Here is a 72,089-nt window from a genome sequence, read left to right as displayed (position 1 = left end):
CATTCGCAATCATTACATTGGGTCTTGGAGACAATTATCTGCATCACATCTTTGATCTTGAAGACCTTGCTGACGCTTGGAATTGCTTGACCACTTATTTGGTGCAAGTAGCAAGCATTCAAAGTTGTCACTCAAGATTGAATTCTTTGAGTTAGATCTAAAACTTGGAGCACCTTTGGATGCTCATATCAACAAAATGCGAAGCCTAATGAATCAATTGGCTTCCGTTCACTCTCCGGTGACAGAAGATGATGCTATGGCAGTGCTTCTCAAAAGCATGCCTGAAGATTATGACAACTTGGTCATGACACTGAAATATGGTCCCGATCCTTCATTTGAAGGGATCATAAGTGCATTGCAGGAAGATGAAAGGAAGCGGGAGAAGCGAAAGGATCACCAAGTGGAGGGAGAACAAGCTTTGGCAACCAAGTTCAAAAGGATTTCTTTTAAAGCTTGTAGACATTATGGCAAAAACAATCATGATGAGAAAGATTGTTTTCGCATCAAGCCATGTGGGATGTGTGGCAAGAATGGCCACTCTGAAAGTAACTATTTCTCAAAAAAAAATTCAGCAAATATGGTGGAGGACACAAGTGATGAAAAAGCATATATAGTAGATGATAAAGATTTCTGTTTCTAGGGTTCCCTGCCTGGATCATGTTTCCAAAAAGGATTTTTGTAAACCTGTTGCAACCTCTATGAGTATGCAAAGGTATCTTGTCTTATCTGTTTGAACCTCTCAGAGGTATCTATTATATTTTGTGTGTTTGTCCTGGTATATCCCATATTCTGTACCTACCCAAGGATGTCCAACTTGCATGAGAGACTAGAGCCGTGGATTTATCCTTGACTAGAGACCCTGGCATGAGAGACCATGGGCCTATGATTTATCCTTGCAGTATGAGGCATTTCCTTGAGGGGGGGATTTGTTGGGAATATCAAGGAACTGCATCTTTTATAAACTCATGTTATCACTCACCTTTCCTTCATGGGGGGGTGTTGGAACATGAAGTCAAGGTGTCCTAGTGTGTACTAGGAACTAGTCTTTGTGTGTGAGTTGCCATGTGGCACTCTTTCTATTATCCCATATAGTTGGGTGTCATTGTAACACTTGTACTTCACTTCTATATAAGTGAGGTCTCTATCATGAATAAATCATCCAGCAAGCTCTCAAGTCTTTTTATGAACACAAGTCTCAATCTTGTGGCCTAACTGAACTTGAGTCTATGTCTGAGTAGTTAGCTTCTTCATCATGCTTGTCTCTGTGTTCTTTCCGCCTTAGCTTAGCCTTGCTCAGTTCTTCCTGCTTTTTAGTCTAGCTTAGCAGTAGCTTCCATTTTCCTTCAAAAGCAACTGCCACATAGAAGGTAGAAGCATCATCAGGAGTACAGATGAAGTGTCGAAGAGCCGAATCATGACAATTCAAGAGGAGAAAGACATAGATCTATCCGTCAGTCTTTCTTCACTGACACACATTCTCCATAGAGGCAAGGTCCCGTAAGCACCGATTCTTGTACGAGAGAAACTCAATCAAACCATACTCTCTAAGAATAGAAGTAACCTGCTGAAACCGGCCTTCAGCAACTTGATGGGCGGTGAACACACTTAATCACACTTTAATCGCTTTACGAACTCGAATAATAAATTTAGAAGAAGAAGAAAATAAATAACTGGAGCTAGAGTGCTCCTGCACAAAAGACCAATTGGCCCCAAAGCGTGGCACCCCCGCAGGTATTTATTTATAACTCAAGGTCGACGTAGCCCTTGTACAATTCCCGAGAAGATTTCTCCTTGATCCACGGGGAGGAGATCTCCTTCTAGCTTTTACCCAAGATGTGTTGTAGGATACAAGGACCTTGGCCCCTTATTGATACAAGTTTGGGGCCCCTTGGAAAAATCTATTACAAAGGCTTTTTCAAAAAGACTATCGAAAAGCTCTTTTTTTATATAAAAGAAAAACACAAGTAGCGCTAGCGTTTTTTTTTCAAAAACCCACGCTGCTTTTCTTTTTTTAATATATATATATATATATATTTTTATGCGACATTTTCTTCTCTTCACTTTTTTTTTCCTTGCACGATTTGTTGCCGCCCGAATGCCCATTGCGTCTAGCTGCTCGACGCTTCTCTTCGTTGCTGTCCAGCACCCACGTTGTATCCACCTGTCCACCTACGTGGTGGGGGGCAGCCAGCCGCCATCGCTTTTGCTGCTCACCTTGTGCTTTGTTGCACTGCTTCGCTTCTTTTGCGGGTGAGTCTTGCTGGGCTGGCCAAGCCTTCTAACACGTGGCAGTGCTTGTGCCATGTCATCACTTGCTACAGCCAGTGGTGTCAGTGCCTGTATCAACCACACATGTATCCTCGCACGTGTACAAACTTACATATGCATATATGTATCCTCACACATATGTACAAACTTACACATGTATCCTCACACATGTGTACAAACTTACATATGCATATATGTATCAAAACATGATTAGTGAATGTTAAACATGCTTAAAACAAGATTACAATGCTTAAAAAAAAGAGGTAAAATACTCAATCTTGTAACATACCCCCCTCTTAAAATAAAGCAATCGTCCTTGATTGTTCATTCAAAGGATCTGCCAACTAAAACAGAACCTAAGAGAGCAACGAGAAAGCTATCTCCTGCCAACCGAAACAGAAAATCGTAATGCATAAATCGAGAGCATCCACTTCGTGAATAATCATGTCCCCCTGGATGCTTTACCTGCTCTGCTCATGGCCATCAAAAAAGGACCCACTATCAACAGTACATCATGAACAAGAATAAACACTGATGCATATCAAACGAAAGTCTAGAATAGACATCCCCATTCTCTAAAGATATTCGTATATCCATGAATCAAACCATGTGACTAGTACACATATATCATAGAAATCCCATAGGCAGATATACTGTCAGTTTAGTATCTTGGGTGTGCTGTTAAGAACACCAAGCGACTTCCAACACACGCATCCAAAGGGTGCCCAAGCATCTCGCGTCCCCTGGACAGGTCATAGGCAGAATACCAAGGTAATGTCCACACATAAAAACACTTTCACACAACAGAAAAATAATGTCAAGGTATCCATAGGTCTTGCATATATGCACTTGTTGACTTGGAAAACCACCCATCCATTGTCATGTAACACCATAGATATAGTCTGGTTATTGTACACGTGCATTGGTGAGTATCCATACGGGCAGCACTCCATACAATATAAAACACTAAAAAAAAGTCACCACGATCAAAATGAGTGATGATCTTGGACTCTTCGTGGACACCATCCATGAGATCTATACACATATCCACGCCAAACACATGTCAGCAGTGAGAGGTCCCTCTTCAGTTGCTGACGACGGAGAAAGATCTTTAACTCTTCGTCGCTCAAGCCATATGAGCAGCTTCTTGTGCGTGCAGGGCACTGTCCTTCAGGGTCTAAGCCTCCACATGCGCACCTTGGAGGAGCTCTTGGATGCAGAGCTCACGGATGAGTACACAGCTGCTTACCTGAGTGGCTCGGATGGGAATCTTCCGCGCTTTGCAAAGGCTATTGAGCTGTTTTGCCTCGCTTCTGGTGCGCACGTATCAACCAGCACCCGTGCGTGCCAAGGTGGATTGCACTCATCCAGGTTCCCTCCAGATCGTATCAGTTCTGGCCCTGCTCAGACTGTGGATTCCTACATCTGTTTCGGTACTCTTCCATGACTAACGAAGGATCTTTTCTTGGAGGAAAAAAAAAAAGTTTAAAGAAAGATGCTTACTTCTAAGGCACCTTATGCAAGTACGGATTTTTTTTTAGTACTTATATAGACTTAAAGGAAGACCATTTGCTAAGACCTTTTCCAAAATCATAAAGGTTATTGAAATTTTCCCTTGCAATAAGGTGTAAAGTCCCCGCCTACCTAGGCCAAGAGGATCCTTTTGATAGGCGGCTAAGTCTCCTGGTTTCCAATTGACATCTCTCGAAAATACGAGGATACGAGCAAACGGAAGGATCTAACTCTATTTTGCAGGGGAGCCGTAGTCATTCTAACAAGAATATATTCCTCCAATCCAATAGCACTCAATGTGCGTGATCAAGAGTGGAACAAGTCCGCACTTGGTTTATAGAAGTCAACGCCTTTTTTCTCTTTTCTTTATGATGAGGCACGACCGTTGGTTCGATCCCCTAAAACGAAACTTATTCGGGCCCTATTCTTACTACGGATCATAATAAATATATCTTTTGGAAAGTTATTCGACTCATCGGGTCCACCCATCCATAGGATGGCGCCGTCCGGCGGGTATCCATCCACCCACTCACCCATTTATTTTTATTATCTAATTAGGTCCTACCACACTGTGAAACATAAAATAGCAAGTTCTTTAATTAAAGAAGTTCCACAATGTTCCTTAAAATAGCCTTTGAAAACAACAATATTTACATTAAACAATTTTCACAGCAAAATGTTCACAAAAGAGACCCTGAAATCAAGTCAACAGCCAAATCCAGGCTTCCATATCCATGTCCATAGACATATCCAAACCAAAACCAAACCATTGATGATCCAGAATTCGGTCTTCAAGCCTCAACCAGCTGGCACACCTCACGGACCATACTCCCTCATCATCAACTAGTGTGCTAGGGCCAAGCCAGCTTATCACCTCCTTAGGTCCTGCCACTTGTACCAAACCCTCCCACTCCTCAAAGGGGGCGTCTACTCATGAGGTGGAAAATTCATCACAATAGCCTGGACCCGCAAAACTAGGCAGCATCCATAATCATATGTTCACCCTCGTGGGACAGAAATCCAATTCCAGTGACATAAGAGGGGATTACCTTGGGCCGACTCTCGGGCTTACTATTGTCTCCGCCTATCGACTATGCAAGCAAGAGCAAAGTTAGCTAAGTAGGAGAGAAGATATACGTCCAAATTAGCAATAAAACCAGCAAACATATCCATTGAAACTAGGAAAACATTCTTTTCTTTTTAATAATTTATTGAGCAATAAGAAAACAACATCGGACAAAACGATGATCTTCTTAGCTACAATCCTTGTTGTTAACAAGAAAAAAGAACCATAAAGTGTTTTAGAGTAAGATTACTCACTCATAATTTCATTTACTAGTCTTACTTAAGGGCATATGTGGAGTCAAAAGTGACAATTCTCCATATTGGTGATAATCTTTTTGGCTACTTAACTTAAAAGAGAGGCGCGATGCTTCTACAATGCTAGTCGTAATCGTTATAGGTTTAACCAATAGAAACATAATCTTGCTAAGCTTAAGAATCTTAACTTTATGACCTAAAGGAAGAAGTTGCTTGTATTTAAGAGAATTAAAAATATGGCCAACCTGGTTGTCGTTTGCAAGGGGATTCGTTATGGAAGGGACAAAGTCGTTTGCATGGATGCGTGCTTCCTCATTTTCGCCTTGAATATCGCGCAGTTCTTCGATTTGGCGATGTTTCGATGCCATAGTAAGGCCCTTATTTGCGGAGAACAGAAAGAGAGCAGGGTGGATATGAAATGCTAAAGATCACTGAGAGAGAGAGAGAGAGAGAGAGAGAGAGAGAGAGAGAGAGAGAGAGAGAGAGAGAGAGAGAGGATTTTTATAGATCAAACGGATTAAGAAACGGACATCGTTTGGGCTTCGAAAAGCTTGTCTGAAATCCTAAAGAGACAAGGCTTAAGCTCACCTTTAAGTCTATTCACATGGCGGGGATGGGGAGGGTGTCCTTGGCTAGAGGGTTCATAAGAGAGAGTGAGGCTTTGGTATGTCTAACCTTGGCTAGAGAGGCTAAGAAGGTGACTTTAAGTCTATTCACACAGGGGAGGGAGTGCAAGACATGTCCCTAAAGCTGGAGCCTAGCCTCTACGTGAGTGCTTACCTCTCATAGGGGGAGGGGAGGGGGTTTATATAGGTGTGGGGAGGGAGTGCATGCACACGGAGGGAGTGCTAGTAGGGGGGACAAGTGCGTATGGGTGGGGGTGCCATCTAGGCTAGCTGCATGGACAATAGGTGTGTCAAGGAGAGAGCACCACCTGTCACGAGGAGGGGTCTGGAAGGTGTGTACGTAGGGGGGAGAGGCCGCAAGGGGAGGGGGTACATCTGTCGAGGAAGGGTCTAGAGGAGGGGTTGAAGGTGGAAAGGGAGGAGTACCCAGGGGGAGATATCGGGCATTATCTAGGCGAGTTGGTGGGCGGTGCTTGTGGATATGTGCATACATAATTCGGCGGAAAATGAGCTCCCGGGTGTTCAGGGAAGGTGTTCGTAGGGGTCGTATGTCACTCGGGCAGGGGTCGTGGTGGCAAGACCCACCGCCCACACATCTAGGAACGTCTGTCGAGATTTTTTTCAAGAAATTGTTCGGGACTGTCTCGGGATCCCATGCTTTTCATCCATCGTTTTGGACATCTGCAATGTTGCTAATTTTGGTTTGAAGCCGCTAGATTTCAAAACTTCATGGGTCAATTTAGGCCACTTCGATTACTCGTTTCAATCTCAGAAAAAACCTTACCCGGGCCGGGGTATTGTCATGCTTAAGATTTCAAATTTGAATTCAGTTTTCTCTTTTCCTGATGAGTAGAAAGTGCTTAATTTGCAATCGCCTCAAAATACCAGCTTCTCAAGGATAAGAAATAACAATTAAATGCAACCATAATAAACTACCTAAGCTATACTTGCAATGAATATGCCATATTGTGCTTAATGTGCTATATTTACAATGGGTATATTACATCCTTCCCTCCTTTAAAAAGTTTGAGATGTCCTCATCTCGACATAGACTCTGGGTAATCTTTTAAGAGCGTTGATGTAGCATAGTTACATGGAAGTTGGGTTGCTCTTTTTCTTCCATTTCTAAGGTCGGTTCACCAATCATGGCATAAGTGCGAGCAACCGGTCCATGGCCTTTGCCACGTCCATCACCACCACTTCGTCCATTACATCCATGGCCTTTGCCATGTCCATCACCACCACTTCGTCCAGCTTGGCGGTTGGGAGTCCCACATCCCTGGTTTGCTTGGCCACCTTGTGGAATAGCACGAGGATTAAAAAAGGGTCTTGCAAGTTTCAGACATTCAACTCTAAAGTGGCCAGCTTCATTACAATAATAAAAACACCTTTGCTTCCCATAGGGGTCTATGGTAAAAATAGCATAAGTGCGAGAGACAAAGTTGTTGGGGCGCTAATTAGGAGTGTTATTGTGAGGGTTTGGTTGGAAATTTCTTTGAAAGCATTCCCCTAGGTTAGACTCAAGATGGAATCTCTTCTTGACTTGACCACTCTTTACTTCTTTTACCAATGGCTTGGCTCAGGTGTAAGAGCGTCTTGCAAAGTGGTCATTCTCATTACTTCAAGGCGAGAGTCTAGGGGCTCATTCAATCCTTGGCAGAAACGGACAACCTGTTAGGTGGTTGTCATAGGCGAAGTATACTTGTGAAGTGTGACAAATTTTGAGTAATATTTCTCTAGAGTTAAGCTAAGCTGCTTGAGGCGGCTGAAGAACTCATTCATCTCATAATGGATTCATGAGATGAGGGAAGGTAGCAGTCCTTCAGAGCTTATTAATGAGACTTGGCAAGCATGGATTGATTTCCAGCTCCTATGCTGACAGCTAAGAAATAATCATCCATACCTTCAATTCAAACTTCTACATCCCTTGCAATTTTTGAGCCTGCCCCATTGAATGAGAGAGGCTATATTTATATGAGTAGGAGCTTCTTCTTCTGTGTATTTGTGTATAATGCTTTGGGAACAAGAAGCTGACAACCCTGGTTATCAATGCAAGATTAAGTTTAGAGTTATAACACTTAGGCTACCTGGTCTTATAACAATCACAAGAACACTAAGTGTGAGAATTCTCGATCCTTTGTTCCAAGATTTAATATTTACAAATAAAGTAGCTAATTACAAGGATTGAGTTATATAACTTAGTTCTTACTTATTTCCATAGTAAGCTTCTAGTAAAATTGTGAGGCATTAACATTGAAAAAGTAAGGGGGATCCGCCAAGGTTTCTAAAACTTAATAAGTGTTTGGCAAGGGAGGCAACCATGAGCTGAGCTTCGGCTAACAACTACTCTATTGAACGGCAAAACCTCAGTCACTTTGTCGTAGACCCATCGATTCTATAGTATACAAGTTTCATTGATGGTTACATGGGTATCATTTTGAGGAGTGCCAACAAACCAAAACAAGCGAACCATTCACATCTCAATATAACGGATTTACCTTAGGTCGATGGAAAGATTTCCAGCCAAATCTATCTAAATGATGAAATAGGATGATCCACATCTCCAATATTCATCCCTATTATATCCCTCTCAATGTGAGTGTAGTGAGGAAGGGTTAGCTTGTCTATGATATGCATCATGGCATCGTGGAATTCAAAGTTCAAAGAGCGACAAGCAGCCATGAACATATACTGGAACACCAAGAATCGGGAATAGGGACCTATCATGTCCTACATCCAGCCATAACTAGATTAGTCTAACAAGAAAGCCTAGCAATCAAAGAATACGACATACATCTACCTAAACCACGCTCTGATACCACGTGTAAGGTCCAGCTAAGCCAAGAGGATCCTTTTGATAGGTGACTAAGTCCGCTGGTCTCTCCGATTAACGACACTTTGATCTCTTGGAAACATGAGGATATGAGCAAATGGAGGAACCAAACTCTATCTCACAGGGGAAACATAGCCATTCTAATAGGAATCTATTCCTCCAATCGAACATAACTCAATGTGTGTGATTGAGGGTGGAACAAGTCCGCACTTGGTTCGAAGAAGCTAATGCCTTTTTCCTCTTTTCTTTATGAGACATGGCCACTAGCTCGATCCTCTAAAATGAAAGTTGTTCGAGCCTTATTCTTACTATGGAGGATCGAAATAAATATATCTGTAGGAAAGTTACTCGACTCATCGGGTCCACCCATCCATAGGATGGCCCTGTCTTGGGACCCACTTTCCACCCACTCACCCATTCATTTTTATTATCTAATTAGGTCCTACCACACTGTGAAACATATAAAAACATGTTCTTTAATTAAAGAAGTTCCTCAATGTTCCTTAAAACAGCCTTTGAAGACAACAATATTTACATCAAATAGTTTTTAGAATAAAATGTTCACGAAAGAGACCCTGAAACCATGTCAACAGCCAAATCCAAGCTTCCATATCCATGTCCATAGACATATCCAAACCAAAACCAAACCAGTGATGATCTAAAATTTGGTCTTCCAGCCTCAACCAGCGGGGCATACCTCATAGACCATAGTCCCTCGTTGTCAACCAGTCGGCGAAGGTAAAGCCAACCTATCACCCCCGTAGGTCCTACTACTTGTACCAAACCCTCCTGTTTCTGAGAGGAGACATCTACTCATGAGGTGGACATTTCACCGCACTAGGCTTGGCCCGTAGAACTAGGTAGCATCCATAACCACATGTCCACCCTCGTGGGGTGGAAATCCAATTCTTAGTGGTATAGGAAGGGATTACCATGGGACAACTCTCGGGCTTGCTACTGCCTCCGCCTGTCGACTATGGAAGCAAGAGCGGAGTTAGCTAAGTAGGGGAGAAGATGTACCTCCATATTAGAAATGAAACCAGCAAACATATCCATTCAAACCAAGAAAACATTCTTTTTTTAAAATAATTTATTGAGTAATAAGAAAATGTCAGGAACTTGCCACACAAAAGAGAATCAAAGTATCAAAATTGCACACAATAATCACGAATAAATATTCAACTCCAAACAAATAACAGATTCAAACATATTAAACATACACATGGAAATAAACATGGAAGATAAACCATAGACTTGAAAATTGTGTGCAAGATAATCATCACCATCAACAAGGATTGGGTTAAATCTCCCCCTCATGCGTGCTGGCTCCTTGCACCAAATGAGTATTTTATCATGTATCATCAAAAATAGCCCTTGAGCCAATCGTGTAGCTTTTTCCAAAAATAGGGCTCTTTTCCAAAAATAATCAATCCTTCTAGAGGATGTTCACACACATCTAGGGTTTTACCAAAAATAATAGTGAAGCTCTAGCTCACACACAATACACCCGTGCACATCGGGGTGCATAAATATTCGAGTACAAATAAATGGCACGCGGCCAACCAAAAATAGTGAAGTATAACTCATAAATGTTGAGGCAATGTAAACGCCCATGCACATGACAAAACCCGCACGACACCTCGTTCGGTGACCCTCGCACAAGTACAATGCCTCATTCGGCATCCTCGTACTCATCACCTATACTCAACAAGTCAACATGTTAGGTGAGGCAATCGAACACCAATATCAATAACACTAGCATGCGTACACATGGCATCACCCAATCACAGCATACATAGCATAGACCCGCAAAGAATATGCCAAACACACTTATAATGTAGTATTTAATATGACATCACTCACGATACTAATTGCAAGCATGGCACAATGGTCGGACGGGCGTCCCCAATAGACCATAGAGGGCCAATAATGTAACATCCCTCTTGCTTGGGTTAGCAACAACTGACCTCAATTGCGTGTTTGATAGGAGTGGATTAAGTCAGGGCATGTGCGGAAAAATGGCTAAGAGCATCCAACGAGCATCTTCTCTCGGATGGTTCTTGAAGGTCAAAAGATATCTGTTATAAACATTGCCAGTTCTTGTAGTAGCTCATGGTCAATAATTTCATCAGGTATTAATTGCTCGGCATCATCAACTAGCTTTGGAGGTTCTTCATAAACAAGATGAGTAGGGATTGGTCCTTTAAAGGGTCTCAATAGACTAATATGAAAGGAGTTATGAATCCTCCAATGGGACGGAAGATCTAGTCTATAACCCAGGTCATTGATTTTGTTTATTATCTTGAAAGGACCATAGAATCTAGGTGCTAATTTGACAACATGAATCTTTTCTACACTCTTAAGTCTCCTCTTTTCTATCCTCAAAAGTACATGGTCTCCTTTTTCAAAAATCATGGGTTTCCTTTTCTTATTGGCCTGCTTTACATACTTTTCCTGAGCCTTCCTAATAGCCTCTTTAACTTGGTTAGGAATAGAGCTAAAGTCTCGAGTAAATTCATCAGCAGCTTCTATAGTGCGGGAAAGACAAGTCATCGGAGTGGGAAGGTCTTTCCATACACTATCTCAACAAACGGTACCTTTTTAGTGACAGAGTGAGGAGTGTTATTGTAGGCAAATTGGAGAATATGTAAATATTTATCCCATTGCTTACGTTGTGATGAAACACAGGTTCTAAGAAGGTCTAGGATAGTGCTATTGGTCACTTCAGTATGGCCATTGGATTCAAGGTGAAAAACAGTAGAGAAATCTAATTTTGTGCCTAAATTATCAAACAATGTTCTCCAAAAATCGCTATAAAATTTAGAATCTCTATCTGACACAATGACTTTAGGGAAACCATGATGCATAAATATATGCTTTAAAAATAAATGAGCAGCTTGATGGGCAATCAGTTTCTTTTTACATGCAATGAAATGAGCCTATTTGCTAGATCTATCAACTACTGTCCAAATCATGTCATTCTGATTAGCTGTAAGCGAAAAACCAGTTATAAAGTCCATTGAAATCTGCTCCCATGGTTCATTGGGAATTGGGAGTGGCATAAGTAATCCCTGAGTTTTCCCCTTATAGCTTTTAATCTTTTGACAAGTAATGCATTCGGCCACAAACTTGGCTACATCTTTCTTCATAGATGGCCAATGAAAGTCTCGGGCAATGGTCTGTAAAGTAGATGATACTCCTCTATGCCCTGCATATGGGGGTTGGTGCAACTCCTCCATAACAAACTGTCTAAAAGGTCTCGTGATGCATAATCTCCTCTAAAAGAAAAGATACCCATCATGATAAGAGTAATTTGAGTGGGGAATACACCCATTATCTCTCATTTTGGTCCAAGTGTCTGAAAAGTCTGGGCCGCCCTGGTCATAACAGTCTTTCATAGCATCGAAAGTCGAGCTATCTACAGTCGTGATGTGATGAACACTAGGCCGTCGACTAAGGGCATCAGCAACTACATTCTCTTTTCCAGGCTGATAGAGAATAGGAGGCTAGAAACTCTAAATAAAAGCAGCCCATTTGATGTGTCTGTCAGCTACTATCAAAGGCTGAGCAAGTAGGTGCCTGACACTCTGCTAGTCTGTTTTAATGAATTCTGATCCCATCAAATAGTGTTTCCAAATCTTTAGGGCATGGACTATAGCAGTCAATTCTTTGTCATAAGTGTTGTACTTGCACTCGGGGGGGTGGGGGGGCGCTTATTTTCCTTCTCTCAAATGCTATGGGGTGACCATCTTGCATTAATACTGCCCCTATGCCTGTACCACTAGCATCAGTCAACAATAAAGAAAGGTCTAGCAAAGTCTTGTAATTGCAGAACTGGTGCTTTAGTGAGTGCTTCTTTTAAAGCATTAAAAGATTTTTCCTATTTATCAGTCCACACATACTTGTTGGTTTTCTTTAAAAGAAAAGTGAGATAATGAGAAATGTAAGCAAAATTCTTTACAAAACATCTATAGTAACTGCACAAACCAAGAAATGATCGACGTTCATGAATATCTTTGGGTCTCGGCCAAGTCACTATAGTCTCTATCTTTTTGGGGTCCACACGAATACCATTAGCAGAAACAATGTGACCAAGGTATTTAATCTTTGAGAATTTATCGAATATTAATTCCCATGACAAAATTTAAAAATACACAAAGAGATGGTTTAAGAACTTAGCTCACATGAATTTGATTTACCAAGCTGCAAAATAATTAATTGGAGAACACTAAATATACATGTTGGAAAATATAGAAAAAATAATTTGTTCAAAGTATGAGAAAGAAGGACTTATCTCATAATTTGTTGGGCTGTAAAATGTGAGTATCTCTAACAAGAAAGCAAAGTTAGCAAAAATAATTTCAACTATTTCCACATGAATGTTCTATAAAATTTCAAACTTAATTTAGCTCAAGAAATAATTTTAAATATGAATGTTAATTAAATTTTAATTAAAAAAATAAATAAAATATCTTGTCAGCTTGAGTTGCAAAATGGAATTTGAAAAACATTTCAAGAAAGCAATAATATATATATATTTATATTCAAAATAAAAGAAAAATGATGAGAAATTGGTACTTAGCTCGTAAAGTGTCGAGTTAAGCATTAATAATTCTCCCGGAGTGTCCGAAAGCGATTTGGAATTTTGTTTTTCCACAATAGTCGAAGTTGTTAGAAATCTTACTGTAATTTTTCAAGAATTTTCTGCACGCCTGAAATTTCTACAACTTCTAAAAAATCTGAATTATTATCCTTGCAAATTCCGGTAGAAACCGTTGAAGAAAGGCTCTTTGAATGCCTTTTAAGACCTTTGAAGAAGCTTCTTTGTAAACCCTAAGAAGTCTTAATAAAGACTTAAAAGATAAAGTAATAATTTTGGAGGCTTTGATACTTTTGAGAATACCTCCATGTTGAGAGAAAAAAAGAAATAATCGTGAGCCGTCGACCTCATTAAGGAGATGATCATCAGCGACTCCTTCATCTAAAGCCGGTTTTAGGGGTTTTGGGACATTGCTAAACGATCCACGGGGCCTGATCTGGGTATGGAATCCTCTGCAGAAACAAATAGCCCTTAAGCCAATCGTGTAGCTTTTTCCAAAAATAGGGCTCTTTTACAAAAATAGGGCTCTTTTACAAAAATAATCAATCCTTCTAGAGGATGTTTACACACATCTAGTGTGTACCAAAAATAATAGTGAAGCTCTAGCTCACACGCAATACACCCGTGCACATTGGGATGCATAAATATTCGCGTACAAATAAATGGCACGCGGCCAACCAAAAATAGTGAAGTATAACTCATAAATGTCGAGGCGATGTAAACGCCCATGCACATGACAAAACCCGCGCGACACCTCATTCGGTGACCCTCGTGCGTGCAATACCTCGTTTGGTGACCCTTGCACACTCATGCCTATGAGGCAATCAAACACCAATATCAACAACACTAGCATGCGTACATATGGCATCACCCAATCACAGCATACATAGCATAGACCCACAAAGCATATGCCAATCGCACTTACAATGTAGTATTTAATATGACATCCCTCACGATACTAATTGCAAGCATGGCACAATGGTCAGACGGGCGTCCCCAATAGACCATAGAGGGCCAATAATGTAATAGAAAACAACATCGGACACAATAATGATCTCCTTAGCTACAATCCTTGTCAATAAGAAAAAAGAACCATAAAGTGTTCCAGAGTAAGATTACTCATAATTTCGTTTACTAGCCTTACCTAAGGGCATATATGGGGTCAAAAGTGGCAATTCTCCATATTGCACACAATCTTTTTGGCTACTTAACTGAAAAGAGAGGCGCGATGCTTCTACAATGCTAGTCGTAATCATTATAGGTTTAACTAATAGGGACGTAATCTTGCTAAGCCTAAGAATCTTAACTTTATGACCTAAAGGAAGAAGTTGCCCATATTTAAGAGAATTCAAAATATGGCCAACCTAGTTGTCATTTGCATGTGGATTCGTTATGGAAGGGGCGAAGTTGTTTGCATGGATACGTGCTTCCTCATTTCCACCATAAATGTCGCATGGTTCTTCGATTTAGCGGTGTTTTGGTGCCATAGTAAGGCCCTTATTTGCGGAGAATAGAAAGAGGGGTGGATATGATATGCTAGACATCACTAGGAGAGAGATGATTCTAACAGATCAAACAGATTTGGAAACGGATATCGTTTGGGCTTCCAAAAGCTTATCTGAAATCCTAAAGAGACAAGCCTTAGGCTCACCTTGAAGTCTATTCACATGGGATTTTTGGAGGGCTTTTGGAGAGGGTGTCCTTAGCCAAAGGGCTCACAAGAGAGAGTGAGGCTTGGGTACCTCTAGCCTTGGTTGGAGAGGCTAAGAGGGTGACTTTAAGTCTATTTAGATGGAGAGGAGGGGAAAGAAGAGTGTAGGACATGTCCCTAGAGCTAGAGCCTAACCTGTACGTGAGTGCTTACCTTCCAGAGGTGGAGGGGAGAGGGGCGTCCGTCAGGCCATCAGGATTTTTTCAAAAAATTGTTTGGGACTACCTTGGGATCCCGTGGGCGCTTTCCGTCCGTCGTTTGAACGTCCGAAATGCGCTAATTTTGGTTTAAAGCTGGTAGATTTTAAAACTTCATAGGTCGCATTAAACCTTTTCCGTTACTCGTTTTAATCTCGAAAAATGCCTTACCCGAGGTATTGTCTTGCTTAAGATTTCAAATTTGAATTCGGTTTTCTCATTTCCGAAGTAAAAAGTGCTTAATTTATAATCGCCTCAAAATAACAGCTTCTCAGGGGGATAAGAAATAACAATAAAATGCAACTATAATGAATTGCCTAAGCTATACATGCAATAGATATGCCATATTGTGCTGAATGTGCTATATTTACAATGGGTATATTACATAAGGTTATAAACAATCATACAAAAACATGTCACCACACCAGCTACATCAACTGCATGTTATTAGAGATATAAGGCATGATCTAAGAATGTGATCAACTTACTAGTGTGATTTACATTATCGACACTTGATTATAGTTTTGTGAAACCCAAATAAAAGCACAAGATCATGGTTCAAACAACAAAAACTACGTTAAAAAAATTTCAAGATAAACTCGCTTTAAGAGAGAGGGTAGGACCATTAGCAAGATCGCCCACCTGTCCTTGCCACTTCACCATAGAAAACGGTAGCAAATCCACCCCTTCCTTCTCTGACATGAAGCTTTTTTTTTTATGTGCACGTGCACGTGCATGACATGCACCACATAAGCTAAAAGGAATCCCATATACACATAGTACTTCACGAATAAATGGATAAAGAGATAAGAGTTTTCTCACAAATCATTTTATATAATGCAAATCTTAAGGAAAATAATTAAATTTTATCTTATGACTAGCTCTAAAGGCTCGATTTAATCTTAACAAGTGAATTCACATAAAAAAGAGTATTGTTTTTCTTAAACATCTACATTATTAAAGTTTCTGGTGGTTTTGTGCATATTAGAATGACATGGCAATCTTTAAATTAAGAAAAGACAGAATCATGTCAGTAGAGAAAATCTAAAAAGGATCATTTATTATTGTTGATTAATATGATCAATCACGCTGTTAGTTTTATTATTACTTGAAATACAATGCATATGGCTTAGAAAATTATGCTTAAAAACATTAGTGTGCTTCTCTTCAACCATATTTTCAATGCTAGCAAAATTCTAAATTGATATAACAAACTTGCCATGAAAAAAATAATGAGGAATGGAATAACAAATCCTACACACAAAGAGGAAAAGAAAAGTAAAGCTATCTTGGTACAAGAAGATTCTGGAAATAATTATGTAAAAAAGAACCTCAAGGGAACACTTGAAGTATTTCATAATTATAACAAATAGAAAACTAAGGTTTACAAGGAGTTTTCAAATCACAACACAATATTATTTTGACTTCAATATATTAAACAACTTTTTTCCTTGATAATAACTATTTTTCAATATCAAAATTTTATGTACAAGGCTAGATAGCAAGGTCAAGTATATTTTCTCACCAAATGTTGACTTATGTCTCTTCCCCAGCTTTTAGCCTACGAATAAAAAAATAAAGCCTAATAATAATGAATTATTCTTGATATCTAGCCATTTAATGTCTAACAGCTAACCACCCTTACAATTAAACATAAGTGTACAGAACCAAACTAATTAAGGCTTTGAATTTAACAAATTTAATAGCTAACCACCGTTATGATTGATATAGAAATGCTTGTATAAGAATATATCTTTTGATGTCTCCATTTTTGTGAAGATCATCCCTTACTTAAGCATGTTAGTAGAGCAATAAGCACACCAATTCTATTTTTTGTAACTTTCCAGTCACAAAGTTAAGCATGTTAGTAGAGCAATGAAAGCATGTTAATAGAGCGGTAAAGTAAACCAATTATGTTTTTTATAACTTTCCACTCATAAAATTTTGATGGTAAAAATGGAAAGACGTGTAAATATTTTGATAGAAGATAATTGATGCATACAATTACTTGAGAACATCTAACCCAACATAGCTAGAGGTCTTCTCCATTGTTTCTTGCCACCAAGGAGGATGGCTCCATATGAGGTAATGAGTTTGGCAACCTTATTTTTCTCTTGTATGTAAATGAAAATTTAATATTAAACTTTATCATTTTAAAAATAAATATAAATAAATATTTTCAAACAAAGTTTTTGTTATAATAACTTGAAATAGAGCCAACACTTATGGAAAAATATTAGTTTAATGACAATAGAGAAGAGAAAATCTTGAACAAAGAGGAACTAGAGCACACATATGTGGGAGTAAGGTAGGAGCCTAGAATGATATGAAATTGGAATGAATGCAAGCTAAGATTATTTAGACATGTGAATGGATAAATGTAAAAGGTGGTCAATGCACAAGAGATGTGAGCATTTATGAACACATGGATGGCACAAGTGTGTATAGAACATGTGGTGAGAGCTCTATGAGAGCTACATATGGATGTATCAAGCTCATTCTCATAATGCAAAAATGTAGGTTCTTGAGATTAGTATTGATTTATACCTTGATCTTTGCAATTAACATCAATACTATGCACTAACTATGTCTCTCTCTTCATTTTCAATCCACCATAGTCTTCATTTCCAACACTCAAACTTCACTTAGCTAACTTAAATTCCCTTATTTCAAGGTGGTATCTAGAGCTAGGTCATTATTCCATCCTTCAAATTCAGTATTAGTACTAAAATTAGAAGATGCATTAGTTGAAATTAGGATTATCATTATCTTTAATTAACCTTATCCTCTGCATAGAATGAGTGGCTGTCATTAGAGGCATTGGTTCTCCTATGTCTCTTAACCATTTTACAAACCCTCCTAGATCAAGCATATCGAAGGAATCTCAGGGAGCGACCAAGCATATCGAAGGAATTGAGCAGTTTTGTTAAGAATGGCACACAACAGTCAATGTAGTGACGCCACATTTTTGGAAAAAATTACAAATTCACAGCCGTCGAGCAACAATTCGTCAATTCCATCAAGTCCTTGGGGTTTTTGAGCATGTTGAAGACGCTGGTGGTCTCGGTTTTGCAATTGGTGGTGTGAAGAGGGAGATCCAAGCCTGTACTCCTCTATCCATTGAGGTTTTACTAACTCTCTTAATCCTTGATTAAAAGTGTGTTAATCCCAAGTACTAATAACTTAACCTCTCCTTCATTCATTGCTATTCCACTCTCTCAAAGCATTTGGCTCAAGTGTGAGTACAACTATCCCGATTGACTACTCAAAGTTAGCTACATTTTTTCTTAGGATTAATGAGTGATTAGTGATCTTAATCTTGATTAGCATCCAAATCTAAGCCAAATCTTGTTTAAATCGTTGTAAGGAAGTAGAAACTACTGAGATATGACTATAAATCTCAGTAAGACCCTCCTTATTGACATGGCTACCCAAATCTTAGTGGATAAATTTAGTGGTGAAGGATTTCATACATGGCAAAAAAGTCATGTATTTACTCATGCAAAGGGAGCTTTGGGGGATAGTAAATGGAGATGAGCTCAATGAAGGGAGTGAGGTTGAGGTCAAAGCATGGATAAATAAAGATAGAAAAGCCATACCCATTGTTGGGTTAAGTCGTGGGAATAATATCATTCATCACATCAGCAACAACAAAGAGCATGCCAAAGAAGCTTGGGATGAGCTAGAGAAAGTATTTGGAGACTGTTTTTTTTAATAAATCCAATGTCAAATGTAACCATTGTCGAAGGATGGGACTTGTAATGGCCCAATGTCGTCATCGAAACAAGCCGAAGCTTGTATGTGATGCATGTGGTAAGGTAGGTCACCGTGAGAAGAACTGTTGGTCAAAAGGAAAAGCAACAATCCAATATAATGGTGAGATAAAGAAATCTTTTCTAGATATGATGGTCTATATTCATGTCCATGATGTTATGTCATTTTGATGTAATCACCTCTGGCCACCACTGATGATGTAGGCTAAGTGATTTATATGTATCTTTATCAAGGAGGAGAAACGAATGTGATGTCTTGTACGTCACATTACTCTCTTGGGAAGAGGATGAGACCCATTTGGGCACCAAGAAGGGGGTGTTGAAATGTGGTGCTCGTCATGCAATGTATGGAGCACATGTATGTGGAAGTAAGGTAGATAGAGCCTAGGATGATATAAAATTGGAATGGATGCAATCTAAGGTTATTTGGCCATGTGAATGGATGAATGTAACAGGTGGTCAATGGTCAAAAAGTATGCACATGGAAAGTGGAAAGGTGCACAAGGAATGTGAGCATTTATGAACACATGGATGGCACAAGTGTGCATAGAACATGTGGATGAGAGATCTATGAGAGCTAGATATGGATGTATTAAGCTCATTCTCATAATGCAAAAATGTGAGTTCCTGATTAGTACTGATTTATACCTTGATCTTTGCAATTAGCATCAATACTATGCACTAACTATGTCTCTCTTCGTTTTAAATCCACCATAGTCTTCATTTCCAACACTCAAACGTCACTTAGCTAACTCAAATTCACTTATTTCAACAAAACTTGAAAGAAGGAGTGCCAAAGAAGAGGCATATGCCTCATGATATTTATTATTCTTTAATGCATTTTTATTGCTTGTAAGTTTTCATGTACATAACTATTTCAAGTGAAAAAGATACCAACTACAAGGCCTATACAATGATGTGACCTCTAGAGCCCATAGTGTACACATGGCCAACTCTTATTGGGTTTTAAAAAGAATTTTTTTAGAAAGAGTAAGTAGAAAGGGCCCTTTTGAGGACCTCACACATCCCCTAATGATACTAAAATAGAGAGTAGTATGAATCAACAACAAAAGTATAAGAGGGAAATAAGCTCTTAGGGTAAGATTAAGTTTGTAAATGTCCATTAGAATGTATAGGAATGTATAGAGGGAATAAGCTCTCGAAGCAGGCTTAAGTGTGTAAAAGTCTATTAGAATGTAGAGGAATGTAGAGAAATGGACTCTAAAAGTAATCTTAAGTGTGTAAAAGTCCATTAAAATGTAGAAGATGATAGGCATTAAAAAAGAAAACGTTTACATTATAACCAAGAATAAACTAAAGTTTTTGCATTGTCTCATGCAAAGGATTTGTAAGTGAACCCAATACATCTATGATGAGAAAGTGAACCCAATACCTCTATGATGAGAAAATACTTTCTCAAATTTATAAGGCTCTAGCAACAATATGATGGATGTCACCCTCACATGCCTGCCCTCACACACCATGATTGAGAGCTTGACTTCGTTTTTATAGTGGCATCAAGAATCAAGGAGTTTCCACATGTTGGTTGTGATGTAATTCCACCTTTTGTAAGGAAAAAACAAAGTCAAGTTTTAGGCGACTAAAACCAAGTAATGGTTCTTCCTTCATTACACAAAATTTGAGCAAGTCCCCTTGATGATGAACATCCTCTTGTGTATCTCAACCCTCCCTGCAACAATACATCAAATACTTGGCCTTGCAACTTCTTCATGATTGGGGTCCTATAGAAAATAACACAAAAACATAAAGTGGCATGAACCATCCTAGATGAGCTTCTTTTTGCAAGCCATAAGCAAGCTTTATAGCGGGTTGGATTCAGATTTCAACCTCCACCAAAACCTTTCAAGGGCTAAACTATTAGGGCGAGAGGCCAACCAAGACTATTGCGTAATGGTAGGGAGATACGCTCTAGCCTTCCATAAGCATGCTCCTTAGTAGGATCAGTTTAAGAGGCATTGTAGAAGAATAGAATGGAGCTACTTTTGTTGCTACACACAACTCCTCCTCAACATCTCCATGGAGCACGGGAGCTTGAGGGGCTTGGGAGGTGATGGCATGAGCTAGTAGGAGGGAAATGAGATAGGAGAAGGGTATTAGGTGCTAAATCTAGGTTGAGCTAAAAAGAAGAGGATGAGCTTTTCACAATGGCCACTATGACATGAGTGCTACTTGGCTCTCTCTCAGAGATGCTATCAAGTCTGATTCTAGTGCCTTGGGTTCTCCTCCAACAGGTGTACGTTCCTTGGCTTCCATGGCCACATCTGGCACACCAACCCTTCTCCTCTAGTGGTAGTAGAAAGCAGACCCCTCAAGTGGTAGTAGAGGACCCCTCTTATCAACTATGATTTTAGGTGACCCCTCTTTTATCTACTATGAATTTTGGGTAAAACCCACTGGTGTGAGATCCACAAAGAGTGGAATGGTCCCCAATGGTCTTCTTGATTAGGGGACACAGCTTCCTGATTCTCTCTCAAGACAATTTTGAGGGCCTCAGGTCCCCCTATGGCATATACATTTCGCAGGCTTCCACAACCATAGCTACACACCAGTCATCCTCCTCTAGTGGTGGCAGCAGACCCCTTCTTATCAATTGTCAATTCACACACTATATCCAATCATGGCAAAATCATAATGGGACCCACAGCAAGCCATTCTCCTCTCTGACTATCCTTTTTCTCTTACATGGCCCCCTTTAAAAGCCAGGTCCTACATCGCCAAAGAGGCCTCCTACCAGCATCGGTTAGCTCCAATATATCCTATCAAAGTTTTAGCAATGCCTCAAAGAGATTTTGGACCAATAGCTTGACAACCTAGAAGATTTGGTGTAGCTTGACAACTTGGAAGATTTGGTGGGTGTAGTGCCATGGGGATCGGGATCCTAAAGAATTCCACCACCTCTTGCAAAGCCCATCCAAATATTCCCCATACCATATGAGCACACATTAGTTGTGCCCTTCGTCAACCAGTAGGAGCACGTTTTCAACAGATCTAAGGCCTAAGATTTAAGCTAATGACAAAAGTGTCTCTCTGTTCAAGTCAAGGGACAGCTCCGACCGCCTGACTCCGGTTCGAAAAACAAAACAAAAATATACCTGTGTGTTGTATCATGGTTCCCATGGCATTGGGAACGAGCACAATACTATTTTGTTGTCTAGGCCTTAGCCTAAGTTGCACACTTCCTTTAATAAAGGATGGGTATTTTTATCATGCGGGTGAGAGTGTGAGTGTGTGTGTGTGTGTGTGTGTGTGTGTGTGAGAGAGAGAGAGAGAGAGAGAGAGAGAGAGAGAAATGAAATGAAATGAAATGTTATATTAACGTCTTCAAAAGGCCAAAGTGAATAGCAAACAAGTGGTAGAAGACGACCTCCAAAAAATGTTTTATAATCTTGGAGGTGTAGCCAGATGGACCAAGATTTGAGTCGTCGGTAGATGATGGTAACCAAAAAGCAAGAACCAACCCACATTAAGAACCCTTGGAGGCATGACTAGGACACATATTAGAGCCCTCTGGAAGACCCTACAACATTACTTAAGGCTTTCACCCTTCCTTGCCTGCGGAGGTGAACCCAGCATTTTTTCCCATCATCATCCCTTGAGCATATGAAGCATGTTGCACCCCCTATTGTTCATCATATTTCACCCCAGCTACGACAACACGGTCTCTCAAACTCCTTCCTTACCACTACACTAACGTGCAATTGGCATAAATGTGATAAGTTCTATTACATTCAAAATAGCCTAACAACAAAGCAGCTAACAATTAATTTTCATAGATAAGAAGAATTTCAACAATTTGTTAAAAGAAAACCACTGAAGGTAATTATAGAGCCTTTAAGCACCTAAATATATTATCTGCAACCTTAAGTCTGCATGTGATGACCAACAGAAAATGGCCTCCGCACACATGAATACATTCTTGTTTACATGGAGTTCTCCTCTTGGATGATACCAACTCAATTTGCAGGAACAAGACCAGGGAATAATCCAACTGATGAATTTTGAATGTCAGGTCGACACATAGGGAGGTTCAGAAATCTAAACTAATGTTAAATCAGCCCTCCTTAAATGCCAATTTATCACAAAATCCTGCAGAACAGGTCTTCAGAATAAAATTATGCCCTGCACAGAGAAGCACAGCAACATTTCCATTGAAGTGGTTTTAGAGCACTGTGTTTCGGGATTAATTGAGTGCAGAACGATGGCAGAAAGAAGAAGATACCCAGCTGTCCAGAAGACCATTTACCTTGCATTAGCAGGTCTGACGTTTCTTAAATCGGCCAACTGATCTATGAGCTTCCTCTCCTCAGCACTTAGATATTTGGGGATCTCTACCTCAACACGAACCAGCTGATCACCCCGAACACCGGGCTTTCCAAGCATGGGTGCACCTTTCTTCGACATCACAAGGGTAGTTCCTGGCTGTGTCCCAGCCGGAATTTTCAGATCCGTCTCGCCATCCACTGTGGGCACCTTCTTAGAAGTCCCCAAGATAGCATCAACGTACGAGACTCTACAAGTTGTCAGAATGTTATTCCCATCCCGGCTCAAATACGGATCCGGATGCACAGAGATAAAGACATACAGGTCCCCAGGAGGTCCCCCACGTTTACCAGCATTCCCTTCAGAGCGCACTCTGAGCCGACTGCCCGAATCAACACCTGCAGGTACCTTCAGACTTATGCTCTTGCTCTTCCTTTCACGCCCATCACCTCTGCACGCGTTGCAGGGGGTTGATGTCTCCCCTGCACCACTGCAAGCGGGACAGGTACTGACTTGCCGGAATTCCCCAAGTGGAGTGCGCACAGTGGACATGACTTGACCCTGTCCCCCACATCTGCTGCAGGGCCTGGGTGACGTGCCTGGTTTAGCCCCAGATCCATCACAAGTATTGCATGTTTCTAACCGGGAAACATCGATGTCTTTTGTTGTTCCGAAAACTGCCTCCAAGAAATTTATTTGTAAATCATACTGTTCATCCGCACCTTGAATGGGCCGGCTTCTGGCTGATCTACCACCACCCATGCCACCCATACCCATGCCCCCAAAGAATGTTTCAAAGAGATCAAATGGATTGGAGAAGCCCTATCAAAGTCGAAGATACAAGAAAAGGATAAGAAAACTAACCCCCCCCCCCCCCCCCAAAAAAAAAAAAAGCTTAATTGCAAAATCCTTGACTTCAATTATACAAATAAGCAAAAAGATTTCCTGGAAAAAAAAGAAGCCAAAAGAAGGCTGGGAGGTAGGTGAGAGTAGGCCCCTAGTGCAGCGTTCTATCTTTGTATTAGCAATGTAGAACACCACCTTCCTCCCCGAGCGGCCAGCCATGGAGGAAGCACCCCTCTATGTTGTGTTTCTTTTACTTCTTTAGCAATGTTTGTACTCTGCCTTCTAAATACAAAGTAAAACACCACCTTCCTCCCCGAGGGGCCAGCCATGGAGGAAGCGCCCCTCTATGTTGTGTTTCTATTACTGCTTTAGCAATGTTTGTACTCTGCCTTCTAGGCAGATCTTTTTGAACTAGTAGAAGGATCTCTCTTTCAGTTAAAAAAAGGAAGCAAAAAGATGTAGTTTTACCGATGCTCCGCCAGCACCCGCTCCTTTCAAACCGGCCTCACCATATTGGTCATATATTGAGCGTTTCTCATCATCAGACAGCACCTGCCATTGCAATTCTGATAGGGTGATTGAAGCGATCGAAAGTTGACAGATTAGAAGGGAAAATTTTTGAGATCACACATGGTAGAGCAATGAAGGGCTAAGAATTTAAAAAAATGACCAAGAGGCATAGAATACTCAAAACAGCATGCTAGTGTTCAATGAAACCCTCAGAATTCCAGTCCCTCTTATCACAAAAATTGGGCATCTTTTAAAAAAGAGTAGATCACTTATTTAGATATTGCAACACATCAACATTTTTCAAAACCATTGACAAAAAATTGTTGTGCATTACTCTACTTCATTCTAGAAAGGGATCCACACCTCATAAGCATTGCTAATTTCTTTAAACTTCGCCTCTGCATCTGGCTCTCTGCAAGTCCATACATTGAAACAAAGTCAACATCAGCAAAGCTCAAAGCTTCAAGAACTCGGTGATTTGAATAAAACTTCAAAACCATAGTTAAGCTTAAAGAAATTTCAGCAATCTGCCTGCGTGCATGCATGGTGCATGTACACAAAATCAGAAACTGAGGCTTACTTGTTGACATCTGGATGATACTGTCTTGCTAATTTTCTGTAAGCTGCATGGTTACAAAAAAAACAGAAATGTCAAAAAGGACAAATAATGAGTACATATTACGGTCATAAGTAAAGCATAAGCATCCACATTAAACCAAAGTTATCAAAACATGAAAGCCTTAATACATTGGCATGTCACCCAAACACAATGCAACGTTAATCTATGCAAACAGATGAAAACGCCACCTGTACATAATATCGCAAGATTGACCATGAATACATTTTATACATAAAGCAAACACACATGAATACATTTTATACATAAAGCAAACACACATGAACCCAGCTGCCCACACATGGCCTTTGGGCTCCGGGAAGTGGGTGGTCCAGACTTTAATGAAATCTGAACATCCAAAGGTTATAAAACCTTAAAGGTTATAAAACCTTTGCCCAGTAATTAAAGGGTTCAGTGAGATACTTACCACTTGTTCAAATGCCACAAACCATGTTAGAATAGAGAGCATTTGCACAGTTCATGGGTGGGCGTCCCTTGCCCGTGAGCTGGACACATCATAGTAGGCAATCACACGAAGACAAGTCACTTGAAATCAGTTTCAAGCAAGCAAAGATGCGTGCACATGCAATATGCAATGGATATATCTCCCGCCCAACAGGAGCCCGATAGTAGCCAAACACGAGCCTGTACATGACGTGAGGATTAGGGACAATGATTGACGCCATCAAAATTTTATAAACGTATGTCAACTCCAAAACAGCATTTAGACTATCCAAACACGGTTTTCATGCAACTATGCATTAAACAGCTTTGCAATTTTAGAAACTGCAAAAATTAAACCAATAAGGGTCCGGCAACAGAAAGATTACCAGTCTTGATATCTGATTTACTTGAATTCTTGGATACACCCAACATATTGTAGTAGTCCTACAAAATACAAATTAGTCAAAAGGTCTCTCTCATCAGCACAGCTGTGTAAAATGTTTAAGCTCCATTCATTAACAGCTCACCTCAAAGAAACGTTTCCTTGAGGTTCAACATGCAACACAATCTTATTCATAGCTGCCTTGCACATACCGAATGAATAGAGATTCTCAAGAAAAGTGTTCTTTCATATGGAAGCACATGTACCCACATAAACCAGCTCATGCACAAGCGCGCACACACACAAGCATACTGCTCGATCATGGCACGACTATAGTACTAAGGGATGCACACACATACATACAGCTCATGCATCATAAGGTGCTACGGCCCAGAACACAATGACAGAATTGATTTATACTGACTGATGATAAAAACTAAAAATCATCAATTGGCCTTGACCTATCAAACTTCCCTCATTAATATTAATGCTACGACCACTCAGGTAGCTGGTGGGTTCTTGTGCTGTGATGCCCGTGTAAACTTGGACTGTGGAACTGCCATAGTAGCAATACAAACACATATGTGGGACTTTCCAGAGCTCAGCTTATTTGAAAGGCAGCTTGGCTGTCTCATATATAGGGGAAGAGGATGTCATTTGGGGATTCATTGGAGTGGCCATGGAGACACGGCCTCCTCTGAACACATCACCAAGCAGGTACTCGGGACTTGCTGAGACTCCAGGTCTTTTAAACCCCAAAAGAGAAATGACGCAGTCTGATGAGCACGATATGGACCAGCCCATTCACCTTCTTCGGGGGCATCAGTAACTCTAAGAGCACCAGAGGGCATTCCTCAACAGGACCAAGAAACATTGTAAAACATACACTTCACATGCTATATCTCAAGAAGCTCATTAAGTAGCCAAATCCGGATTCGTGCATGCCACATGCTTAGGCATGAAAGCTACTTTCACACCGACTTTGCATCATACACACAACAAATATGAACAAATATGGGTAATTACACATTGGAGTAAGACGTGTGCATATTAAGCCCAATCTAATATATTGTATTAAGTTTGAGCCTTAACCACACCTATGTAGCTGTGAAAACTTGCCTTGAACTCCTGTAAAAGTAGCCTTTTCATGGTGATTCAGACCAAAAAATAATAAGATCAAGCCAATGAGGTGATAGCTAAAGTGGTGACAGTGTTTGTCTAGGACCCGGAGGTCCTAGGTTTAAAACCCCACTATGTGCTTCCTCGGCAGCATCACCTACAGACGGATAAAAAAGCACCTACGGGCATCGAAACGTTGTTGCCTCTGAAGCCACACACAAAGGGAACTGAAACTTACCGCATCAGCCATCACTCTTAACCTTGAAACCCGGAGTTGCTTTCTCCTTTGTGTTGAGAATAGAACGGATCTCAGAGATTTCGAAGACATAAATTCACCGGCTGATGAACTGACCGTTTTCTCTTTCAATTTGCTGCTGATAAGCATAAGACTTAGATCAATGGCAAAGCTTGGCCAAGCTAACATAAAAGTTAAAACTCAAACAAAAATATTAAACATGTAATCAAGACACATTGACATGCAACAAGAAGTACATACTGCAAAGTAGCTACACAAAAACATATAAAAGATATAAACAATGGAAAGTTCAGGTTATTTTCTCAAACTTAACGAAATTCAAAGTGGTGTGTTGAGTGTTGAGTAGAGAAGAAGAAGATTTCAGCCTCTCACCTTGTGTGTTCTCTATTAGGGTTTGTGAGTGTGTGTGTGTGCTTGCAAGAGCTCAAGCTCTCTTCCCCCCTGCATCTTTTCATGGTATCAGAGCCTGGTTCGTGCTAAGGGCTGAGCTGCAAGCAAGAGAACCACAGGAAGCGGTACGAGGGTAAGAGCTTCAACTACTCTTCCCTATTGTGTTGGTGACTACACCCTTGTCGAGAGCTCTACGAGAGGCACCGGCAAGCGGTCTCTGATTGAGGAGCTTTCTTCGCGGGAGTCAAGCTATAGGGCAACTATACAGTCCTATCAATAATTTTCGGGCCGAAAACGCGTTTCGGACGCGTCTGGACCTCTGTTTTTTAGAAATCAGGCGATTTCGAGCACTGCGGGTAAGTCATCGATTCTCTGCAGAACTCTGTTTTAAGAACTGCACGAAGACAGATTGACTGTGCAGACACTGTGGGTGTTGCAAAGAGGTCTACAGTTGCCATTGGGTGTATGTATGCACATTAAAGTCACTGGTTGTGACATTTGAGAGTACTACAGTACCGCTGCAGAAAATACAGCAGTTTGTGCAGAAAAACCAGAGTGCTGGTTCTGGTAAAATTGTGTGTTTGGCAAGATGTCAAATGATGGGATAACTCAGATTGTGGCTGAGAAGCTTGACAAGAATGACTTCCATGCTTGGAGGTTCAGGTTGACGAATTTCCTGATGGGAAAAGGCTATTGGGACTACATAGAAGGTGAGCATGAAGAGGCACTGGAGATACCGGATATAAATCCGACTGCTGCAGATGTGAAAGAGTTTAAAGACTGGAACCAAGGAGCCAGGAAAGTTATGTATTGGCTTTCCATTAGTATACAGGACACCATGATTGGGCACATTCAGGATGCCAAGTCCCCCAAGGAGGCGTGGGACACCTTGGTAAAGCTCTATGAAACAAATACCAAGGTACGTAAGATACAGTTGAAGAATGAACTTCATACTGTGGAGAAAAAGAGCATGTCTGTGAATGACTATGCGTTGAAGTTAAAGGGTATTGTGGAATCCCTTGCATCTATTGGTGTGTCAGTAGATGATGATGATAAGGTGGAAGTCTGTCTACGTGGTCTCGGGCCACAATACAAGGCGTTCAAGACGTCCATTCAGACTCAGGAAAACATTCCCAACTTTACAGATTTGGTGTCTATGCTGATTATCGAAGAGAAGAGCTTGGGTGAAGACCAACAGTCTTCACAAAGCAAAAACAGTTCAAAGCAACAGGTCTTCTACACGAGTTCAGGAAGAGGACGAGGTAGAGGAGGCCGTGGACGCAATCAAGGAGGTGGCCGAACAGGTAATCAGAATCATGGTCAGCAGCAGCAGCAGCAACAACAGTCCTAGAATCAACAACAACAACAACAACACGCAGGTGGAAGAGGCAAATTCAGGAGTCAAAGAGGCCGTGGAAATTAGCAAAGGCAGTATAATGATGCACGTGAATGCTATTATTGTGGTAAGCCTGGACATGTGCAGGCAGAATGTTATAAGAAGCAGGCTGACATGCAAAATGGGAAAGTGCAGCAAAACAACTATGCATCCTCAAGCAGAAATAATGAGGATAATGAAAGGTTGTTTGTTATGCAGCATGTCGTGAATGCCATGTCTGAAAATGTTGATGCAGCACAAAAAGATAATGTATGGTATGTGGATTCAGGCACTTCGAACCACATGACGAGTCATGGGGAGTGGTTCAAGGAGATGAAAAACCCGGAAAGACCAGGTTTTGTGGAAACAGGGGATGACACTGCTCATCCAATTGTCCATGTTGGAGATGTGCCATTGTCTATGCAGGATTGCAAAGTGAAGTACCTTGCAGATGTACTTCATGTACCGAACATAACAAAGAATCTGGTTTCAGTTGGCCAGATGATTGAGCAAGGTTTGCAGGTTCGGTTTAACCCTGATGGGTGTTATGTTGAAGATTTCAAAGACAAGTGCAGGTTGGTTGCAAAAGGCAACCGAGTGGGCAGAATGTTTACGTTGAATGTAGACATGCCTGAAATGAGTGCTGCGATGTTTGCAAATGGTTCAGGAATTGTTGCAGACACAGACATTTGGCATAAAAGGATTGGACATGTAAATGTGCAGAGATTGAAGTCTATGCAGACAAAAGGAGTTGTGACAGGGCTGCCAAAATTTAAAGTGGAAGGTATGCAGAAAATATGTGAAGCATGCCAATTTGGGAAGCAAACAAAGCATGTGTTTCCACGTAACAGATATGTGAGCAGAAATGCACTAGATGTTGTGCATTCAGATGTATGGGGTCCTACGAAGACCATATCTATGGGAGGCTGCAGGTACTATGTGACTTTTATTGATGACCACATAAGGAAAGTGTGGGTATATTTCATGAAGGAGAAGAGTGAGGTGTTCACTCACTTTCAGAATTTCAGAGTTTTGGTGGTATTCAGAGACAGTTTACATGCAGACACACTCCGCAGCAAAATGGAGTTGCTGAGCGGAAAAACAGGCACATTGCTGAGATTGCGCGAGCATTGATGGAAGAGAAGAATATGCCGCATTGCTATTGGGCTGAGGCTGTTTCTACAGCAGTATACATCATGAACAGGACTCCAACTGCAGCCATACATGATGTAACTCCAGAGGAGAGGTTTACTGGCAGAAAACCAGATTTGTCTCATCTGAAAGTCTTTGGATGCATTGCATATGTGCATGTGCCAGATGAGCTGAGAACTAAGCTGGATCCAAAAGCTGAAAAATGTGTGTTTATTGGATACTCCCTTGAGCAAAAGGGATATAGGTGTTATAACCCTGCTACACGTGAGTTGAGGGTAAGCAGGGATGTTGTCTTTGATGAGATGAGCAGCTGATATGCTGCTGAAAAAGAAGCTGTCGGGGCTGATGTGAGTGGAAGTGTGGTTGCACAGAATGCAGGTCAGCAATCACAGTCTTTGAGTGGACCAGGAGAGTCCTCATCTAGTGGGTCTGTTGATAGACCATGGAGTGGCAGGCTGCGTCATAATACCAGTCCTGCAAACGTGATTAGTACATCACGTAAAGGAAAAGAGAAAGTGGTTGAGCCCCTTGGTATGCCTGACATTTCTGCAGGGCATTCTCATGTTGATGGAGAGTCTAGTGGCTCAGATATGAGTCTTGATGAGGAGCTTGGGATCCCAGCTATGAGAACACCTGGTGTAAAGAAGGCTATGGAAGCCATGAATGAAAAGCTGCGAAGATCTGGGAGAGTGAAAAATCCTGTGCAGAGATTTACCTATGATGGTTATGTGGCACATCACTATGCATATATGGCAAAGGTTGTGCAGGTTGTTGAGCCCACATGCATTGATGAGGCTGTTGGAAATGTGTGTTGGGAGAAAGCTATGGATGAGGAGATGGATGCACTATATGGAAATGAGACTTGGGATTTAGTGCAATTGCCTGAAGGCAAGAAAGCCATTGGATGCAAGTGGGTGTACAAAGTTAAACATAACAGTGATGGAAGCATAAACAGGTACAAGGCTAGATTGGTAGCCAAAGGATATGCGCAGACATATGGGATTGATTATGAGGAAAATTTCAGCCGAGTTGCCAAGATGGCAACGGTGAGAGTTGTGATAGCAGTGGCTGCATCAAAGCAATGGTCTTTACATCAGATGGATGTAAAGAATGCATTCTTGCATGGGGATTTGCAAGAAGAGGTGTATATGTTGCAGCCACACGGATATGAGGATGTGGGTCACCCCGAGCATGTTTGCAGGTTGAAGAAAGCCTTGTATGGCTTAAAGCAAGCACCAAGAGCATGGTCTGACAAGATTTCTGAATATCTTGTCACTATTGGCTTTCATGTAGCCAATGCAGATTTCTCATTGTATGTGAGACATGGTGATAGAGGAGTTGTGCTTGTTGTCATCTATGTAGATGACTTGATCATTACGGGGGACCATGATGCAGAGATCTTTGATGTAAAGATCTTGCTAAGACAGAAGTTTGAGATGAAGGATCTGGGGGAGCTCAGATATTTCTTGGGCATTGAGGTGATTAGGTCACCACATGGTATTGGATTACTGCAGAGACAGTATGGCTTGGACATGTTGTCCAAGTATGGTATGACAGGCTGTAAGCCTATTTCTATGCCATTGGATCAGAATGGCAAGTTGAGTGCAGATTCAGGAGAGATCTTGGAGGATCCTACTATGTACAGGAGCATAGTAGGAAGTTTGATCTACATGACGATCACCAGACCAGATTTGAGCTATGCTGTTGGGTTGGTGAGTCAGTTTATGCAGGTTCCACGGAAACCGCATTTGAATGCAGTGAGACGCATACTGAGGTATGTGAAGTCTACTTTGCATTGTGGACTATTCTATGAGACTGGGACAGAGATATGTGTACATGGGTACACAGATGCTGATTGGGCTGGTAGTATCTCAGATAGAAGATCTACCAGTGGATTCATGTTTTCTTTGGGGAGTGCTGCTGTGACTTGGAGCAGCAAGAAGCAGCCTACGGTTGCTCTATCCAGTACAGAGGCCGAGTACAGAGGAGCTGCTATGGCAGCATGTGAGGTAGCTTGGTTGAGAAAGCTACTTGCAGATTTGGGTCTATCAGTGGATAGACAAGTTGTCATTTTCTGTGACAACATTAGCAGTATACAGTTGGCCAGGAACCCAGTCTTTCATGCTTGTACGAAGCACATAGAGGTCCACTACCACTTCGTCAGAGAGAAGGTCTTGGCAGGAGATCTTGACCTTGTTTATGTCAGCACAGAGGATCAGGTAGCTGACATCTTCACCAAAGCATTGGGTACAGAGAAGCTCCGCAGATTCAGGGCTTCGCTTGGTGTACATGAGATGGAGTTGAGCTCGAGGGGGAGTGTTGAGATATCGAGCTCATCTAGTGAGGCGGTGGACACTGATGACCCGCTTGGGGGATAGGCCCCACACTTACACCACAAGCATGGTTGGTGAGATCTTGGGTGATATGCGACCAGTGGGATGACAAGCTGTGTGACAGCCATTCTAGAGACTGGCATAGTTATAGCGCCAGCTCATTTAGTCGGGTTCACACTATAGAGAACCCGTGTATGTATTGGTTGAGTACCTTTCATATTATGTGTACTCTTATCTTGTATATGGTGTGTTGAGTGTTGAGTAGAGAAGAAGAAGATTTCAGCCTCTCACCTTGTGTGTTCTCTATTAGGGTTTGTGAGTGTGTGTGTGTGTGCTTGCAAGAGCTCAAGCTCTCTTCCCCCCTGCATCTTTTCAAACACAGCCTGTGGGTAAACAGCCGCCAGATAAAGAGCTCAGCCGCCTATGAGAAAAGGGACGCCTGGCTGCTGTACACAGGCGCCTGGGGCTGCAGCCTATGTGGGTATTCGCAGCCTGTGCAGTTTAGCTACGCCTGGCTGCAACTTGCGCAGCCCACCTGTAGGAGGGGAGATGGTGTAGGCGTAGCCACCTGCAACAAGTACAGCCGCCTGTACTGGAGACTCGGCAGCATGTGGAGAAGCAGTCGCTTGAGAGAGAAGAAGCAGAGGTAGCCGCCTGGTTGCTGTAGGAGCAGAAGCGTAGGAGATGGTCGCCGGTTCTTGATCTTCACGAAGATGGTGGAAGCGGGTGATCGCCGGGTTGTTCTACGCTAAAGGTGAAAGCCTTTTTTTTATAAAAATTAGGGCGGAGTTACACTATAGCGATTTCCACGCTTGCATGTGGGTGATCAGTGTGGGTAGGTGACCATGCCCACCCCCACACTGACTTAAGTGGGGCTCCCCACCTTGGCCCCTAAATGGGTGCCCACTTTTAAGTGGGTGTGAACATTTAACCTTATAAAACAAAGGGTTAGAATTAAAGTATTAAAACAACATGTGCGATATACTTACCACCTGTTCACATGCACCAAAACTCGTCAGAAGACAGAGCAGACTTCACGACTCACTGGGGCAGGCGTCCCCGCTCAGGAAGTAACACGTCAAGCAGGCAAACACAAAAATACATGTTATGCGAAAACAGTTTCAAACATGCAAATCATGTGTGCATGTGCAAATAGTAACATGGACATATCTCCCGTTCATGGAACAAGTACAAAATATCTGTTGGCACAAAACTAGCACGACGTAAAACATAAAAACCTAGTCTTCCTATGGAGTGACAGTCCCATAGGTAAGACACAGTTCCAGGCACGAGTCTCCCTATGGTGTGACAGTCCCATAGGCAAAACATGGCACGAATACTGGCTCTTCCATGGCGTGACAATCCCATGGATCGAACACAGTCCAGGTCATACACGGGTGGCACCAGTCTGGCTCCCGTCCATATGACACCATCCTGCTAACACACGGGTGGCACTAACCTGGCTCCCGTCCATGTCAGCAAAATACTGGCCTCTTCACATGAGACACCGGCCTGGCCTCAAGTGAACGAGACACAAAAACTGGAGATGGACCAAATGGTCAGCCAATTGGTGACAGTGTGAACCCACCCTTAGGTGTGGATAAGATAAGTGTGCCATGTGTCACTTGTCTAGTATGTGTGTGGAGTGTGTGTGTGAGAGCATATCTTGATACAGAGTTCTACACCCACTATTGGGCACTGATGACGTTAGTGGGAATGTCGTAGTATCTAGTCCATACTATGCATAATGGAGTTGATAGTTACATAGTCTTGTGGGTTGACTACCATGAGTATATAACATGCACGTGCCTAAAGGTGAATTTGGGCATGTTCTTGGATTCATCTAGGTATATATATATATATATATATATATATATATATAAAAGCTTCAATCAATCAATCAAATCATTGAGTCGTGCATTCATTTGTTCCCTCTTAGTTGTGAATCTCTCTCTCTCTCTCTCTCTCTCTCTCTCTCTCTCTCACACACACACACACATGCTTCCCACATGGGGATCATACACGGACCGGAGGCACGGTGGTAGACTACATTATGGGGTCTTTGGAGGCATCACAGCTTGTCACCTCATTCTCCATTCCACCTCGTTCTATTGGGGCAGATCATACATACTTGGCATTTTCACTAGCCGGATCATCAGTATCACCAGCCCCCCACATACCGACGCCACACACTACCATCTACTTCAGTGTTCACACATGACATGGCAGACATATACACTGGCAGAGTAGAGGATGGGCTCCTACTCATGGATCCCCTGGCACCTATGGATACCATTACAGCCCAGCTGGCATCACTCCTACACACGGCTGCATTACAGAGCTTCCCACATCGTGTCCACTCAGGAGAGCCTGCGAGATCTGGGACTATGCCCCAGAACAGATGGTATGATGACGAGTGCAGAGCCCTATACTCACGGCTCTGCATAGAGAGAGCCTTGGGAGTCATCACAGAGCAGGAGTCGAGGAGAGAGATGAGGAGACTTACTCGCCGCAAAAGGCGGGCCTTCGTAGAGATACAGGAGCTAGAGATCTTTCATTTCTTCATGAGTAGAGATAGCCCTGTCTCATGGCGGCACTTCAGAGAGCCCCGGACACCGACACCTATTGCAGACCCACAGACATGGCACACATATGCAGAGGGCCTATACCACGCCCCACAGCAGCCACCTATACCTCAGCCACAAGAGCCTCGACCTACCACAGCTAGCTTCTTTACCTACTCGATGGTACAGGAAGCTATCCGCCGCCTACAGCATGGACAGGCCGCCGACCATATGGGCCTGCAGGGTGAGCATCTCATATATGCAGTAGATTCTTTGGCTCCTTTTCTTGCACACCTGTTTAACAGGGCACTAGCAGAGGGTTTGCTTGCGGAGTGGACGATGCACACCATTGTGCCGATTCACAAAACAGGGAATATGCTCGATCCGAGCAACTACAGGACGGTTATGGTTGGCCACGTGTTGGCCAAACTCTATGGTGCAGTGTTGGGGAGCAAGAGCTTAGCTTATATGCGGAGCGAGCAGGTTTACGCTCATCAGGGCAGGCAGGCTTCAGGAGAGCTTTCTCTACCATTGACCATGTATTCACTTTGAGATGTATGATTGATCAGGCCAGAGTGAGGAAGAGAAAGCTCTATTGCTGCTTTGTGGATTTCCGCAAGGCATTTGACACAGTACCACGAGAGAGGCTCTTTCAGCGCCTGCAGTCTCTTGGCATACCAGCAAATATGACATGGGGCATCTATGCATTATATGAGCAGGTTTTTGGGCGAGTCAGATGTCCAGGAGGTATGTCCGAGACTATTGCTAGCACGATTGGTGTGAAGCAAGGATGCCCACTTTCCCCCACGCTATTTGGGTTATACATTGATGAGGTGGCTGACTTCATTACACGGGGAGGCGGAGATGGAGTTGATTTAGCCAGGTGCCTCAGTACATATTATGCTTTATGCTGATGATATTGTATTAGTGTCTGAGTCTCCAGGTGGTCTACAGCAGCATCTACATGCACTTGATGATTTCTGCACACAGAGGGGTCTTACTGCTGTGAACCTTGGGAAAACCAAGGTTATGGTCTTTCATACATCGAGACAGGGCAGGAGTCAGCTGACATTCACTCTCGCAGGACGCCAGGTGGAGGTGGTGACATCATACGTGTACCTAGGGGTTACCTTCTATGCAGCAGCCACCCGCTTCACCATGGGTTCAGCAGCCAGAGCTAGATTGACACGGGGATATGCAGCATTGGCTATGTTAGAGAGACAGTGCCACCAGGCGCATTTTCAGGAGCCCCGGACGAAGGGGTGGCTATTTGACACATTAGTCACACCGGCATTGATGTATGGAGCAGCGGTATGGGCGCCAGGCCTTGCTACCCATTGGTGGACACAGATAGAGAGACCACAGGCCCTCATGATGGCACGCATGATACGCAGCAAACCGTCAGTACCTCATGACATTATCCGAGCAGAGTTTGTTGCGCCTCCTATGATGGTAGAGGCCATATTTCAGACTATATGCCTGCTAGACAGATTCAGAGAGATGCCACAGGACAGATTGTCATACAAAGCTTTTGAGGCATTGAGACAGCTGGCTGAGGCAGGAGACAGAGGATCATGGTATGCACAGGTCACACATTGGTTCTCACAGCATGGCCTAGACATGGATCATCTACCACCATTCCAGTATGACAGGGATGCACCACATATCCGTCTCTCTCATAGTGAGAGGAACTGAGTATTGAGACAGGACCTATGGCAGCTCTATACATGAGAGACATGGATATCGCCTACACAGCCTCTTCCACCGAAGATGCTATACTACAGAGATCACTTCATGAGTATCACTGATGATGGATTTATAGAGAGGCCTAGATACATGGAGGGCTTTTTACCACACGGCTCCCGAGTGGCTATTGGTCAGCTTAGAGTTTCATCACACCGATTGGAGATTGAGACTAGCAGAGCAGCACGGGTCCCCCGAGAGGAGAGGGTATGCAGATTGTGCAGAGAGGAGGTGGAGAGTGAGGAGCATTATGTATGCAGATGCAGAGCATATACAGCCATCAGAGAGAGATATCCCATTTTATTCAGAGAGCCATATTCCCTACGCCAGATCTTTGAGGTAGCAGACCAGCGCATACTGGGGAGATTCATTCTAGACATACAGCGCCACAGAGAGACATCATTACAGGCTCAGACAGCTCCAGAGGGAGGACGACAGACACAGATTACTACATTTTTTCAGAGATCCATCCCGCTCCCAGCCCCTACACGGCAGGGAATTACTCTCCAGAGAGCAGAGACACTCAGAGCCCGCAGGAGACAGAGGACACCTGGCTTTCAGACACCACGCCTATACCAGAGAGAGATGACAGAGATCAGAGCTCAGTTTCACAGGGAGGGTGCGGAGCGACTGGCTCGCTTCATAGCACACCCAGGCATGTTTTTCAGGGAGCTAGGGAGCTGTGGACACCCCCTTCATTGATGTATACCATTTTATACCCCTAGTATGGTACAGGATGGAGCTAGCTAGGTTGCATATCATGATTGTATACTCCATGCATATAGCTTGGCATTCTCCTAGTAGTAGAGCTCCATCCCCTCCCCCACTCATTGTACTTATTGCACACCCAGATTCAGCTTTTTAGTTCAGTACTTTTTCATTTTGTTGGGATGACTGAGGATACCCCATACAGGTACACCGATTTGTCTCATAGGCCGAGTTCGGTCTTTTGGAAGACGTTAATAAAATCTTTCTTTATTTCTTTCTCTCTCTCTTCACGTGTGCAACCATTGCCATGGCTTGAAGGTTCATCATCTCTCTCCTTGAAACTTTCTCTTCTACACTCACCGCCATGGATATTTCAAGCCTCCATAGCCTGTGTGCTCTATTTTACTACAATAATAATCTCCAAAATGTCATATTTAGCCTCCAAACTATACCCAAAAGGTGTGCTAACTATTGGTCCATGTCCTAGGCACCTCTAGGCACCATTAGGCTCCCAAAACTGTTCCAAGTTTATATGGAGGCTATCTATTGTCTTTATGCATGCACCTGCACACGCTGATGGTGCGGGTGGGGATGTTGTGGTATAGAGTCTATGTTCCTGGATTCATCTAGGTATATAGAGTCTATGCTATGCAGGATGGAGTTGATGATTTGACGCTTTGTGAGTAGACTCTCATGGAGTCAAGGATGCAATATACAAGATAAGAGTACACATAATATGAAAGGTACTCAACCAATACATACACGGGTTCTCTATAGTGTGAACCCGACTAAATGAGCTGACGCTATAACTATGCCAGTCTCTAGAATGGTTGTCACACAGCCTGTCATCCCACTGGCCGCATATCACCCAAGATCTCACCAACCATGCCAGTGGTGTAAGTGTGGGGCCTATCTCCCAAGCGGGTCATCAATGTCCACCGCCTCACTAGATGAGCTCGATATCTCAACAGTGTTGCCTTGTTCTTTTGCAAGCAAACGTGGGCCATCTTCAGCAGCATACAATAGCAACCACTTATGTGACCATTACCAGTAGACCGTGGGCGTACTTCTCCAATACGCTGCACTCTGCAGAGCCGGGCTGTTGTTCCACCACCAGCAGGCCACACTCCAGCTATTCAGGTTGTACTTCATTTCCAAAGGCGGCGTCTTCCGTCTTCAAGTGGCTCATCTCGGTGTTTTCCTCAAAGTAACTGCACATATGGGTATTGGACTTCCTTTGCCATCCACAAGTAAGTGAATTTTCAGATTTAAATAAAGTACTTTGTGTTAAATCTGCTAAGGGATTCTTTCCCCACGGTAACACCCGTTCGGTGCCGGGTAGTCCAAGCTCTATTGGCGAACCTCGGTCCAAAGGTGCTGAGATCGGGAGAGCCAGGCGTTAGTACGAGAGCGCCTTTTTGTGCGTGGTCTCAGAACACCAGTGAGACGCTCTCCACGGAGTCCAGTGAAAGCACAGGACCGCGCTAGTGGTCATTCTGCTTCGAGTATCTACTTCGAACGTCGACTTCAAACATATTTGTTTGGTACTGTTTTCATATGTACACGGACATCATCTGGTTCTTGGAACCCATGGAGCATTGTATTTGTTAAATACTCCCAATAAATATATCATATATTGAGGGGGGGGTCGGCCCGTTCCGGCCCCAGTGCTGGTGTCCATCTTTCCATTTCATTTCATTTCAAATTCAAGTTGTATTAAGTTGTTCATTTCAAATTGTGGTTTTAAAGTTGTGCTATTAAGCGTGTGGGTGTCCAACGGAGTCTTCCCACTTGACGGGATCGGTTTCATTGGTATCAGAGCACGGTTGTTTCCCTCTTCCTGGTGGAGAAACGAACCTGTGTACTGGACATCCCGCTTTTAGCACACTTTAAACACAATGGACAGCCAAGGCAACCCTTTGGAAGTGCCAAATTCGAGGGGTCCATCTAGTGCCTCTCATGGGTCTGATGCCCTGCGAGGAAGACACAAGCCCCTTGAAAGGGTTAATGATAGTGAATCAAAGGGTCAACTGTCTCCAGGAAAGACAGTCAAGAGCATGATGCTATGAGGACTGAAATGGAACATATGAGAAAACTTTTACAGGCTCAAGAGCAAGAGTAGAAGTTTTTGCATGAAGATCCTCATCTGCAAAGTGCTATTGAAGCCAGGAAGGCTGATGCAATGGTAGATGTAACTTTTGAATCAATGGCTCGGGAAGTGGGCAAGAAACCAAGGGAGTTGGCACTTGCCTACCTTCTCCGCAAAGGTGATATTAAAGAGGGGGATGACGGAGAGCTGAAATTCAGAAATCCACCTCGTTTGAAGCATGGAGATTCCGCATCTCAAAGGCTGAAATCTTTAATGCAAAAGGAAGAGGTGACAGTCACCTCTCGACATGCATCTTCTCCACAAGGCACTAAGCCTGACAGATATATGTATGCCAGTGCTCATGGAGGGCGTGAAAGTCACATGCATTCAAGACATGTATCTCTTGGTAAGGGAGACAGGTCTGCTGCCAGAAAAATTTTGCCTTCTGAGTTGTCTCATGGAGAGACACTGCCTTATGCAGGTAAGTCACATGCATCTGAGTTTCAAGTTCATGGAGCACATGCCACCATGCCTCATGAAACTTCTATGACGGCCCATGGAGCCCATGCAGATAGGACTGCCCCGTTGGATAAGGGGAAAAGAAAAAGAGAAGACCATGAGCCTCATGCCAAAAAGCTCAAGGAATTCAAAGCAGGTGACAAATCTATTAAATTTGATGTTTTTCATGGTGAACATGATGCTTCTAAGGTGTTAGCATTTGTGGCACAGTTCGACATTGCTTTTAGTGATGAGGACTTTACTGAAAAGTCAAAGGTACGCCATGCTAGCATGTTTTTGAAAGCGATTGCTGTTCATTGGTGGATCACTGAAGATCACCAAGGATCCCATTTCCACTTGGAAGGAATTTAAAGACAGATTCTATGCTCAGTTTTTGCCACCAAATGCGGAGCAAACTCTCACTCAAAAGTGGGACAGGTTGGAGCAAAGAGATAATGAAAGCGTGCAACAATATGTTAACAAGTTCTGGAAAGTGTTGCTGGAAGTAACTCCCTTTATGCAAATCACTGAGGATGAAAGAAAGAGGAAGTTTCGTTTTGGACTGCAACCAGCATATCGTTCGGGCATAGAATTGCACCCGAAACATACTTTGCAACAGCTCACGGCTTCTGCTCTTGCTACGGAGCAATTGGTGCTCAAGATTAAGCAGGATCAAGGAGGTTCAAAGGGGAAAGACAAGGCTGTCCCAAATTTGCAAAAGGATGGACAGCCACCTAAAAGGAACTTCCGGGAGACCTACAAGGGTGGTCAAGCTGAAAATAACACATCTAAAGATCAGGGCCCAAGGAAGAACAAATTCGGCTTAACCCCGGAGCAAAGAGAGCAATATATCAAGGATGGAAAATGCTTTTCTTGTGGTAGCAAAGACCACATGTTCCGACAATGCCCAGATCGCAAACCAAAGCACGAGGACAAGCAAACCAAGGCTAATGTACATGCAGTTCCGGATGTGCAAGGAAATACAAGTCATGATGCAAAAGAGTGAATGGTTTGCAAGGCTTGGGGGCAAATCAAGGATCAGCCCGCACTATTCATGTTTGATGATTGTGCAACCGATAACTTCATCTCTACGCAAATGGCCGCTGCATTGGGTATTGAGGTTGAGAACATGGGACCTCAGATTGAAGCCGAAGCTGCATTTATTGGTAAAGAGGTGCAGGTTACCCCATTGATAGGGAAGTTGCGCATCCATATTCAGGGCTACCTTGATAATGAGCATTTCCTAGTTGCTCCACTTGTTGGGGTAAAGGCACTATGCCCACCCTTATAGTGTGTACAAGCCCATAAGTTATAGTACATAGTACACTTAGTACTTTTAATGTACTAAGTGCACTATGTGTACTAGTGCAATATACATGTGTGATAGGGGAGTCACACACTCATGCCATCATGAGTTGACTTATCCCCACAACTCTCTCTCTCCCTTGTTGTTTCTCTGTGTATGTCTCCCACACATGAATTAACCTAACCCTAATTCTTCCTTCTCCCACACAACTGGTATCAGAGCGATCAAGGTGGTTCATTCGGGACACCCAAGAACACGTGTAGCGCGTGAGTGAGCGTTGAGCGAAAGCAGCAAGCCACTGAAGCGAAAGCAGCGAGCGAAAGCAGCAAAAGCCTATGTGTCCAAAATGTTGAATGTAATAATTATAAGGTAGAATTTGACCATATGAACAAATCTTGTGACAATGGAGAGCACTAATGTTAGAGATCACTAATGGATATACAGAAGTGAGCATGTGTTTTATCCATACTCTCATGCCACAATGAAAGGTTTTTTTGTAATACCAAATTTCATGTAGACATCGTCATAGCAAGCCACTGTCTGGTGGGCGTGAAGCTGGTGAAGCGGGAGACTAGGCAGTCGGTAGAGAAGAGCGAGGAGGTGATGTAGCGGTCGGCGCCTCCCAAGATGGGCATGGGAACGTCACGTTTAACGGGGTTAATGAAGCCGGGTGTGTAAGTCTGGCCGAGAACACCTGTTGCGGTATCCGAGAGTCCCAGAGAGTCGAAGCTGATCTCGAGGTGGGCGAAGCAGTTGTCCGGGCCCACGTCGTAGCCATGCACGCGCGAGTCCTCAGCAGTGATGGGCACCACCCCAAGCGACACCATCACAAGGCCTGAAATCTCAAGCCTTGCCTCATTAGTGGGCGCCGTTCGCGTTATCGTGGCTCCCCCATTAGGCGAGTGCCACATCACCGTCCCTTGTTTCGCGCCTGCCTCCACGTACTGTGGCAGATTTATGGCCTCACCTGCACAGAACAGCAGCAGCATCATCACTCTCTTTTCCTGCAACAACAAAATTCAGCCTGCAAATTGGAGAAAAAATCAGAAAATTACAAGGTATTTGCCTCAAATTTTTTTTTTGGGATTTGCAATTGAGCAAGTACAATCAACAATTGAGCAGGTACAGGTGTCGAATTGCTCAATTTTGAGCAAAATTGGCAAAATTGGGTGACATTGGTCACAATCAGGATCAATTTGCAGGAAATTGGTCACAATCAGGATCAATTTGCAGGAAATTGGATGTCGAAATTTGGGGCTTTTGATGTAATTGTGCAATTAAGCACTCATACATGCTATGCTGTATGATGTGAGAAATCGCACATTTGGGCAAAATTGCAGCAAATTGCAGTGCAAATCAAGGGGCTTTTGTGCCGATTTGGTTGATTTGCATGCAGACAATCGCATTTGATGCTGTGGATAATGTGTTGATGCCTTACAAGCACTCAATGTGCCTGTAAATCAAGGGGCTTTCATGTATTGGATGTATATGTGACCAGGGGGAAGCATCGTGAACACTCTGGATGCCTTCATGTGCGTCAATGTACCATGTATGATCAACAATTGATCTTAAATCAAGGGGCTTTTCAAGTTCGTATGCTTGTTGAGCTTGGCAAAGCAGCAGGCAAGACATTTATGCCTTGAATCCTCAAAAATCAGCTTGCAGTCAAGGGGCTTTTGCCCAATTTCTGTTCGGGACTGTTTTATGCAGTGTTCGGGACTGTAAAAGTCTGATTTTCACTCATTTGGACAGCCAGGATAGCATTTATTGCTACTGTACCTGCTGGTACAGATTTGGTACAGTTTTGTACAAGTTTTGGCATGGCTGTACATTGTTTTGAGTGACCAAAAGGTTCAATTTCAGCTGTTGTACTTGCCGGTACAGGTTTGGTACATCATTGGTGAGCACTTGGTACTGCTGTACAGTACTTTGGAAGGGCAAAAGAGCACATTTAAGGTGCTGTCCAAAATCTGCAGCAACCAGATTTTGGTGTTTTCATCACATACAGTGGGAGAAAAGTTACATTCTTGCTTCCGCAGTGGGAGATAAAGCTTGGAAGAAAAACTGTGAGCACTTTGTGTGCTTTTGGTGCAGTGTTTGCACATTTTGCAGGGAGTCAGGCATTGACAGGTTGCATTTTGCTATGGCAACCACAGGTGAGAGCTCTTCATTGCTTCACATCAAGAAGCTTGAAGGCTCGCATAATTATGATATTTGGCAAACCCAGTGCTACAATGTGTTGCTCCAGAAAAAGCAGCACAAGCCTATCAAAGAAAGGGGTGTAATGCCCGCTTCTCTTACTGCTGAAGAGTGGGAAGATATGGATGAGCTGGCAAGATCTACTATCATGTTGTCTGTGTCAGACTCATTACTTTTCAGCATTCGTGAAGAGAAGACAGCTTGGGGAATGTGGCAGAGATTGCAGGACTTGTATGCCCAACAAAGTGCCTCAAGCAAAGTGTATTGGTTGAAGAAACTCATAGGTCTTCAGATGAAGGAAGGGGCGTCTATGACAGCCCATCTAAATGAGTTTAATGGTATTGTCAGCCAAGTCATTAATCAAAAGTTGGCAATGGACGATGAGTTCAAAGCCACTTTTTTGTTATGCACTTTGCCAGAGAGTTGGGACACATTCAGGACAGCCACTAGCAATTCGCATGCTATGCTGTCATATGCAGATGTTGAGGGTGCTCTTCTTCAAGAAGAGATGAACAGGAAAAACAACTCTGTTGGAAAGTCCAATGCAATGAATGCACGTGGGAGATCCCAGCAAAGGGGGAAAAGCCAAGAAAGGGGAAGGAGCAAGTCTCGCTCCAAAAAGGATTTGGAATGCCATTATTGTGGCAAGAAGGGACACATTAAAAAGCAATGCTACAAATGGAAAAATGATCAAAAGGAAAAGGGAAAAGGCAAAGACAAAGAGAAAGATAAAGCCAAAGATGTAAAGCCAAAGGGCAAAAGTGGAGTCAAGATTGAAGAAATCAATGTGTCACATGCAGGTGGCAGTGAGGATGAGGTCCTATTTACTTCTTCACTTGATGCCCATTCACTTCTTATAGGTGGTCATGGTATGCACTCATGGATCATTGATTTAGGTGCCTCCTTTCATGTCACAGGTTGCAGAGACTTGTTTGTCAGGTATACTACTGGCAATGAAGGAGTGGTTTATTTGGGTGATAACCATGCATGCAAGATACTTGGCAGAGGTGATGTGAGGCTTGTGTTTTCAGATGGCTCACAGCTTATGCTCCATGATGTCAGGCATGTGCCTGAGATCAAAAAGAATCTGCTTTCTACTGGACAGCTTGATGATGCTGATTATGTTACCACATTTGGTCGTGGAAAGTGGAAGATTAGTAAGGGCTCACTGGTTGTTGCCAGAGGCTCTAAAGTGGACACTCTTTATTTCATGCATGCAGGTGTTTGTCACCATGCTAATGTAAATGCAACCGAGCTGCCGGAAATTTCTATGTGGCATAGCCGGTTGGGACACATGAGTGTCAAGGGAATGGAGCAATTGTCTCGTTTGGGTTACTTGCCTTCTCTAAAGTTTTCAAGTTTTCAATTTTGTGAGCATTGTATATATGGTAGGCAACTACAGTGCCCCCACAAGAAAGCTCTTGGACAAAAAGATGCTCAGTTAGAGCTTGTGCATACAGATGTATGTGAGATGCCTCAGCTTTCTTTGGGAGGGGCAAAATACTTTGTGTCTTTTATTGATGATGCCACACGCAAGGTGTGGGTTTATCCTCTTCGTTTGAAGAGTGATACATTCTCAGTGTTTCAGAAGTTTGTTGCTCATGTTGAGAATCAAACTGGCAAAACACTGAAGGCTTTGCGTTCCGACAATGGTGGAGAGTATATGTCTAAACAGTTTCAGGACTTTTGTGATGCTAAAGGCATCAAGAGGGAGCTCTCTACTCCTTATGATCCTCCACAAAACGGGACAGCAGAGAGGATGAACAGGACCATTCAGGAAAAGGTCCGTTCTATGTTGTCACATGCTGCATTACCTCATGGTTTTTGGGCTGAAGCTGTTATGACAGCCGTTCACCTTATAAACAGGTCACCTAACACGAGGCTTGGTGGGAAAGTGCCAGAGGAAGTATGGACAGGGAAGCCTCCGTCATACAAGCACTTGAGAGTGTTTGGTTGCGTTGCGTACGTGCACATACGCAGGGAAATGCGCACCAAACTTGATCCTAAGTCTCACAAATGCATATTCCTAGGATATGGTGACAGAGGTGAAATGGGGTATAGACTTTGGGATCCCATAAATAGAAAGATTATACGCAGCAATGATGTCATTTTTTATGAAACATGCATGTATAAGGAGCCTGCAAGGCAACAGGAGCCTGGCAGAGTCATCTTTGATGATGATGGACATCATGGACAACAACCAAGGGCTGTAAATCAGCCATTACAGCAGGAAAACCAGCCCTTAAATGGTGCTGAAAATGGTCCAAATGGACAGCCAGAGATGGCAGAAGATATCCCTATGGATATACCACAGTTAGAGGAGATACCGGGCATGATTTTTCAGCCTTATGGCATGGAACAGGAGCCACCAATGGGTGATATGCAGGCTGGACAGCAACCTGCAAATGATGGTCATTGGGCACGGAGGTCCACAAGACCCTCCAGAGCCCCTGACAGGTTTGTTCCAGGGGTTGACTACTTGATGCTTACTGACTGTGGGGAGCCCTCATGTTATAAAGAGGCTTTACAGAGGGCAGACAAGGCTCTTTGGGAGCGTGCCATGAAGTCAGAGATGGATTCTCTGCACAAAAATGGAACATGGAAGTTGGTGCATTTGCCTGCAGGCAAGAAGGTTTTGCCATGCAAGTGGGTATACAGGCTCAAAGTTGCACCAGATGCAAAGCCAAGATACAAAGCCAGGTTAGTGGCTAAGGGCTTCAAGCAAGAATATGGTGTGGACTTTGAGGAGATCTTCTCTCCAGTAGTCAAAATGACCACACTTAGAGCTGTGTTAGCTTTGGTTGCGCATGATGATCTGGACTTGATTCAGATGGATGTGAAGACTGCTTTTCTTCACGGTGATCTCCATGAGGAGATATATATGCAGCAGCCAGAGGGTTATGCAGTGAGTGGAAAGGAGAAGCTTGTATGCAAGCTGAAAAAGAGTCTTTATGGGCTCAAACAGGCACCAAGGGAATGGTATCATAAATTTGATACATTCATGAAATCCCAGAAATTCAGGAGAAGTGACATAGATCACTGCTTGTACACCAAGAAAGCTTTGGATGGCAGTCTATTGATCCTCATCTTGTATGTTGATGATATGTTGATTGCCGGGAAATCTCGTAAGGAGATGGATACCTTGAAGCAGAGGCTGCATCAAACCTTTGATATGAAGGATTTGGGTGATGCAAATCACATCTTGGGTACGCGGATGCTTCGGGACAGAAATCAGCATGTGTTGTATTTGTCTCAGAAGGAATACATTGGCAAAGTCTTGCAGAGGTTCAATATGGACGGGGGGAAGAAGACTAGTACTCCTTTGCCTCCATATGTGAAACTCAGTGCTATGGACAGCCCACAGTCAGATAGAGACAGGGCTGATATGGCCAAGATTCCGTATGCTTCATCTTGTGGCAGTCTCATGTATGCCATGGTTGCTACTAGGCCGGACATTGCATTTGCAGTGGGAGTGGTTTCTAGATACATGGCTAACCCTAGCAAGAAGCATTGGGAAGCAGTGAAAGGTGTCATGAGATACCTGAAGGGCACACAGGATATGTGCATTTGCTTTGGCAAACAGGATGCATTAGTGCATGGTTACACGGATTCGGATTATGCCGGTCATCCAGATAACCGGAAGTCTACTACCGGTTATGTGTTTACATTCACAGGAGGTGCTGTGTCATGGATATCCAGGATGCAGAAGTGCACTGCCTTATCTACTACAGAGGCCGAGTATATTGCAGCCACAGAGGCTTGCAAGGAGGCATTATGGCTATCTCGGTTAGTGGTTGATTTGGGATATACAGGGGATGTTCCATTGTTGCATTGTGACAGTCAGAGTGCCATCCAGTTAGCAAAGAACCCTGTCTTTCATGCAAAGACGAAGCATGTGGATGTGAAGTATCACTTCATCAGAGAGGTGATAGAGAACAAGCAAATTCAGCTTGTTAAGATTCACACGGATGACAACCCGGCTGATCTGTTGACAAAGAGTTTGCCTCCGGAGCGGTTTGCTCATTGCAGACACTTGATGGGCATTGGATGAGGCCAGTTTCAGCCTTGATATGACCTTGTATATTATCATGTACATGCTGATTTTTTCTTTTCCTTCATTTAAGGGCACTTTGCCTTTAAGTGGGAGGTTGTTGGGGTAAAGGCACTATGCCCACCCTTATAGTGTGTACAAGCCCATAAGTTATAGTACATAGTACACTTAGTACTTTTAATGTACTAAGTGCACTATGTGTACTAGTGCAATATACATGTGTGATAGAGGAGTCACACACTCATGCCATCATGAGTTGACTTATCCCCACAACTCTCTCTCTCCCTTGTTGTTTCTCTGTGTATGTCTCCCACACATGAATTAACCTAACCACTGAATGGATGTGATGTATTGTTGGGCAAGCCGTGGCATCATAGGCTTGAGCCCCGCAAAGACTACAAGTCTGATATGATTTCTTTTATGCATAAAGGCCGCATGCATTTTATTGATGCTGGCAAAGAAGGGAATTCCATTCCACTTGTATCACACATCCAAATTAATAAAGCAATGAAAAAGAGTCTTTCTGCGTACTTGGTTTTTGTACGTGATAGCCTTGTGCCAAATCATCAAAATGTGGATGCTATGTCTAATGATAGGCTGAATTTTCTTCATGCATTCGACGACTGTTTTGCTGATTCATTGCCAGGTGAATTACCTCCCCAAAGGCCCGAAGATCATCGCATAGATCTTGTGCTAGGTAGTTCTCCTCCTAACAAACCCGCATACCGAGTGAGTGCTGCACAACAAGAAGAAATCATGAAGCAGGTAAATGAGCTTTTAGAGAAAGGTTTGGTTCAACCCAGTTCCTCACCTTACTGCTCTCCTGTGCTTCTTGTTCAAAAGAAGGATGGATCATTCCGTATGTGTGTGGACTATAGAGCTTTGAACAAGCTTACCATCAAGAACAGATTCCCAATTCCGCGAATTGATGAGATCTTGGATAAGCTTGATGGCTCAGCTTGCTTTAGCAGACTTGATTTGAAGAGTGGTTATCACCAGATACGCGTGGTGCCACAAGATGTCCATAAGACTGCATTCAGGACAGCCTTCGGATTATATGAATTTTTGGTAATGCCTTTTGGTCTTACCAATGCTCCTGCTACTTTTAACCGTATGATGGATAGGATATTCCGACCCCATCGCAAATTTACGGGAGTATTCTTTGATGATATCTTGGTTTTCTCCAAGAATGAGCAGGAACACAGAACTCATTTGGTCACAGTGTTCGAAGAGTTGCGGAAGCATAAACTTTTCATCAATGCCAAGAAAAGTGAGTTCTTCCTTTCAGAAATTCATTATTTGGGTCATATTGTATCCAAAGATGGAGTTATAATGGATCCTGAAATAATAGAGACCATTCGGAATTGGCCCGAATTGCAAAACGTACATCAAGTACGTAGTTTTTTGGGATTATGTTCGTATTACAGGCGTTTCATAAGGCATTTTGCTATGATTGCCACTCCTCTACATGATCTCACGAAGAAGAAAACTGCTTTCAAATGGACTTCAAAGGAACAGGATGCTTTCTTGCAGCTCAAGCATGCTATCATATGTGGACCCGTTTTGCTTGTTCCTAACTTGCACAAGTCATTTGTAGTTGAATGTGATGCTTGTGGTGATTGCATAAGAGCTGTCCTAAATCAAGAAGGGCATACGACAGCCGTCGTTTGCATTATGCTGAGCTTCATATGGATATCTATGAGAAAGAGCTTTTGGCTGTAACTCACGTCTTAAAGATATGGAAACATTATCTTCTTGGGACTAAATTTGAGATACTTTCTATCTCAAACAAAGCTTTCAGAGAAGCAGATGAGAATGGCAAATTTTCTTTCCATGTTTCATTTTCAGATTGTGCATACTCCAGGAAAGAAAAATGTGGTGGCCGATGCATTATCCAAGAGGCCTTATGTAGCTGCAGTCTCAGTGGCCTCTCATGGCAACTTATCTGCTATGCGAGATTTGTATCATTTGGATGCTGATTTTTGCCATATATGGACTGATTTGTTGGCTGGTCATTCACATGCCTCTTATGTTATCAACGAGGGTTATCTTATGAAGGATAATTGCCTATGTGTGGTGAAGGATTTGCGTCCAAAGGTTATGGACGAATGTCACGCTCCACCATATGCTGGTCATAGAGGTATTATGCCCCTACTGCATGATTCAGAAATATTTCTTTTGGCCAAGCATGCGTAAAGACATTGAGGCTTATGTGCGTGCATGTATTACTTGCCAAAAGGTGAAATTTGATAGACAAAAACCTCCAGGTTTGCTTCAGCCATTGCCTATTCCCTCGCAACCTTGGGAAAGCATTACTATGGATTTTATTATGGATTTGCCTAGATCCCAGCATGGGAATGATGCTATTTGGACCATTGTGGACAGGTTTAGCAAGCAAGCTCATTTCTTGCCCGTCAAGAAAACCATTAAAGCTGATCATATGGTAAAGCTTTTTCTTGCTAATATTTTCAAGCATCATGGTATGCCTAAATCCATTGTTGGGGATAAAGGTGGGGAGCCCCACTTAAGTGAGTGTGGGGGTGGGCATGGTCACCTACCCACACTGATCACCCACATGCAAGCATGGAAATCACTATAGTGTAACTCCGCCTTAATTTTATAAAAAAAAAGGCTTTCACCTTCAGCGTAGAACAACCCGGTGATCACCCGCTTCCACCATCTTCGTGAAGATCAAGAACCGGCGACCATCTCCTACGCTTCTGCTCCTACAGCAACCAGGCGGCTACCTCTACTTCTTCTCTCTCAGGCGACTGCTTCTCCACATGCTGCTAAGTCTCCAGTACAGGCGGCTGTACTTGTTGCAGGTGGTTGCGCCTACACCATCTCCCCTCCTACAGGTGGGCTGCGCAAGTTGCAGTCAGGCGTAGCTGAACTGCACAGGCTGCGAATACCCACATAGGCTGCAGCCCCAGGCGCCTGTGTATAGCAGCCAGGCGTCCCTTTTCTCACAGGCGGCTGAGCTCTTTATCTGGCGGCTGTTTACCCACAGGCTGCGTTGCCTTGTTCTTTTGCAAGCAAACGTGGGCCATCTTCAACAGCATACAATAGCAGCCAGTTGTGTGACCATTACCAGTAGACCGTGGGCGTACTTCTCCAATACGCTGCACTCTGCAGAGCCGGGCTGTTGTTCCACCACCAGCAGGCCACACTCCAGCTATTCAGGTTGTACTTCCTTTCCAAAGGCGGCGTCTTCCGTCTTCAAGTGGCTCATCTCGGTGTTTCCCTCAAAGTAACTGCACATATGGGTATTGGACTTCTTTTGCCATCCACAAGTAAGTGAATTTTCAGATTTAAATAAAGTCCTTTGTGTTAAATCTGCTAAGGGATTCTTTCCCCACGGTAACACCCGTTCGGTGCCGGGTAGTCCAAGCTCTATTGGCGAACCTCGGTCCAAAGGTGCTGAGATCGGGAGAGCCAGGCGTTAGTACGAGAGCGCCTGTTTGTGCGTGGTCTCGGAACACCAGTGAGGCGCTCTCCGCGGAGTCCAGTGAAAGCACAGGACCGCGCTAGTGGTCATTCTGCTTCGAGTATCTACTTCGAACGTCGACTTCAAACATATTTGTTTGGTACTGTTTTCATATGTACATGGACATCATCTGGTTCTTGGAACCCATGGAGCATTGTATTTGTTAAATACTCCCAATAAATATGTCATATATTGAGGGGGGGGTCGGCCCGTTCCGGCCCCAGTGCTGGTGTCCATCTTTCCATTTCATTTCATTTCAAATTCAAGTTGTATTAAGTTGTTCATTTCAAATTGTGGTTTTAAAGTTGTGCTATTAAGTGTGTGGGTGTCCAACGGAGTCTTCCCACTTGACGGGATCGGTTTCACACACACACTAACACGCTTAGCTCTTTTAGAGGTTGTTCACACATAGACACAAGTGGGTACAAAAATAGCGTTACACATACAAAATGGGTACACACACAAAGACGGATATGCACATACGAGACTCCAAATACCAACAAACCCCCCTTCGGAGTCAAGGTGGTGTTATAAGGATTGACCTTCATATCTATGGTGATTTGGGCCCACAACTACACATGTGATTCAAAAGATCACAGTGGCCAACACTTGGACTCTCACGCGAGGTCTAATAAGGGGCTTGACCACACATGATATATGTAAGCCATCCTAAACTACCCTCCCCTCCCCTGACTCAAGATAGGGATAAATTGACGTACTGGAGCCTTTTATAACACAAGGCGGTACAAACACATGGAAACTGACATACATGACGAGCACTTATTGCAAATCTTTTTCAGGGTATGATCCAGGTAAAAGACCCATGACACTCACACAAACACACAGAATGGAAGTTTAGAAACTTCCGAAGCTGGTGAAGTGTCAATGAAGATGTCGTGTACAGCAGTATCGCCAAGCAATTGATGCTTGACCAGTCATTTTAGGCCCGAGGGCCGTAGCAGAGGACCCAAAACGGCTTTAATGTTTCTAAGGAGACTTCAATTTAGAAAAGCCCCAAATTTTGAATTTGTTGAGGCTTCAATGAGGAAAATTTTGCCCTAATTTTGAAAACCTCTAAAATTCTATTGGTGTAGGAGATTCAATTGTGGGCAACTGTTGAAAGCCCTAAATTTTTGAAGATATTGGAGCTTTAATCAAAGAATTACCATCAATGTTGAAAATGAACAAATTTGATTGCTGATGTGAATTTGTAGAGCTGACTCAGGCTTCAAGTTCTCCAATGTTGTCCAATTTTTGTGAAAGCCCTAAATTTTGACGAGTGCATGAACATCATTTAGATGTTTTTCACTTGATTCTATGAGAAGCCCCAAAGTGGCGTTGAATATTGATGACGAGCAAGTAATACTGGAAGGTGAAGCTGGTACAACAGCAGATGAAGACGGTCGGTAATGGACAATGGTGTTAGCAACAACAAGACGACAGATGGCGGCGACTATGACGGAAGCTGCAACAAGGCAAAGTGTTGGCGTTGTGTGGAGAAGCGCAAAGATGGATCATGGAGATGACGGATGAGGACAATGGCTCGCAGACATCAACCGGGAAGCAAAGGCGGTGGACTAGAAGGTCACAAATGAAGGTGTGGAAACTGTAGTGAGGGCAGGTAAGGCGAGGGCAAAAAAAAAAGGCCGTCGGGTGGAGATCTGAGCCACCAAAGGGCTTGCCCTCCAGGTCAGCAGCCACTGGCTTCTCCACCCGCTCAACTCAAATTAGCTCGCTGAGCTATAAAGAATCACCCACAGCCAATGGATCAAGGAGTAGTGGTGGTGGTGCTTCACGCAGGCAGCAGGGCACGGACAATGGTCAGACATGTGTAGTCGAGGCAAGTGCGGGTGCAGGAGATCAGCCCCGTGCTCCAATGCAGGTATCCCACTCTGATACCATGTAGTAAAATAGAGCACCCAAGCTATGGAGGCTTGAAGATAACCATGGTGGTGTGTGTAGAAGAGAGAGAAAGTTTCAAGGAGAGAGATGATGAACCTTCAAGCCATGGCAATGGTTGCACACATGAAGAGAGAAAGAGAGTAAGAGGGGAGAGAGAGAGAGAGAGAGAGAGACAGAGAGAGGAGAGAGGTGTTCACAACCGAGAGAGAGAGAGAGAGTAAAAGAATGCACGACTCAATAATTTGATTGATTGATTGTGTAGAAGCTTAAACCAAGTACATGCTTTTGTAGGCTGTAGGCCTTATCTTTTGACTCAAGGAAATCGCCACACATACTAGACAAGTGACAGATGGCACACTTACGTTATCCCAACCTAAGGGTGGGTTCACACACACTAACACACTTAGCCCTTTTAGGGGCTGTTCACACAGACACAAGTGGGTAGGTACACACACAGAGCCGGACACACACATATGAGACTCCGAATCCCAACAACTATGTAGGTCAAAAAGGTTAAACCGACCTGAATACGACTTGCTATCAAGATACCTATAAAAAGGCAAGTCATGGGTCATTTGTGAGCATTTAGAGACAAAGGTTGCAGAGCCAAGACCAAGGGCAAGAGAACTAAGACCAAGGGCATATAGCCACAACATCTAGATCAGCCAAGTACACCTCCACATCAATGTTTTCCACTAACGCACAGAAGAGGACATTAAGCATTTAGTCTATGCATAGCATTTAAGAGCCAAATTTGCGATCTCCAACCATTGATATTACTCATTCATTCAATAATATACATTAGGAGTAGGTTAGGTAAAGAGTCTCTCTCTTCTCCTTCTCTCTACTCACCATTGCGCATGTGCTTAACGTTAATCATCATCAATCACACTTCCACATAGTTAGCATGTTACATAAATCTTCATGGATAAACCCTCATACTAAATTTCTATCTAACTCCACTAAGGGGGTTAGAGATCCCATGCACGACACCACTCCCCACCCCTCTGTGGTTAGCCCTGCACACATGTGGCCCTCCCGCCAAAGTACCCCAGCCCCTCCAGTTCAGCTTGCCTCTCACTTGCTCCTTCACACCCTCTATGTGCCAAACCCCCTGCTTGCGTCCCTCCCTCCTTTTGCCTTTAGCTCTTTGGTCACCCTATTTTGCCTCTCGTACACCCCCCCCCCCCCCACGACGCCGAGTACGTGCCCACCAACCAAAAAAAATACCAGGATTTACGTACATTTATCAGTATTTTATCATATTTATTGGATTTATGGACTTTTGAACAAGCTTCGGGAATGGGAGGTTATCCAGATATGGGTTCCGAGCACCTTGGACATCTCAATGGGAGCCTGAGAACAGGACACAAGCATTGGATTATGTAAGGCGTGTGCCCAACAAGTCATTGGAGTGACAGGCTAGACAAATGTGTAAAAACAAGTTAAAAACAGGTTATTGGAGCATGGTCACATCATTATTAATGGTTGGACAGGTTTATCAACAACAACAAAAAAAAAAAAACCCCCAAAAATAAAAGACTAAACAAAACAATTAAAGTTATTAAAGTACCATCAAGTATTATACATGTGAACAACCTAGCTTCTAGGCACCTGTTAAAAGAAAAGCAGACTCATTTGTTTTAAATCAAGGAAAACAACAACAAAAGCAGGGTCAGCTTACTATAAAAAGGTGGTTTAGGGGCTTTGTGCACATTTAGAGTTTGGCACTTGCAAGAAGACTGGTCAGCTACAAACACACTTCCCTCGCAGCTGATCAACTCCTACGGCTGGTCATTGACATTCTGGAGCAATACAAGGAGTTCTGGTACACTTTTGCATGAGGAAAAGCTAAAGCAAGCTGTTTTATGGTTTTTCAAGACTAGAAATCAGATTTTCAACAGATCTCAGGGTTGTCCAAGTGATGTATGGGGAGCGCTCCAGTAGGCCTTTTATTGAGTTGTCTTGAAGCACTCACTCTTCTCGGCTGGGGTGCTGATCTTTTTGTCCGAACTTGTGCAGACGGTGGTACAAACTTGCACGGACTCTACCCTGCCAAGGCGCAGAATCTGAAATGGTTGTTCCACTTTGAAACACCTATTTTCGGGCACTTTTTCAGGCCTTTTTTGTTTTCTATGGATTTCCATGTAAACTCATGGAGGATTCCATGAGTTGACAGGACACCCATGTGGACATCTCCGTGCTTGATGGAATTCCTTTGATCCACAAGTGTCTATGGATTTGTGGATATATTTTGGGATATAGTTATTATATTCTCGGTAGCTTGGTGCTAGACTCAAGAAGCACCCCCAAAGCTCGTAACCAACAAATACTCCTTGGCAATGTGACATAAATTCCAGAAAGAAGAGGGAGGAGAGGCGGGGCAGGGAGTTCCAGTCCCAGTGTGGTGTCAAATCAGTTCTTATGTGTGTCGGTGGTTATAAGTAGATAAATTATGTGCCTTTAATTTTTTAAGTGTTTAATCGCATTAATAGTCGTGTGTGTGTGTGGCGGGGGGTCCAGTCCCAGTGTGGTGTCAAATCAGTTCTTATGTGTGCCGATGGTTTTAAGTGGATAAATTCTTGATACTTGACACATGAGTTCCAATCAATGTAACCTCATCATTCCCATCCATGAAACTCATATACCCTTGTTGTAACTTCATGGTTAAGCCAAGAGTTGCCAGCCAGTCACATCCCAACACGATGTCAGTAGGACCCATACCCAACATAAGTAAATCAACCTTGCAAGTATAATCCTTTGCGAGTACCAAACCCACATCTTTGCATACCAATGTGCAATCCATTTTTACCCCATTAGCCACTTGAACTTCATGCCATAAGGGTAAGGCTATAGGCTGTAATTTGAGACTCCAAATAGACTTTGTGTTGATAAAGCTTTGTGTACTCTTGCTATCAAACAGAACTTATGCCACACTTGCCTTTATGCATGCCTTGGGCCTCAATGTACTTGCACACTTGCATCCAGCATAGGCATCACTAGATATGTTGCACAAAGTGGCCGAGTTGTCCTTGTCATCTCACGCGAGTACACATAGGTAATGGAAAACCATCATCATAGTCAAGCTCCCTCTCCTTTGATCCACCCAGATCAAAAGGAAACTCACGCTCATCATCCACATCATTGGCATCTTCAAAACATTCTTCATAGTCATCCACATCCTCCTCTGTGTCTTCATGGCAAGGTTCGGTGAGAATCATGCCTAGGTCATTATCTTGGCTTTGCAAACCTTCCAATGATCGTTGTTTCACTCACCACACTCGAAGCATAAACCTTTGCTCTTCAAACCATTGATGTGATCGTCACCAATAACCTTGCTCTTGTTAGCCGCTTTTGCATCAACTTGCTTTCCATCAACATTTAAAGGCCTAGGAAGAGAGTTGCCAAATCTGAAATTTCTCTCCACTCTCTTCCATAGACGGTCGGAAATCTAGGAGGACCCATGTAAGATGCAACAAATCTTGTCCATAGTTGAAGTGCCAAAATCAGCCCTAAACCCATCATGCTCCGCTCCCATGTGCATACTTTGCCTCGTAGATCTCCACAAGAAGCATGGCCTCCTTGATGGTTTTGGGTCTTTGAGTGTCCACATCAACCCTAATGTTGTTTTGCAACCCTTTGATGAACTTTCTCAATTTGTACTCCTCACTCAAGCCTTCCACGTTGAGTGACAACTTCATGAACTTGTGCACATAATTTTGACATTGCCCGTTTGAGTGAGATCATCCCATGCAGTGGCCACTTCTAGTTATGAGACTGAGTACAGGGCAGCATTCACAGCTACTATGGAGTGTGCATGGCTCCATCGTCTATTGGTAGATCTTAGTATTAGATAGCCATCTTCTACCACCATTTTTACAGACAACCAACGTGCATTGGAAGTGGCACGGAATCCGGTTTTTCATGCGCGAACAAAGCACATTGAGGTACATTATGATTATGTCAAACAACCAGAGGCTCCATGCAGGAGAGAGAGCCTTGACTTACATCCCTACACATGCCAATGTAGCAAATGGATTTACCAAGTCTCTTTCGAGAGAGAAGTTTGAAGCTTTCCGCAAAGCTTTAAACTTATTACCTCTACCAAGGTAGTCTGTGTGAACCGGCCTCCAGCCTTCAAACAAAACCAAAGGGCGATGCAAAAACAAACTTGCAACAGAAAGAAAGCTTGGGACAACATTTTCCCACTTGTTTCAATCTTTGTTTCATGATGCTCAGATAGACCCAATCCCATTCCTTGAAGTGAACATCTTGTCTAGATTTATTTACATGTCTGCTATAAGCTTCCTGTGCTTTGGTCAAGCGGTCCTTAACTGACTCAATGATTTCAGGAAATGTCTCTGTCATTTTATTAGCCTCAAGAGATGGAGACACCAATCTCGTCAAAAGAGAAGAGAAACAACGACCAAAGGCTGCTTCGTACGAAGTCCGTCCAACACTAGATGAATGAGTATCGTTCAAGATGGCTTGGACCAATAGAAGATAATGTTCCCATTTAGACTGTTGGTCATGACAATATGACTTGAGAACATCAAAGGCCAACTGGTTATAGATTTCTGTTTGGCCGTCTGTCTATGGATGGAATGCACTAGACAATTGTAACTTGATTCCAAAGTTTTCGAATAATGCCCTCCAAAAATGCGAGGTAAACTTAGAATCTCTGTCTGAGGTGATGGTGCTAGGCAAACCACAAATGGGGTACCAATGTTTGAGAAAAAGACGAGCTACGTCCTCAGTTGTGGCCGTATGCTTGCATGGGATAAGCATGCAAAATTTACTGAAGCGATCCACAATGGTAAAACACTGAGTGTTACGCGATCTGGTGGATGCTGGTAGAGGCTCTACAAAGTCCATAGATATGTTGATGAAAGGCCTGTTGGGGATAGACAAAGGTTGAAGTAACCTAGCCTTTTTTGTATGTGGAACCTTAACTTTTTGACAAATCTTATAGGCTTGAACATGTGCATACACATCACACCTCATTTTTGGCCAACAAAAGAACCGTTCTAATTTCTCGAGGGTACTATTGATACCTCTTATGTCCTCCAACTAAGGAGTCATGGGCATCATGGAGAAGAGCTGCTCACTTTTCCCGAATGACACAGAGACGGTTCTTGAAGAACAACCAACCGTTCTGCACTGAATAATGGCCAGGCTCGGAAGTAAGGGCCAAATTGTATTGAGTAGGGGAGTCGACATACTGGTCTTTCATGCTATCTAAGTCCTTTCCCGTGATTTCGAGAATGGTAGACTCCTGCATTGCCTGGATGCTGGCCTTTCAACTAAGAGAGCATTTGCAACTGGGTTATGCTTACTAGGAATGTACTCTATCATTCCTCCAAATTGTTGGAAGAGCCGACTCCATTTGGCTTGCCAATCGCTCCACTGGGCACTTGGCATGGTTTGAAGTCACTTAAGGGCTTGGTGGTATGTTTTGACTGTGAAGACCTGTCCATAAAGGAAAGGCTTTCAATGTTTGAGCACTGTGATCACACTCAAAAGCTCTTTGTCATAAACCAAATAATTGTTTTCGACGACATCCAACTTTCTACTGTAGTAGGCCACGAGTCTATTGTCCTGCTGAAGAACTGCACCTATGGCTACATTGCTTACATCGGTAATGACCTCAAAAGGTTCATCCCAAGATGCTAACTTCAAAATAGGCGCCTTCTGAGGCAGCTTTCTAGAGTGCACGGAATGCATCAAGCACCTTGCCTGTGACTGAGACTTTTTGTCTACGAGTCTTCACCCCCTTGAGCAAGTCGGTGAGAGGTGCTACAAGGTTGAAAAAGTTGTGAGCATGGGTGCTGTAGGCTTGACAAAGACCTATGAAAGAACGGATCTCTTGGGCGGTCTGAGGGATGTCCCAATCCAAGATCTCTTGAACCTTTGAGGAGTCCAATCGGATCCCATCGGAACTGATGTATAGCCCAAGTATTGAACCTCTTTAATACCGAAGATAGACTTTTTGGCATTTATGTAGAGCCCATTATCTCACAAAAGTTGCAAGACTTTCTCCACATCTTTCTCATGCTGCTCCGTAGTGGCTGAGAATACAAGTATGTCATCAAGAAAGATGAAGACACACTTACCAATGAGGACTGCGAAAATCCTGGACATCATTTTATTGAAGGTTGCGGGTGCATTGGTAAGCCCAAAAGGCATGACTACGAACTCGTAGTGACCACACTTTGTCCGAAAAGCTGTTTTTGGAATGTCAGATTCAAAAATGCAAACCTGATGGTAACCACTCTTGAGGTCGATCTTAGTGAAAAATTTTGCACCGTCTAACGCTCCAAAATGTACTCAATCCTTGGCATAGGAAACTTATTCTTAATGGTGAGTTTATTCAATGCCCTGTAGTCTACACAAAGGCATGCAGACTTGTCCTTCTTTTGGACAAATAGGATGGGTGCAGCAAATGGTGAGGAAGAAGGCCGAACGAATCCGGCTCGGAGGAGCTCAGATAACTGTCTTTCTAGCTCGCTCTCTAACGTCTTGGAAAGACAATAGGGGAACCTACTAGGAGGTTATGATCCAGGGACCAAATCGATATGATGGTCCTCACGATGTGATGGAGGGAGACTGGGCAGAAGATCGATCATCCCTAAGCATAATGTCCTGATGTCTAGACAAGAGGTCTGTGTCATGTGCACAGTGTGTATCTACCGTGTGCTACACGCACACAAGACTAGCTTCCAGGTTGGGGAAGCTTGGAGCTAGACAGGTTGATTGGCGAGCTGAGTTAGGGATAGACTAACAGGTGGGCACCCAAGTATGGGCGGGAGGGCGCCCAAGTGTGGACGCCCGATGACCGGCCAAGAGCCTATAAAAGGGTGGCCAAGGTTAGTCATTAGTGATATAGAGTCTCACGTGTCTTTGTGAGAGCTCTATGAACAGAAGCCTGGATCTAGTGCAGACGTGCACCTGCTTTATGCAGCCAAGGCCAGCAGCAGTCTCGAGGTCCGCAAGGGTAGCTTCGTGGCAGTATGGGACGTCACAAGGTAGAGATTGGTCGGTACGTCCATCTAGTTAGCTCAGCTCGTGGCTTGGTGGGGACAGTCAAGACTTGTGGGCTTGCCCACTGTCATGTGCACAGTGTGTATCTACCGTGTGCTACACGCACGCAAGACTAGTTTCGAGGCTTGGGGAAGCTTGGAGCTAGGCAAGCTGATTGACGAGCTGAGTTAGGGATATACTAGCGGGCGGGCACCCAAGTATGGACGGGCGGGCACCCAAGTGTGGACGCCCGATGACTGGCCAAGAACCTATAAAAGGGTGGCCAAGGTTAGTTACTGAGATATAGAGAGTCTCGCGAGTTTGTGAGAGCTCTATGGTCTTGGAGCCTAGATCTAGTGCAGACGTGCACCTGCTTTATGCAGCCGAGGCCGGCAGCAATCTCGAGGCCCGTTGAGGGCAGCTTCGTGGCGGTATGGGACGTCGCGAGGAGGAGATTGGTTGGTACGTCAACCTAGTTAGCTCAGCTCGTGGCTCGGTGGGGACAGCCAAGACTGTGGGCTTGCCCACGGCTGTCATGGTTGGGAGGTGAGTCAGACCTGCACCCCCTTGTTTGTTTGTTTGTTTGTTTGCAAGATTCGAGTCTCGTACCCAGGAACGATCACGAGGAGATCTGTGGGGATTTGACAGTGGTATCAGAGCATACCTCGTGAACGAGCAAGTCGGTAGGTAGAGAAGATGAGGTCGAAGGAAGATATGTGTTAGAAAAGCTTACTGTTTTTTCTGTGCATACTGTTGTTTTCAGATTCAGTATGTGTTTTTCTTCATCAAAGAAACCCATGTTGATGGGAAGTGGTAGTCTAAGTGGGGTCATTTGCTTTGCAAAGAAGAGGAGAGATTCGTTTGTGCAGTTGCACGAACTGCAGAGAGAGAAAACATAAAAAACAGGTTTGCTTTTCGTTGAACGAGTGAGAGAGAGTACGCGTGTGAGAAGGTGGATATGCTGGCAGGTTTGTGCTCTGGCGGGTGTTGACGTTTGGCTATCAGAGGCTGGCAGCCGGCCAGGCCTCTGTAGGCAACCCTGCAGGCGGGCGCATGGGCTTACGTAGCCAGGCGGCCAGGCAGCCAAGCCTACGCAGCACTTTAGTCAGGCGGCTGGTGCCCAGGCCAGGCCCACGTAGGCACCTAGGCCAGGCGGGCAGGCGCCCAGGCCAGGCCGGCAGGCCTACGCCGCCTTGTGGCTAGGCCTACGTGAGGCTGGCGCAGACGCAAGCTGGCGCGAAGGTACCGGTAGACACACAGGTGACGACAGCAACCGACAGGCGAGGTGACCGACGGCAAGGAAAAGCACACGCCTGTAGCACGGTGGGTGACGCCAGCAGCTCTAATCCAGGAGGGAAGAGAAAAAAAAACAAGGAAAGCACACGCCTTTTTTTGGGCTTTCGTTTTTTTTATTAGTTTAAATTTTTTTTTATAAAAGGTTTAAAAAACCCCTCCTCCAAGGTTTCAAAGGTGTTTTATTTTATTTTTTTAAGAGAAAATTGAATATATATATATATATATATATATTTATATTTATATTTATATTTATATTTATATATTTACATATATATATATATATATATATATATATTTTTAAAGGTAAAGATAGCTTTTGGGGATTTTTAGCTTTTGGGGCTATCTTTATAAACCCCTTAACTGGGCTTCTTACCACACATAACTCAAGTTTTCAAGCTCTCAAGCTCTCAAGTTCACTCGCACTTTTATTGTGCAAAGATCGAATTTTCTCTCCACTTACCCTCTTCACGATGTCGACCCAAGAATCAGAGTTGGAGCCCCTTGTGGAACGTGAAGGCTTGCCGGCTACGGAAGGTACCGATGCTGATCTTTTTGACGATTTTGTGTCAAAATCAGATTTCCAAGAGTTCAAAGTAGCTCTCAAAGCTTCTTTGTCGGAACGTCAGGCACAAATCGCAGCCCAGATGCAAGCTTTGCAGAACTCCATCGCTCTATTGACCACTACCCTCTCTACTCTATCGGGTATCGATACCTTGGCCTCTGCTTTAGGCCCCAACATTACTCCGGAACCGTTCGGGGACGAGCAAAAGCAACGCACCAAGGAGATCGTGGACACGTGGCTACACAAGTAGCAAGTTCACTTTCAGTTTCATCCATATGATGATGGAAAGAAGATCCAGTTAGCAGCAGGTTTCCTATCCGGCAAAGCTTTGCTTTGGTGGAAGGAACTCAACCATAAGCCAACAACTTGGGCACAATTCGAAGATGTCTTCAAGAAGGAATTCCTCAAGAAAGAGGATGATTATGATGTTGTTGCCCGGTTTTCAGCTTTGACCATGACCTCGTAGCACCTCACTTATGAGGTCTACCTCCAGAAGTTTCGGGACTTGCAAATGAAAGCTACAAAGATAGATTCCACTACTCTTTTGGGGTTTTTCGTAGCTGGTTTACCAGACTCATACCGTTTACAGGTAAAAAATACAAATGCAAAACATTGGACAAGGCCATTCCTTCAGCTCGTATCTATGATGATACAATGGTCTCTTCCAAGTCGAAACCCGTTACCGAGCAGGGGAACAAGCATAAACGAAAGTTCTCCGCACCTATGGCTAACACGACAGAAGGAAAGTCTTCGAACCAACCTTCGAAGAATTCAAGTTCGACACCAGCGAAGAAGAAACGACTCCTTAGGGCTTTAAAGCTCAAGAAGGAAGGACGTCGTTTTATCTACGAAGAAAAAGGACACATGCGTAACGAGTGCCCAAAGCAAAAGGGTGCCAAGACAAACGCACGACCCAAGCCAAAGGCAGCTAACCAGTTGTCTTTGACAGGTACGTCAATTACTGTACTTTCTCGCCCTAGTATTTGTTCTGATTGTCTGTTCAATTCTAAAGTATTTGGCTTGCATGATCTTCTCCGAGTTTATGGAGAAGTGAATGGCCATAAAATTCACGTTCTTTTAGACCTTGGCAGCTCACACAACTTTGTTAACTACAAACTTGTGCAGAAATTGAGTCTTGATACGACACCCAGCGATCATACCTATGAGGTACGCTTACCTGCAGGAAGGCAAGTTTGGGATCGAAAGGTGGAGATGCTTCCAATCCAGATTCAGGACTACAAAGATACTCTGGAATGCTATGTAATGCATCTAGAAAATGTAGACTTGTTATTAGGGATTGAGTGGTTTAAGACTCTTCAAGTCCAAATAGATTGGTCTAGTCATATTTTTTCTTTTCAGCAAAAGGACACCCAGTACAGTATTTTAGGTGATTGTATACATCCCTCTCAGAGACCTCTTGTAAATACAATTGATTTTGGAAATCTAATGGATTCTTCTTGGTATACCGCTTTCCATTGTGTATTGATTCCACTTTCTTCATTTCTCATCCCTTCCTTGGATGTAAATGAATTAAGTGTGTTTAAAAGCAAAGAATTACAAAAGATACTTGATTCGTTTCAAGACGTATTTCCTAAGGAACTGCCATCGGGTTTACCACCTGAACGGGCAGTAGATCATCGTATTGACTTGATCCTTGGTGCTCATCGTGTCAGTAGCTCATCGTGTCAGTATTCCACCTTACAGGATGAGCCAAGCTGAGGAAGATGAGTTGGCTAAACAACTCGAAGATTATTTGAGGATGGGCCAGATCCGTCCAAGTAAATCACCTTGGGGTGCACCTGTGTTGCTTAGGAGAAAGAAGGACAATACCTGGAGAATGTGTATAGATTACAAGAGATTGAACAAGCTGACCATTAAGAACCGTTATCCTCTCCCTAGATCAGATGACCTGATTGACCGGTTAGCAGGAGCGAAATATTTCACGAAGATAGATTTACGTACCGGCTACCACCAGATACGTATTTGTGATATGCAGCGGAAGTCTTTGTATTGGAAGATCCTGTCACACAAATGCTCACACCGTCTTCTGTATCCTGAGTTTCGTGAGTTTAGCAATCCACTTTAATACTTCAAACTTAAAAGAGTTAAGAGAGAGAGAGATATGAGAACTACACCAGATTGGGTCCCGAATTACCCACTGAAGGGCCCCCTATCCCGATAAAGAGATAGTATTTGCTTTATTTCTTTAGAGAGAATGACTGTGGACTGTAGATAAGCCAAACGCAAGATCTCGGAGGATCGGAGAGTGGCTGATCTGTACACTGCTATAGAAACACCTCGATGACCTGATCTCGAGCCTATGCACTCTTCCCAAGGGCATAGGAAGGGCTGCACACCTGAGGCTGAGAGAAGAAGAAGGTGGACTGTTCTACACTGTGTTAGAATGCTGAAAACACTTATGAATGCTGTGTTACCTTCACCAGATGACTGCTGCATGTATGGATGATGCACAGAAGGCTGGATGCTGATGCAAACTGCAGATTCAGGGCTGGAAACTGCTGCAAACTGTTGATTCAGGGCTGGAAACTGCTGTGGACAGAAACGCAGACCTGTAGGGAAGCTCCTGAACTGAAAACGCAGGTGTTCTGAGGCTGCTGGACAGAAACGCAGAGGATCTGATGCTGCTGGACAGAAACGCAGGTGATTTGATGCTGGACAGATGCAGAAAACACTGGCTGAACCCTGGCGTTGAACTGGGGCTGATCTATATGCTAAGGCCTGAAGTGATGCTGAATACAAGCTGATAGCAGGCGCCTAGGGCTGACTGAAGCAAGGGTTCTCAAGGCTGGAGAAGCAAGCTTATGAGCTCCAAGGGCTGGATTAGTCTAGGGATGAAGGCAAGGATACTCCTAGGGCTGAGGAGGAGAGCTCTTAGCACAATGAAGACTGAATGAGAAAACAAGCCCTATGCAAGCCTATTTATAGTAACTGGAGGTTGGTTTCTATTGTTCATGTGTGGCATGTGGAGCTTGACATGACATACATGTATGGCTGGTGTAGCCTGACATGGTGTGTTTGTGTGGCATATGGAGTCTGACATGACAGTACATGTATGGTTGGTGTAGCCTAACATGATAGTACATGTGTGGCTTGTGGGGCCTGACATGGTGTACATGTATGGCTCATGGAGCCTGACATGATGTAATTCTCTGGGACTAGCTATCTTAGAGATCTATTGTATTTATGTTCTGGGAAGTTTCCAGAAGGATCATGAGCCCTGGTCATTTTTTCGGATACAACTGAGTAGATGGGTGTTTCTTCCAGTCTAGCTGCACTCGTGTGTGTGCATGACTTTGATTTTATCTTTGGTTGACTTGTGTTGTTTGCCTGGACAATGCCCGAGAATTTCAGAGGCCCTGGTGTATAAAACTGGACAGGAGATGACTTCTAACACCCCCTCTCAGCTCCTGGCTGTGTAACCAACCACTGGGAGCTGGGGTGCCGCCTGAGCAAATCCTGAGAGCGACTTCGTGAAGAGGTCCACCGTACTGTCCTCCGTCGAACAGAACTCCAGCAAGATGTCATCAGCAACGATCTGTTCACGAACAAAGTGCCTCTGGATGACCATGGGTTCCTCCAATGGAAGCCCAAACCTGCCATGCAACCTCCTCCTGTGGCTCCGTAGAACTGCTCCTGGGCCTGAAGTAGATCCCCTCGTGTCCGGATCTCCTCCCCAAACCGAGTCACTCCAACCGCGGAGTCTGACTCCATCCAACAATCCACCTCCTGTGTACAAGAGTCCATGATCCTTCGCATGTCGCAGAAACCACAGGAAACGCAATCCTGCCTCACAAAGAGACATCTGCAACCAAGAGCTCAACTGCCTCATTAGGAAGCTCCCGTCCAATCCGGTGTCCATCAACCAGATCAATGAACCATCCAGCTTCTGAGTCACAAAGACATCACACTGCTCACAAGGATCAACACCTGTTACGGTGCACAAACAAGTCCTGGAAACCTGATGAAACCTGTCAACCACCCCCTCTGAATCCGGAACCACAAAGCCTGGAGAAACCACCTCCTTCTACAAGTAATCACCTGTCACCTGCCTGGCTTTCCGAAAGGTCCCCGTGGAAAGAACATCCTCAACTACTGGAAGTTCTATGTCCCGAACACGACGAGACATCAGAGCATAAGTGACCTGTCCAGCTTCCTCTGACTCACGAACACAAGAACTACCAAGATCAGTACTGGAAAGTTCCTGCCAACTGCTGCCATCTACTGGCAAGCTATCCACCACCTGGTCTCGGAAAGCCCGCACCTGCAGCGTATCCACACCCGAGTAGCTATTACCACACTGCCACTCATCACAATCTTGAGGACCTGGGAGAGAGAGTGCTGAAAGCCTGTAGACTCCATTCTCCACTCCACCTTCCCAAACCACTTGGCCTGTTGCTTTGTCCCAAAGAGCAACAAAATGCTCATCAAACTCCACCCGTACGCCAGTCTTGCAAACCTGATGCACTGACAACAGATGAAAACCAAGTGCCGGAACATACAACACCTGGGAGGAATGCTTCCTCCCTCTGCCATCGGGAACTATCTCCATCCTGCCCTCACTCTGAATAGTGGACGTATACCCAGTAAGAATATGACCAGAACACCTGCAGAGATCCTGTAAACCGGAACGGGAAGGAGTCATGTGCCTGGAAGCACCACTATCGAGAATCCACTCCCGAGTATCCGTTGCGGAGAGTCCTCCAATCTCCTCCCTGCCTGAAGAAAATGACGCATCGGTGTCCATCACCTCCAGGTGCACAAAAGCCAGAGTCTTCATGATTGCTGAGGAGTCTTCACTCTTCTCGGTCTTCCGCTTGGGACACTGCCTCCAGTAGTGGCCTTTCTCGCCACAATCATTACAGGTCCTCTCTGCCTTTAGTTTCTCGCGGTCAGCGTCGGACATCTTCTCAGAAGACTTCTCCGATGAAGCCTTCCCCTTGCCCGAGTTACGGCCTTTCGACCGCTGAAAACCCCTCATTATCCCACGAGCTGCATGTCGATGTACATCATCCCCTCGGGCCGCATGCCCCCTCATATCTATTGTATGGGCTGCAAGCCCTCTCAAAACACTTGCTCGGACTGCATGCCCACTCACGTCACTTGCTTGGCCTGCATGCTCTCTTACATCACTGGTGCGGGCTGCATGCCCTCTCACAACATCATCGGAGTTTCCTTCACAAGATAGTCTGCGAAGCTGTCGTGTGAAGACCCACTTGCCCTCATCATCAGAAACAACATCACCACGGCTTTTTAAATAAGCAACATCCAACTCTCGAGGTTTGTCGATTCCCATCTGTTGGGCAATTGCATCAAAAGTGACCACATTAGCCTTGACATGAAACTTTGATTCAATGATCCTCTGTACATCAGGATCTCTTTGCAAAGCACAGAGCTCTTCAAGCTCATTCATCAAGGCATCAATATCCTGCCGATCCTCAACCCTGGCAAACAGCGGTGAATCGTTATCCGCCAAAGCCCCAACATGATCCCTGTCTCTATCTTCTTCCCGCATGCGCCGAGTATGGGTGATAGAGTCCTCCATAGAATGATTGACTGGCTGGCCATAATGTATCTTCCAGCTTTTCAGAAAGAAAAGAATTTTCCGTGCCCCTGAATCGCTCTCTACCAGTTCCCCAAGTATAATACCGAATAGACTGCAAGGGTGCAACAGTGCCCCTACACAGATAGGAGGGCCACGAAGTCTTTCCACACGCTCACTACCGCTCAAACCAAAAGTAACCTCTTTTGAGGCGCGACAATAAGACGAGGGCTACCTCAGAATCCCAATCTTCTCTCACGGATAATGACTCCTTACAGCCATATCTAGCATCATATTAGGCACAACTGTGTAGAAAGCCAAGCTCTGATACCAATGTAAACAGAAGGGCAGCTGTACACGAAAAATCTTATCAATCATGAAATCTGAAAGTGCACATAAGCATGCCAGATAAAACAAGATGACAAATCTGCATAGTACACCACACTAGGGGCCAGAAGATGCACTGACTCCCTCCCTTTATGGTTAGATTACCAAAAAGGAGTCTGCTTCCAATACAACTTTGAGGGTGCCCACGGTTCACCACTAGCTGCATCTGCTTCGCACCTAAAATTACATCATGTCAAGCTCATGAGCCACATATGTACACCATGTCAGGCCCCACAAGCCACACATGTACTATCATGTCAGGCTACACCAGCCATACATATACTATCATGTCAAGCTCCATATGCCACACAGACACACTATGTCAGGCTACACCAACCATACATGTATGTCATGTCAGGCTCCACATGCCACACATGAACAGTAGAAAAATAGAAGCTGTAAGGAATTTTGTGACAAAAGCCTTCTTTAAACCTGAGTTTAGTGAGCCTTTAGCAATCCTTTAAAACATCATACATTAATCTAAAAGAGATATAGTAGAGACAACATCAGATAGGGTCCCAAATTACCCACTGAAGGGCCCCCCTGCAAGCAAGAGTATTTGCTTTATTTCTTCTTCTAGAGAACTGTATACAAGCTGAACTATATCTACAAGATTGAGTGGACGAATTGACCACCAAACGCAAGGACAAAGTGACCAAACGTTGGCCAAAACTGTGCATAAGCTGTAGGCAACTATGAAGCTATCATCGAAGAGGATACACCCGCCCAAGAGTCAAGATTGAGGGTTGGTGTGCTGAATACTCCTGAAGAGACTGAGCTTCTTTGCCTTGGGCTGAAAGCACAAGAGTGGTTGTAGGTATGCAAAGGCTGAAGCCTATGCACACATGCTTGACTGACTTTGCTTGATAATCTCTGATTTTATCTGATGATTTTTGGGACTGAAAGAGGCTTGCCTTTCTACATGATGCCAAGGTGCTAGTCGGCTACTTGAATAGCTTGTCAGCCTGCAAATAATGCCCATGACTTGTTTATTTGTAGCATTTAATGCTGGTCGGCTGGGAGGGCTGGTCAGTTGCTGGTCAGCTAGCTGCATGACCTGGCCCTAAAGGTCCTGGAGGACGACTGCAAGTACAGTCCATAAGGGCTGCCGCCCGGTCTTATTGAGTGGCTAGGGGTGTTAGCTACCCCCCGCAAGGCTTGCCCATGGTTAGGGCTGGCCTTAGGGCTGGCTCCACTACATGCATACAACTGAATGCTTCTATGATGCATACTACTGCTATGGCTGACATCTACATGCACCTATATGATGAATACTTGCTGAATTCTCCACAATGGGTTAAGAGGAATAACCTGACATTGATCTCTATGGCTGACCTACTAGCTCATGCCTGACATGTCCTAGATTGGGGCTCACAAAGGGGTCACGTCATACAACAAAATATCCTAACAGGTACTACTTCTGTACATGAATCTTGCGCAAAAAATGAGCCAGTTTGTTACCGTGTACCACAGTCCATGGGTGCACGTGACATTAGCTCCATTACATCAGCAATAAATTGCACAATGTATATGGCCACAGTATCATTTTCCTGCATAAAACTTTGCTTTTTGGGATCCACCCCCCAAACCCTTCCCCTGTATTTTTTGCAGTTAGCTGGACTATGCTTCGTTGAAGGGGGTCTGATATTGGCAGATGCGACAAGGGGAAGGGCTTGATATTAAGTCAGGACATTGACTGATGCAGACCAATCAAATGCAGGCTGCTACGGGTCACTTTCACTCAAATTTCCGAAGGGTTGATGGCTAACTCTGTGTCCTCCTATAAGATGAGCTCAATGCCCCTCTTGATGGCTACAAAATTCTGGAAACTGACGTAACATGAGCATGATGTGCTGAGGCAGGACCCTGCTGTGCCCTACTGCTTAAAATTGGTCATCCACGCAATGAAACAATCTGTCTTTAATGTAGAAAACTCTTGAAGTAGAAAGCCTTGTCGGTCACACATCACACAACCAAATGCTTAGAAGTGTGCACTCATTTGAAAACATGCCATACAATTGCAGGCATAAGCATAGACTCTCAACCATAAAACCATAGGCGAAAGTATTGTTCGGAGCTTTTCTTAAGCAGAATATATGAAGACAACGCGGGTTCGTATAAAACAGACTAACCTGTATTGGGTGCCATTTACCCTGGAAAAAGGGGAAGCTGAAGCGTGAGAGTTGTTCACGAAGCAATCTGACGGCACAGAAGTTTGCTGCACTCCCCAGGAGCCCATCAAAGCCATAGCTTTTCCTGTGTAAGAGCAAACTTCTGCACCTCGCTCAGCCCAAACCCAAGTTGTTCATAAGCAAGGTAAGACCAAATACCTGCACACTGCCGAATGCCGACCACAAATATGGAAAATACAAGTCTTAATAACAAAACCTCTCAAATTGATCATAGAGGTTTAATATTATTTTTTTTTGTATTGGGAGAGTCTTAATAACAAAACCTCTCAAATTGATCATAGAGGTTTAATATTTTCTTTTGTATTGGGAGGGATTTTTTTTTAGTGTGTGAGAATTGATAAACCACATGCCATTAGGCATGCGGGAGGAGGGGGTGGGCTGTAGGGCAAGAGCCCTTACCGCTTGGTTTTGAAATTTCTTTGAATTAAATTGGTGTGGAATCTGTGGATATAATGATGTAGTTTTATTTGTTTAAAGCTGCACTAATATGTTTGATCAAAGCCAAGCTTGATTAAAAGCATTCTCTCATTTCATTCCACTTTGCCTTGATACCTTTTCAGTTCTACAAGTAAGTGACCCGCGCGGGCATGAAGTTTTTGCTTGTATGTGAGTGAGTGTGTGTTTGTGGGTGTGGTGGGTGTGTGTATGTGTGTTTGTATATGCATGCATGTAATTGTGTGCATGTGCATGTGTCTCTGTCTCACGTGCACAGACATAACCCTCTCTCACACACATACACATGCACATGCACTCTGTCTCTTCTCACACCCGTCTCGCATACACACTCTCACACATAGGAACTCTCTCTCTCTCTCTCTCTCTCTCTCTCTCACACACACACACACACATAGGAACTCTCTCTCTCTCTCTCTCTCTCTCTCTCTCTCTCTCTCTCTCTCTCTCTCTCTCTCTCTCTTAAACACACACACACACACACATGCGCACGTGTGTGACTGTGTGTAGCATACATATGTGTCTGTCAATGGATTTATAATAATAGTATTAATATAATATTCTTATATATCTACTATATATATTGATTTATATATCATTATTATATTATATTATTATATATTTATTATATGTATTTTTAATTCTCTTATTTTTAAAATTTTATTTATTAATTATATTAATTATTGTATATACTTATTTTATTTTATTTTATTTTATTTTTATTATTTTATTTTATTTTATTTTTATTATTTTATTTTATTTATAATATATTATTATATATTCACTATATACACATGTCTTTCATTTTCTTATTTATACTTATGTTTTATTATATATATATTATATATTATACATCAATATATTAATATAGATTTAATATACATATATTTAATATCCGCACTTATTCTTATTATATATATTTATATTTATACTTATTTATTATATATTCTTATATTTTATATTATATTATTTATTTAAATTTTCTTCTCTCAGCATTCCCATACACTCCTCTCTCTCTCTCTCTCTCTCTCTCTATATATATATATATATATATATATATATCTATATATCTATATATATATATATCTATCTTTCTCTCCCTCTCCCCAATATGTGCCCCTCTACTCCCCCCTTCTCTCTTTCCCTTCTCTAACTCTCTCTCTCTCTCTCACTCACTCCTCTGCCACCCCAACACACAGCTCCTTCGCTCCCCCATCACACCCCCTTCTCTCTTTCCCTTATCCCAACACTTGGCCCTCTTCTAACCGCCAGATGTCCCCTGCCAAAGACTTGCGCATAATAGATAGTATAGATAAATACATTATACACACACACACACACACACACACACACATACATATTTATAAATGTAAATAAATACACACACACACATACGTATACATGTATAGACACACATGTAAATAAAAATACACACGTGTATTAATATACATGTTTAATTTAATCTAATTTATACACACACATACATATACATGTTTAATTTAATCTAATTTATATTTATAATTTATTG

The 72,089-nt window shown here is 43.3% G+C and overlaps 1 protein-coding gene across 5 annotated transcripts; it reads right to left on the bottom strand.

Annotated features, from left to right (window-relative positions):
* Positions 1 to 22,672: 22,672 nt before the first annotated feature.
* LOC147619820 (chaperone protein dnaJ A7A, chloroplastic-like) lies at positions 22,673 to 70,339 on the bottom strand. Of its 5 annotated transcripts, none has more exons than XM_086825663.1 (9): positions 70,247 to 70,339; positions 70,049 to 70,172; positions 27,277 to 27,412; positions 25,924 to 25,981; positions 25,058 to 25,100; positions 24,841 to 24,889; positions 24,436 to 24,519; positions 23,105 to 23,943; positions 22,673 to 22,980 (listed from the first exon to the last, which is right to left on the bottom strand). In XM_086825663.1, exons 2-9 carry the CDS (start codon positions 70,162 to 70,164, stop codon positions 22,974 to 22,976), a joined length of 1,332 nt encoding a protein of 443 aa, XP_086681789.1. In that variant the 5' UTR covers positions 70,165 to 70,172; positions 70,247 to 70,339; the 3' UTR covers positions 22,673 to 22,973. The 5 variants fall into 5 exon arrangements, with proteins under 5 accessions (XP_086681789.1, XP_086681792.1, XP_086681788.1 ...); XM_086825666.1 differs by having other exon boundaries at positions 27,277 to 27,409; positions 70,247 to 70,332; XM_086825662.1 differs by having other exon boundaries at positions 70,049 to 70,300.
* Between the last annotated feature and the right edge of the window lie 1,750 nt (positions 70,340 to 72,089).

Source organism: Cibotium barometz, chromosome 32 (genome assembly GCF_041138505.1).
Source record: "Cibotium barometz isolate CiBa-2024 chromosome 32, ASM4113850v1, whole genome shotgun sequence".
NCBI lineage: Eukaryota > Viridiplantae > Streptophyta > Polypodiopsida > Cyatheales > Cibotiaceae > Cibotium > Cibotium barometz.
The sequence above is the reverse complement of the archived record's forward strand: the minus strand, read 5'-3'. Positions and strand labels throughout refer to the sequence as shown.

Coding starts and splice junctions, on each gene's coding strand:
- LOC147619820 (XM_086825663.1), bottom strand. CDS start 70,164: ATGGCTTTGATGGGCTCCTGGGGAGTGCAGCAAACTTCTGTGCCGTCA. Junction 27,413..70,048: donor GTAAATGGCACCCAATACAG/GTTAGTCTGTTT, acceptor TATGCTTATCAG/CAGCAAATTGAAAGAGAAAA. Junction 25,101..25,923: donor TAAATCAGATATCAAGACTG/GTAATCTTTCTG, acceptor GTAACCATGCAG/CTTACAGAAAATTAGCAAGA.